At 43.9% G+C, this 65,921-nt stretch overlaps 3 protein-coding genes across 4 annotated transcripts; 2 read left to right on the top strand and 1 right to left on the bottom strand.

Moving 5' to 3' along the window:
* Positions 1-25,710: 25,710 nt before the first annotated feature.
* Positions 25,711-41,856, top strand: ZNF343 (zinc finger protein 343). The gene is given in 7 exon segments (XM_061208399.1): positions 25,711-25,767; positions 32,990-33,255; positions 33,435-33,493; positions 36,329-36,455; positions 39,748-39,842; positions 39,845-40,542; positions 40,544-41,856. Coding segments are annotated over 6 exon segments (1,113 nt in total). The 5' UTR covers positions 25,711-25,767; positions 32,990-33,137; the 3' UTR covers positions 40,560-41,856.
* Positions 41,857-50,332: 8,476 nt separating this feature from the next.
* SNRPB (small nuclear ribonucleoprotein polypeptides B and B1) lies at positions 50,333-59,518 on the top strand. 2 transcript variants are annotated; one of them, XM_061207858.1, is made up of 7 exons: positions 50,333-50,471; positions 52,699-52,850; positions 55,009-55,120; positions 56,536-56,688; positions 57,938-58,076; positions 58,397-58,522; positions 59,363-59,518. In XM_061207858.1, the coding sequence occupies exons 1-7, from the start codon at positions 50,469-50,471 to the stop codon at positions 59,398-59,400; spliced, it is 723 nt and encodes a 240-aa protein (XP_061063841.1). In that variant the 5' UTR covers positions 50,333-50,468; the 3' UTR covers positions 59,401-59,518. The 2 variants fall into 2 exon arrangements, with proteins under 2 accessions (XP_061063841.1, XP_061063842.1); XM_061207859.1 differs by having other exon boundaries at positions 59,221-59,518.
* Positions 59,519-60,705: 1,187 nt separating this feature from the next.
* On the bottom strand, positions 60,706-60,919 carry LOC133104036 (TP53-regulated inhibitor of apoptosis 1-like). The gene is given in 2 exon segments (XM_061209672.1): positions 60,706-60,802; positions 60,804-60,919. Coding segments are annotated over 2 exon segments (213 nt in total).
* Between the last annotated feature and the right edge of the window lie 5,002 nt (positions 60,920-65,921).

Raw genomic sequence — 65,921 nt, 5'->3', positions numbered from 1 at the left:
GAGGAGGAAAGAAGATTATATATGGGAAATCTGTATATTCTGTGCAATTTTCCTGTAAATCTAAAATTATTCTAAAAGATAAAATCTATTAAAAAATGAAATCATTGATCAATGAGATGCTCCAAGGGACATCTCAAGGAGAAGTTTCTCTAAAGATTAAAGGAGCTCATTTGATTGGTTTATAAGATATCAATGTGTTTATATAAATTAAATATTCCAAAAAATCATAGAAATTTGGTAAAAATTTGGCAAGTGAACTAGTTTATTATGTCTGGTTTAATAAAAAGAAACATGCCTTCTCTGGTTTTTCAGCATTAAATACAACACAAGATTATACTTTTATTCTACTTAGGTATCCTAAACTTCTATAGGTTCATTGATTAAATATGCTAGTGATACTTCTACTTAATGTTTAAGATTATGAAATACATACATTTGTGCTTAATTAAATTGATTCATCATTCTGAACATTTGATTTCCATAGTATTTATGTTTTATAGTATTCCAGCTGCAAGATTAATTTCCAAGATTTATAGGTATCTTGAAACTTTGGACTGATACTAAATTGAGTTAATGGTATTCACTGGATGCCTAGATCATTTCTAAGTAAGATGAAATTCTGAAACATTGATTACTAAGCAAGATTTTGTTTGTATCCTTTTGCTTCTTTTTTAAAAATATGCTACCTAGAAGTAATATCCTTGTGTCTGTAAATGAACATGTACATTTCTGTCCCTTTGAAAAATTATGTGTGGGTTGTATTTGTTTGCAGAAAGTTGTGTTATGTGTACTCATGAGTTCTGCTAGTCTAAAATGCTGATGTGTGACAGCTGACAATTATCCATCTTCCCAGCTTATTCTGTGAGATAGAAGTTCCTTTAGTTAAGGGTTATAATTCAGTGAGACTCTACTATGATTAGTCTTGACAGAAAGGCACAACTTTGTATGCAAAGTAAAAAATGTGTTTTTGTTAAGGGAAAAGGAATAGGTTTGTCCTAAAATGAAATGACAGGCTGTTGCAGAGTGAATGGAGCATGGTGAAGGACAAAACCTGAATGGATATAGAAAATAGCAGAAGGTTCATGGAAAGGGAATTTTACTGGCCTTGGATTATAGATGAGTAAATAATGAGTCTGAGAGGCTATGAAACCTGTTAAAATCCTAACAAAATCTGCTCAGTTTCGATGGGCTTGTTTCTGTTTATTTTTATAGTTTACTGTTAGTTGCCTTCATTTACGATATAAAGCACCCCCATCCTTTATCTGCTTATATAGCGAAGATTCTGAGTCTTCCCACAATAATTTTTTGTGTTTTGTGTTGGCTTTATTATGGCTTTGATTATTTAGGAAAACAAAGCTTCCTCACTTATGAAGTCTTTGGTAGGTGATCATGTTACCATCTAAGTATATTTTTTGAAGTTTTTTTGTCACTTTCAAATGAGTAGCCAAATATTGTTTCTAAGGCATCCATGATCCTATCTTGTGTTCAAATCTGAACGCTTTTTTTTTGTGGCCGTGCTGCATGGCTTGCAGGATCTCAGTTCCCTAACCAGGGATTGAACCCAGGCCAGCGCAGTGAAAGCGCCAAGTCCTAACCACTGGATCGCCAGGGAATTCCCATCAAATCTGAAAAATTTTGATTTCATTTTTGTTTCTAAGATTGACTCGTAAGTGTGAAATGAAGTAAAATAACTTTCAGAATATCTTTTGTATCTAAAACTTTCTTTGTGATTTCCTAGAGAGCCCTGGGAAGTCACAAAGATTTGTTTTTCCACCTCTTAAAAAAGAGAGGTGCCAGAAGCAATTAGGGTTATTTGATATGTTACTGTTGGAGTTTCATGGGAAGTGGTGTCAAATCAGCTCCTAGAGATTTTTCAATGCCTTTGCTGCCAGGATTGGTTTCTATTTATCAGAGTCCTGATGATGATTTTCTCTGTTAGGCAGCACTATAATTATCAGTCATAATTCAGTTATCATTTGAAATGTTTATTTGATAACAATCTTTTAAAATATGAATCTAGCATTTTTAAGGCCAGTGCTGTTCAACTGGAGATGAACATCAAACTTACCTATGGAGTTTTATTAACATACGCATACTTAGGACCTACTCCAGATCTACCCAATCTCTTTACTTGATATAGTCTTGATATATTTTTCTTACATGCTTGGTATGTTTTGATATATTATGTATATGTCTTTTTTAAATTGTTTTATCCCTCAAGATATCTTTATCTGTTTAACCATCTTTATAAATCTGATATAATGTTCATTGTCTATAAAGACATGCTTAATTATTATAGACATTCTGTTCAAAACTTTTAGATTGCCTTAATTGTGTTTGTTTTGTGTGCTACAGAAACAGCTAAATTTCCTTGTCAATTTCATTACCGTTATGAAATATTTCACTTTTGACAGTTATCAGTAATAAGTTAACCACAGCCAATTTAAGTCCCTGTTACCTACAGATACTATTTGTTTTACCCCAAAGCTTCCTTGAAACCTCAGCTGTAGGCCAGAGTTTTTGTCTTCAGCAAAGGACTGTCTCAGAACTCTGACTGGAAGGACTCTGTCAGGTACTGTTAACAACGAGCACAGCAGTGAAATGCTTAAGCAGGTTGATTCTTGAATTCATGTCCTTCAACTAAAGAGATATAAACCATCCTCAAATTACTGGAAGATTGTCCCTACTGGTGACCTCAGGCTGAGGGTTCTTAGGAGCCACCCTGAAGCAGACAGCCTTTGGATGTATACAGCTGAGCCCAAGATCCACAGAACAAGACCACAGATTGTTACTTTACGATCTGTATTCCTCTGTTTTCTATTCTTTTACCTATCTTCTATCCTCTCACTCATTTAAGGCTACTTTTAACTGTGTTACTTATAATCCCTGTTTCTAATATTGCTGTTTGCATCCTTTATCACTCCTTGGTATGACTCTAATACCCAGCTACAATCCACCCATGAACTGGTGAAAAGGAGCCTTGGGAGCCAACCAGCTTCCCTTGGTCCCAGTTCCTTGTAAGAAATCAGTTGGCCAAAATCAGGTCACTGGGTGGCCCTCAATGACTGGTATTGAATCTGGCACAGAAGCCTGCTAGCTACTACCCACAAATTGGACAGGAACTTATTACGTTGGTATACTAATACCGACTCTCAAGATTGCCTCTGACATTACCCAGGCTCCATTTTAGCCCATTGGTTTGTCCTCTAGGAAAAAGAGATCAGCAGATAGTTTCATTGAAAAAGGAGAAAAACTGGCCCTGATTCCAAAACTGAAACCCTAACTACTCTAGGGGAATTCTGGATTTCTTTCTTCTCTCCTCAGGACTCTTCATTTCATACTTTACAAGAGCCCCAGATAGTAGGGTGAACCTTATGATTGAGAGAAAAAAGCAGTCGGACTCAGGCAATGCCACTAAGGCCGTAGAATATATTTCCTTAGAGGTTCAGAGCAGAGCTGCTTTAGATATAATATTGACCTCTCAAGGGTAATATGAGTTGTTTCAGGGGAAGAATGTTGTACTCACATTCCTGCAGACCTCTCAGAGATATTTAACATTACTAAAAAGATCCAGGTAGTAAATGAAGATATCATAAAACTGGGTAATATGTCTAATGACCCCATATGTAGTTCTGTGGACACCTCAGATTGGGCATGATATCTGTTTTCTTGTTCAGTCTGGGCACTCCTGGCTCCTGGCTGAAAAGTGGGCTATGTAAACTCTGGTCATAATCCTCTTAGTATTTGTCTGCATTCCCTTGTTCAGATGTGTGATCTCCAGAGTTTTGAATTCTATTACACAGCTGCTGTGCGTCAAATGATCCAGCAAAGGGTCATCCATCAAAAAGAACTGGAAAACCTGATACACAGGTTGAAAGGACCACCAGCAGAAACAACTTTTCAGCAGACAATTGACATGCGATTATGACACCTCAAACAGCAGTGAAGATCTGAATTGATAATCTCAGATATTGATGGTCAGTCCTTCAGCTCAGGATGAAGAATGACCACAAAGACAAACTGAGAACTGAAGCCATTTCCCCACATTCAGCCTGGACATGGAGAAGCCCAATTACACCTTAGTGTCTATATGAAGATGATGTTGTGCTATGCCTCTGTCTTCATTAGCACGACTTTATTTTTCCAGGAATCTCCTGACCAGCAAATGGCTTGATTGCTCATTACAGAATTTTCCCAAAGACCCATCAGCTCTGCAATGGAAAGCATAACAGACTCTAATTTGCTCCCTAAGATTTTTTTCAATGCTTTGCTTCAAAATCCTGGCCTTGCTGTTTATTGTGGATTGTTATATTGTGATTCTTACCCAATCCTAATCAAGCCATCACTTTGAAAGTCCTATCCTAAATCAAACTTTCATTTCTTAATAAATTCTGACTTACCTTCCCCTCTCTGAGATATTGTCAAGACTTAGCTTGCTGTAAGCAATAAATCGGCTTTGTCTTATCAACAGGCTGTGTTGGTGATACTTAGGGAGCCAGCTCTTGCAATAACTTAGATAAACGTATTTTTTTTTAAAAGAAGGAATGAAAGGTGGACTAAAGAAAAAAAGATCTTGGAACTACAGAGGGAGAGTGATGAATTATGGTTGGGATGGTTGGAAATCCTTCACAAAGAGCTGATGTTTCCTCTGAGTCTTAAAGGATGAACATGAGTTTGGCAAGAGAAGAAAGGGGTGGAGATAGAGAGGGGTAGTGGTGGTAGTGAGGTGGGGGGATTCTGGGCAAAGGAAATGGGGGCTTGAAGGGCTCCAGTGAAAATGCCAAGAGGTCTGGGGCATGGGTGACCAGGGCAGAGTCGAGTCTCGGGTATGGTTGGTGCTGGGGCAGGGAGCATGGAGAGAGGAAGTTGCCCAGAGAGCAGTGCATACCCTTGGGGAGCAGGGGGAAATCTGGAGGGAGAGAGTGTAATACTGGAGCATCGACCGGATGTGATCTGCATCAAAGGATGATGCTAGCAGCATTGAAGAGGCTGTTGAGGGTGGGGACAGTGCTTCCCAGTCACTGTGGGGCAGACTCTACGAGCATGTTTGTTGTGGTTGCTTCACTTGTTGTGAAGGCAAGAAGAGGCATCAAGCAAGGGTCTGACTCCACCATTAACAATCTCCATGTCTTTGGGACTTGGTTTCCAATTGCTGCAATGACTGCAGGGTCTGATGAGACACCTGGTGTAAGTACACTGAAAAGTACTGAGTGCTAGTTACAGACTCAAAGACAGGTGATTGCATGTGTGGCAGGGTAGGTTTCCTTCACCCACTCCTACCCTAACGTCTTCTCCTTCTCACCTCCTATGGGAAGAGGGTTTTGGTAAGACAATGTAACAACAAATTATTTAAGTGTGATAATAACTCATCCAAGTTAGGAAGCTGTTCAGTATTAGCCATGAAAGATGGGTTTGTCCTACAGATGCTCTTTCCCATGGTCTGAAAGGCTTTGGCCAGAAACAAATCTCCTTCCTCCAAAGACATGGGAGCAAGTGTGAAAAAGTGTGTGCCACCACAGCTGTGATCCCAGGGAAGAGCTCTAGAACTGAGCTAGGCTCTCAGAGAGGGCAGAGGAACAGAGAGGGTGGGCAAGGGATTAAGGAGAAGGGTCTCATGGTCATCAAAGACCAGTTCCATACTGCTTGACAAGACTGAGTAAGAAAGTCAATATACGTTTGTAACCTCTTCTGAACTGTGTATCCTCAGTCAGCTAAGAAACAGTTTTCTCTTTGGTAATGAACTGTACCAGGCATTCTTCCAAGCACTGTAGATGTAACTTGGTGGTTCGCATATTTTTTCCAAGATGTAATTCCTGTTGTAATCTCATTTCCCAACTGAATGAAATTCATGTGGAATGTGGAAAGCAAGCCAGAATTTCCCTTTCAATCTTCCCCAACCTCTTTTACACAGAAAGCAAGCTGCTTTTTTAGTTTTTCTTTCATAGTTAGTTTTCAATAGACTCCACGTAATGCATAATTTAGGAGCTAGGAAGGCAGCTGTCACATTAGGAAGACTTCCAAGCCCCGAATGCACTCGTTTACACTTAACAGGCTTCCTCACGTTTATGCACCTGACTCAAGTCAGAAAATTCAGAGCGAAAAATAGGTTGAAAGGAAAATAGAGAAGCTGGAAGACCCAGTGGGTCTGGCTCACCCTCCAACTCTTAACAGTTAAGTATGTTCACCAAATGATACAAGAGGAGGGAGAATTCTGATCCTCCTTTTCAACTAATGGAATAAAAAATTGTAATTATTTTGAGAAACAAACTTTGTATTCTCAGACATTTTTTTCCTTCTTGTAGAACATAAGCTGAAGGTATAGGATTTAGGTCCCTCAGAGGTGACTCCACAGGAGATTTAAAATGGAAATCTTTATATAATTGTGCTCCAGTTCATTTAGTGGATTCCCATTATTGAACTTCACTGCATCCCTTGACCATTTGGGTCCCTGAAGTTAAAATTTTGACTCACTTCCTCTTTTCTATGCAGAAGGGAAGATGGCAAGGGGGGGGGGGAGGGGTGTGTACGTGGCATATTTCAGTAGAAAAAGGTTTGTGTTTTAGGCAAAATGACTTTCCATTTCAGTCCTGCTCAAGGACCATTCGCCCACAGGTGACCTCCACAAGGCCCACACCTTCAGGGGTGGCGGAGGGGGAGTCAGGATGGGTGCAGATGGGACAGTACCTGGAAGACAGCAGGGAAATGGAATGTGGAGGACCAGACCCGAGCATCCTACACACAGTGTCACCAAGGGAGCTGACCCTCCTCGAGGACAGGTCCTCGTCCAGCCCCACTGAGCACCGTGCACTTTCTCACACTCACTCCCAAGACTCTGGAGAGATGTGAGGACTGGATGCGGAGGCAGGTGGGGTGGGGAGGAGGGACAGTGGCCATGGGGCAGCTCTGGGATAGGAAGGAGTGTTGAGATGCCAGTGGTGCCTCCATGGCTCCTCCCGCCTGCCCAAGAGCCCTGGCTCCTCTGCACATCTTGCTCTTGGGGCGCCCCCACCCCCTGCATCATGGGGCTGCTTCCCCAAGGGCTCAGGACCCTGGCAGTGGGGGAGCAGTAGGTACAAGAGGAAGGGCCGGGCAAAGGGGGCAGCTGGGGTGGATCCTGGGGCCAGCTCCTCCACGTACCGTGTGCCAGCACGGGGTCAGGACAAGTCCTTCTCAGAATGAGGTAAGAGGATCTCTCCCAGCACCCCCACCCCCACCAAGAAGTCCATCACCTCCTGAGATTCTGCTTCCTCACCTATAAGCAGGGCCCTGCCTGGGATGCGAGGAGGAGAGAAGGACACCGTGACCACATGTCTCCTGACCTGAAGTGCAGGATGCCCGACCGTTCATGTGGCTCCTGCCCTCCTGGCAGTGGATGGTCTTCCCCCGTTACTTCCGCTGGCTCTTCAGCTCCTTGTGCAGCAGGTCGCCCCCTCCAGGTGAAGCCTTCACTGGCTCACAGGGGAGCTGTGTCTGCATTCCCGATGGGAAGGTGACCCACCACTGCTGGTATTTTGTGGAGGGTAAGGGTGTGCCCTCTGGAGTCAGGTGGCCTGGGTGTGAGCTCTGGCTCCACCTCCTACCAGCTGCCTGGAACGACGGCCCCGACCTCCCAGGCTGGTGAATGTTCACTGCTCACTGAGGCTCAGCTCAGGGTCACTAACTCTGGGCCTCTCCCTTGACTCCTGTGGCTGAGGAGCACTCAGCCTCCTCCCCAGTTAAACTACCTGCATTGGGAGGGCTCCTTAAGGTGAAAGGGAGGGAGGGAGGGAAGCAGGAGAATGGAAGAGAAGGCTGGGTGGGTGGCTGGGCCTTGGGGCTCCCCAGGACACCTCACCCCATCTCACCTGTGCCGGGAGGGCTGCTCCTCGCCCGCCCCCGCGCGCCACCTCCTCCTGTAAGAGATGCAACAGGGATGATCCACTGACCTCTGGAAAGTCCCCTTCCCTGCACTGCCCCATCTCACTGTGGGGACCCTCAGAGGGTTTACAGTACCTGAGAGGGAACCAGGCTCCAGCTATTTAACTCAACAAGCTCCAGAGTTCCCAGTCCTGACATTTCTTTGACACCCTGGAAAGTCATGAGGTCAGAACATCTCCACAACCCCGGACAGACATATAGACAGAGAAATCTGTGGAAGGGATTGCTAAGGAAAGGTGACTCTAACCAAGACAGGGGCGGCTGAAAGAGCCCCGCGGGCTCTGATGGCTTCTGCCGCTCAGTGTTAACGCAGGCACAGGACAGGTCGTTTTTAATCCCTCCAACAACCCTGCAACGGAGCCATGGCTGCCTTCATTTCATAGATGAGGCAGGGAGAGCTTGGATAACCAGACTGAGGCTGCTCAGCCAGCAAGTGGCAGGCCCTGCACTCAAACCTGTGTCCCTGCGCCTCGAAGGCGCTGTCTGCTTCCCCATCCCCTGCTGCCCAGGAAACCTGGGAGTGGGCAGAGATGAGGATAAACTCACCTTCCTCCCCAAGGCCCTTTAGCTGGCAGCTCATGGTCAGCAGGGCTCGCTTGGCCCCCAGGCTGGCTCACGAGGATCGCTCATCCACGGACACCTTCGGCCCAGGGTGTTTTGAGGCCCTCATGGTGGCCGGCCTCCTTTCCTGGCAGCCAGTGCTCCTTGGCTTGTTTGAGATTGAATGTGGAGGCAGGTGAAGTTTGGGAGAGAGGCAGGGCAGGAGGCGGTGAGTTCCCAGCCCTTCAATCCAGCTGCACACTCCTCTGCTCAGGTTTCCCAGCAAAGAGGCGGTGTGGCCTCATGTTTCAGGCATCACTTACACACGGAGGGGCCCTGGAGGGGCCAGAAGCTGCTGGCTCACCTCCTGGCAATGATGCCACTTGCACTCCAGCCAGGGGAGGTGTGAGGATCATCCCAGGGTTCTTTCCTTCTATCTTGAGTCACTGGTTGGGACAGGCACCAGGGAAATCCTAGGATGTTTGTGAAAGTTATCATCAGGGCTTCTATGTAAAATACAGATTCCCAGGCTACCACTGGGCATTCACAGGAGTCCTGGTCTGAATCCTGATGCAGGAGTCCTGAGCCCAGTTTGATGAACTGTTCCTGCTCCCACTATACCTGCTCACTCGCCAGCTCTTCCCACTGCTGCCTGGTTTCAAAAAAGGCAGATTTGGTTGCACTGAAAACCATGACCAGACTTTCAGAGGAACCCTCTGAAAGGTAATCACAGCCCTCAGCGTCCCCTGTTCTTAACCTGGGTTCCCTGGCACTCTGAGCGTCATGGATGGAATTTTGTGGGTCTGTGAACAGGAATGGGGGAAAACATTACGTCTTCATTTTTTCTAGCCTTTAACTGAAATTTAGCATTTCCTTCAAAGAATGTGTGATTTTGTCCCCAGTAGGAGTCACGGACATTTTCTTTTCTTTTTTTAATTGAAATATAGTTGATGTACAATATTATATGTTACAGGTGCACAATACACTGATTCACAATTTTAAAGGTTATGCTCCACTTACAGTTATTGTAAAATATTGGCTATATTCCCTGTGTTGTACAATATTTCCTTGTAGCTCATTTTATATACAATAGTTTGTACTGCTTAATCCCTTACCCTTATATTGCCCCTCCCCACTTCCCTCTCCGCACTGGTAACCACTAATTTGTTCTCTATATCTGTGAGTCTGTTTCTTTTTCTGTTATATTCACATTTGTTGTGTTTTTTAGATTCCACATATAAGTGATATCATATATCTGACTTATATCTATTTCTGTTCGACTTATTTCACTTAGCATCCCTCCAAGTCCATCCATGTTGCTGCAAATGGCAAAATTTCATTTGTTTTATGGTTGAGTAGTATTCCATTGTATATATATATACACCACATCTTCTTTGTCCATTCATCTGTTGTTGGACACTTAGGTTACTTTCATATCTTGGAAGTTGTAAATAATGCTGTGATGGACATTGGGGTGCATGTATCTTTTTGAATTAGTGTTTTTGTTTCTTTAAGATAAATACCCAGGAGTGGAATTGCTGGGTCATATGGTAGTTTTATTTTTAGTTTTTTGAGAAACCTCCATACTGTTTTCCACAGTGGCTGCACCAATTTACATTCTCACCAACAGTGTATGAGGGTTCCCTTTTTTCCACATCCTTGCCAACATTTGCTGTTTGTATTCTTTTGATGATATCCATTTTGACAGGTGTGAAGTGATATCTCATGGTATCATGGTATTTTTTGATTTGCATTTCCCTGAGGATTAGCGATGCTGAGCATCTTTTCATGTGCCTGTTGGCCATCTGCATGTCCTCTTTGGAAACATGTCTGTTCAGGTCTTCTGTCCATTTTTTAATCGAGTTATTTGTTTTGTTGTTGTTGTTGAGTTGTATGAGCAGTTTATATATTTTGGATATTAACCCCTTATCAGTCATATCATTTGGAAATATTTTCTTCCATTCTGTAGTTTGTCTTTTCATTTTGTTGATGGTTTCCTTTGCAGTGCAAAAGGTTTTAAGTTTAATTAGGTCCCATTTGTTTAGTTTATTTTTTTTTATTTCCTCTGCTTTAAGAGACAGATCTAAAAAAATATTGCTATGATTTATGTCAGAGTGTTCTGCCTATGTTTTCCCCTAGGACTTTTATGGTTTCTGGTCTTATATTTAGATCTGTAATCCATTTTGAGTTTATTTTTGCATGTGGTGTTAGAGAAAGTTCTAATTTCATTCTTTTACATGCAGCTGTCCAGTTTTCCCAGCACCACTTTGAGAAATAAAATATTGCCTGCCATATCAATAAACAAAGGATGTCACAGTCATCAGTGATTGTAGCCCTCCAACGCTGAGCTCGTGAGTTCCTGAGGGAACTCAGGAAAGAAAAAAAGAATACCTGCCATCTAGCAGCCATCAGACTGCAGCCACTCCCAGCAGTGAGCCTGAGGGAACTCAGGATGAGAAAACACAGGATACTGGCCCCAGATAGCTGAGGTGCATATCAAAGGAATGATTTCAGTGAGCCCAGACCGTTGCATCTTCCCCTACATGGAAAAGTACTAAATTCCTTAACTTGAGATATCTGGTTTTCTTTAATTAACAATAATCTTTTGATGTTCAGACTACCTGACCTTTGTTGCAATACTCCTATATATTCTGGCACCCCCCTCGCCTCCTCAGAGCAGTTTTCTCAGGGTTACTTGAGATGCTGCCTCCGGGCTTGAAGTCCTCAGTATGTCTGCTGCATAAAACATAACTTTTAGTCTACGGCCATACCACCCTGAATGCATCCGATCTCATCTGATCTTGGAAGCTAAGCAGGGTCGGGTCTGGTTAGTACTTGGATGGGAAACAGGGCAGAGAGCCAGGCTTTGTCTCCTGAGGACACTTTAAGATAACAGTCATGGCAGGAACAGAGAGGGGCTAAATCCTGTTTGAGTAAAGGATCAAGAGGTCCCATATTTCCCATCCTTGGGGCAAGGGAGACACTGCACATGTGCAGGAAGGCTCCTCAGGGGTTAAAAAGGAGGGGACACCACCCCAGAATAGGTGATACCAAGGCCATAGGCCTCTAGGCTGTAAACCATCTTGGAAAAAAGTTGTGCATGCATGTTGGGGAGGGTCCTAGGGCAGGGCAGGTGTGGAAACAGAAACCAGATAATTGGCCAAAGGTAAACAAAGACCCAGAAGAACTGCCCTGTATAAATGACTTAACCGCTTCTTTACTACGCTTCTCATTAGGGAGGATGCCCACATCCTTTCTCTACAGGTGTGCATCTCTGCCTTGCTTCTGTCTTAACTAAACAAACTGTTTCTCTGTGTGCTCTCCCACTTGTGCTGTGTCTCTAATAATAAACTTTATACCTGTTTTTACAGTTTTTGCCTCCTTGAGAAATGCATTTTTCAGTGGGGACAAGGGCCAGGGGAATTTTGCTTCTAGCCTCTAGCCCCTGGTGGACTAGTGGCTAGGATTCCTGGTTTTCATCCAGGCTGCCCAGGTCCAGTTCCTGGGCAGGGGACTAAGATCTCACTTCAAGCCACCGCTCATTGCTGTCTCTCCAAGATCACTTACACATGTTATTTATCCTTCCTGAGCCTCTGTTTCCTCATCTGGAAACTGGGGATAAGAGGACCCCTTCTGGGACTTGTGAGGGATAAATGGATGAAGGCAGGTAAAGGAGCCTGCACAGGCCAGAGAACTCCAGTAGATGGAGAGCACATCCCACTGCCCACACGTGGGAGGTGCCTGCTTCATGCTCTGGGCCCTACTGGGCCTTGTTCACCTCCCCTCACTCCATGTTTTCTATCCATGCCCCTCTGTGCCCTTGGCAGCTGTACAAAGAGGGCTTATCTCTTCCTTGTTATAGGAAGATCCCAAGGCCAGTGCCAGGTCAGCCAAGAAACTCTGCTCACCTGTCAGCAGGGAAGCACCTGGACTCAACCCAAGCCAGAGTCCAAGAACAGCTCTTCCAAAAAGCTGCAGCCGAGCCCAGTCAGAGTGGCTTCTCCACTTCGAAGTGATGTTTCTTAGGCTGTGGGTAGCACTCTTCCCAACCAGGGGAGAACCTTGTTAGAGCAGGTGGAGCCACACCAGGGAGTCTCGGGGTCACCTGCAGTCCCCCTCCTGCTGCCCTGCTGCATGGGCTTCATGTCCCACCATACTGATTTCTCCTTGTCTTCCTCCTGCTAGAGGACAGTGGAGTTCTTGCGGGCATGAGTCCAATACCTCCAGGGACGGGGAGCTCACTCCCTCTTTAAGCTGCTCTTTTCACTCACATACACACTGGCTTTGGGGAGAGTTCATTCTGGTGCCTATTTCTGAAAGCTTCACAGACACAGAAGGCTCACCATCGGAAGCACCCAGAGTGCTCCTTCCCAGGTGGTCAGCCACACACACAAGTTTTGGTCATTTGCATCCATCCAAACCAGTCCCTGAAGCTGAATCCAGCCTCTGTACCTTGATGCTAAATTAAATCTCGGAGACAGAATTTTGGGTGAAGTAGAAAAGAATAGCTTTATCGCTTTGCCAGGCAAAGGGGGCCACAGCGGGCTAATGCCCTCAAAACTGCGTGTCCCCACTTGGAGAGGGTAGTGAGAAATTTTATAGTAATGGTTCAAAGAGGGCGTGATCAGCTCGTGGACATTATTCTGATTGGCTGGTGGTGAGGTAAGTGAGAGTCAGCATCATCAACCTTCTGGTTCCAACCCGTCTGGGGTCTACGTGGATGTGGGCAACACACCTTTGTTAACCATTAACGTCTCTCACCTGGTGGGGGTGTCAGTATCTGCGAAACAGCTCAAGGATACTGTGTGTCTCCCCTGATGGGGCACCAGGACCCTGTCCCAAGGCTGCACTGTTGTTTCTCTTGACTGTTTGTTCCTCCCTGATCTCGCATCCCCTCCCTTCCCTAATTAACAACTGCTTGAATCTGCTCATTGGAACTCAGGGAAGGTCATGGAGGCTGAATGAAGACTGTTTCCTGTAATCAAAGAAGTTGGGGACACAGAAGGGCTTTGTGCCCAGGAGCCCCACAAGCCCTGCTCGGTGTCACCCCCAACCCACTTGCCACAACTCTTTGATTGCACTGGCCACACTTGGTGACTTGAATCTCTCTCCCTCCCCTGTGTTCCCGCAAGTGTGAGGCAGCCCTTGACCCTCCACAATGCTAGAAAAAAGGAGGTACCCCCTCTTGTTTGTGGGGAGGGATCAGGGGACCCTACAGGAGGCGGTATGCTGAACTGAGTTTTAAACATGAGGAGGGTATCTTGGGCTGAGGTAACAGCAAGGACAGGGCAAGAAGTCTGCCACGTGTCCTTTGGTGGTGTTGCTGGGTAAGTGTGAGGTGAGGCCAGGAGGAGGGTGAGGCGGATGGGCAGGCTGGGCAGACTGTGGAGGAGACTGGCAATCATATTTCAAGGATACAGCACCCTGAAGGGCTTTGATGAAGGGCACAAGACTCTCAGACAATCAGAGGGTTAGAAGCAGGTGAGTCATATAACCTCTGTGACGCCGAGTCACTGAATTCTAAAAGTTTTGCCATCCTTGAGGAAATCCAGCCGTTGGATATGCAGTGTCTGAAAACAATATCCGACTCCAGCCACCAGCAGGAGAGAATAGGTATCCTGCCTGGTGGCCTCTGGTAGTTGCAGGGCAGGTGGGGCAGCCATGGCTGTGGAAGATCTTTCCAGGTGTCTGGCTTGGGTATTATAGTTACAATGGTGTCCACATTCTTTATACTCCTTTCCTGTGGAGATTTCGAGTCCACTTGGGATGGTCAGCATTTTGCCAGATGTCTGATTCTGGCTTATATTCTCCTTGCATCTTTGCCACTTCTCCAGGACGGTGGGTACACGAGGACTCGGGCACACAACTCCACTGGCCTAGGTGGCAGGTTTCTTCAGAGGATGAGGAGGTGGCGTACCTGATACCATCCCAAGAAGCCCTGTAAGAAGACAAGCTCTGCTCCTTACTTGGGGAGACGTGGCAAGGCAGAGGTCAACACTCCATCCACGGGAAGGAACTGCATCCCGAATCGTCACGTGGGGGCTGGTGTCTGAGGAGATCCTTCGAGCCTCTGGGAGGATTCCTTCTCTCTTTTGCCCTTGAGTTTTGCCTCAAGAGTTGCCTTTTCTTTGTGGTGATTTCACCATGACTATAAGGTGAAATCTCTTGATTTCACATATTTGCAAGTTTTAAGAAAAGCAATCTACTTTGAGGACAGTGAGACCAAATCAGGGGGTGCAAAAACACATCTTTTAACTTCTCATAAAATATTCTTTTTCTTTTTTTTCATTCTGCTCAACACAGGATCTAGCTAATTAATACTTGAGTTACATTTATTGGACATTCAACTCAACATAAATAAACATTGCTCTGAAGAGTAATAATATTGGAGTGGTATTTTATCACGATGATGAATATTTCTATTGCTAAGGTTAAGGGTGGTAAGCTCCGTAGTAATTCTCTTTCATGGGTGTGGCTCGATCTGAGAAAATAAAACCCTAAAATCCAACGCAACAACAACAAAATGACGTGTGAGTTCAACAAAAGTCACAGGCATCCAAATCTGATGGTCCTTTTGTCTCAAAACCCCTCATTAATGGGGAAACTTCTTGGATCACCTTGTTAATTTAGCTCCCCAATTAAAAAAACATATCTCTATATAATTAGCTATGGGTATCTGCTTACAAACACCCAGTGTCCCTCACAGGATGTTGTAAACCAGCACAATGGAGAGGATCCAGTGACAGGAGGGAACGCCCTCCCTGGATAAGGTGAGCTGGCCGGTGGCCGGGTGCTTACCTTCCACCTACTAAGCTGCACCAAAGAGCTCCCTGCAGGGAAGTTTGTGGTGCAGGGCAGCAGCGGGACCATAGAGATCTGGACGGCAGCCATGTGCCCCTGCAAGCTTGGGGGCATGTATTAAGAACAGGCTGATTCTAAGGCTCCTTTGGGCAGGCTCTTTGTTCCTCAACTTTCCTAGATCAGCACTGAGGGTAGCGCAGAGGCCTGAAAATGTTCGCAAAGATCTGCTGTGTTGTGTCTGCCATTCTGGGCTCTTTGTCAGGAAGGGAGACCCACACCCAGGTATTTGGGAACTCAGGGAGCACTACTCCCAGGGAGAGGATGATTCTGGCCAGATGGAAGCCGAGCAGATCAAGAGACCTGGCTGGGCATGACCCACGGCCCACGAAGAATACTGCAGCCAGGCGGTGTATGGGGCCATGGACTTTATGCGCCTGCTTCTTTCCCCTCCACCCCAGGAGTCAGTCAGGCAGAGAGCTGGGAGCCAGGACTCCGAGGCCCTGTTACTTCTGCCCGTAGGGGATAAGGACAATTAATAACTGGAATGCTCCTCACAAGCAAGCCATTTACAGATGTCACCTGAATCAGACAGGTGACAAATCCCTCTTCAGCCCCCATTATATATATATATAGGACATAAACAGGATATTCCATTTCTTCATCTGTTTGGTGGAGGTAATTCTGCTACGAGTCCTACAAGGGTGCTTTGGGGATAGAGGGAGTCATGTGGCTATAACAGGAACACCCTGAAGCCCTGAAGAGTTCAGAGGGGTCCCCTCGCTCACAGCCCCACTTTTAGCAGAGCACAGACCGGGGGCCCTTTCCTCTGCTCCTTGATGCACCTGCTGCAATGCTCTTTACCATGGCGGCAGAGAGGTCAAATTCGCTCCACTGCTGCCCACCTCTGGCCTCTGCTGTGCTCCCTCGGGGCCATGTGGCTCTGGGAGCGGGGTGGCTTCTCCTGCATCCCACAGAGCAGCACTAAACCCAGGACATGGTGTGCAATCGCCTGTCATCAGCAGCTTGCGGATAACCAGGTGTGGTTGTAGCAGAGCCCTGGGCAGGAAATCCCAAACAGGGACAACTTAACAGTTTGAAGTTCCTTGGCTGCTTGTGCCCTGCCCCCCTCCCCCAAGTTTTTGAATGCCACCTGCCATGTTGTTTCTAGTGTTCAATCCTCCTGGCACGATGCCTCTCATCTGATAAACTGGACTGTCAAGTTGATCATGCACAGAGTGGGGTGGAGAAAAAGACCTTTACTGAGCTGTATATTCCCCATGGTTTAAGATCCCTGGGAAACTACCAGCCATGTGGTTGGAATGCTGCTTGGTGAGCATGGACCATGGGAAGGGACTGGAAAGGGTGCAGGGGGCTTCACTTGTTGAGATGCATGTAACTGTCAGGGATAATACTTACCCGCCTCAGTGATTTGGGTGAACTCTCATGAGTCCTCACTCTTTTGATGTTTGTTTTTATTGTCTGGGGGTTCTTGGCTATCTGTTTATATTTAACCTTGAGGTACTGAAAAGCCATGTGGAAGCTTTCTGCCCATGGGCAAGCCTTGCTGATGGGGGGCCTCACTTTAGGACAGGGTTTCTCAACCCAAGCATTATTGACATTTAGGACCAGATAATTCTTTTTGTGGGAGCTGTCCTGTGACTTGAAGATGTTAAGCAGGTCCCTGGCCCCTATCCATTAGATACCCATTAACCCCCAGCCCCCTCCTCACGTGAGACGACCAACAGGGTCTCCAGATACTGCCAAGTGTCCTCTGGGGGCAAAAATGCCATGGGGTTGAGAGTCACTGTTTAGGCTGATGAGGCAGGGATAAGAAACACCCACTCAGCGTTTGTGTGCCTTTTCTTTCCCAGAGAGAAATCTTCCCATCTCCTGCCTGAGGAAAACAACCTTGGCCGCCAGTGTTTGGGAAGCTGAGGAAGAGGAGGCTGAGAGTCCCACTCTTCAGTATGTGGGTTTTTACTCAATTCTCCTGTCTTCTGTGTACCTCATCTTGCCCTCAGTACAGAGCTTCTCATTTTGTCAGCCTCTTCAGAGAGTCAATGCTGAAACTTCTTCAGGAGTCGGGGAGAGGAACTGGGGTCTAAGGTTCTAACTTTTTATTTGTTTGTTTTTTAATATCAGCTTTATTAAAAAATAACAGGTTTACCAAAAAATTCACCCGTTTAAAGTGTACAATTCAGTGGTTTTTAATACATTCACACAACATTTGTCTCTGGTTTTTGGAGGTGACTGCTTCATTAAGTTTTTCTAATTTGGTGCTGTGATTATGGTTTACACTTGCTCTGTGGTAACCCTTTCCTGGTGAAAGTTCTGTTAGCCACGTGTGCCCCAAGTCCAGAAGGAGGGAGGGAGCAGAGCCAGCTTGCAGAAAGGTTGAACCTTGTTTGGGGTTTCATCTCCCCTTTGTTCAGGAACATGGCCCACTCTCACCCCTTGGCACCTTGCAGAGGGCTCACGGACAGCTGGTCCCCTCTTGGCTGTTTGGTCGGGCTTGTAAAAGTTGGGACAGGGAGGCCACCAAGGCAAAAAGTGGGGACTGGGTCGGTGGCCATTGGCACTTAGCCTCTGGGGGTGGGGTAGGGGGAGGGTGGCATAGATCTTAGTCTCTGGAGCCGAAGGTCAGGACTTCGACCTTGGGTCAAAAGTTCCGAATTCAGGTTCTGGGGTGAACAATTCGGGAGTCCTGAGGGAACAGAGGGACCCTAGCCGCTGGAGGGAGAGCGGGGACTAAGCATAGGGAGTGGTCACCGGGGATCCAGGTGGACTTTGGGAGGGAGACTCAGTGTCTAAATAGGGACCGGGGAACTTGGCCTCTGGGACCAGCTGTGCGCAGGATGTCCGCTAAAAGGCCCTGAGAGCTCCGCGGACTCCCCGGGAGGTTCCCAGGTCAGACCTGGCGCTCTCCATCCTTAGAACAGGGGCCAGGAAGGGACCAGGTGAGGGAGGCCTCTAGTCCGCGGCCCTGGGGGAAGCCGGGGAGGGGCTGAAAGGCCTCGCATTCCCCGCAAAGGCCCCTCGGCTCCCCCTGCGGTTCCGGCCGCTCTCCCACCCCAGCGGACCGGAGAAATTGCGCTTGGGTCCTGGCGGACGGTCGGACGCCCCCTGCCGGCCAAGCCGGGACTTGGCCTTTGCGGCAACCCCGGGACAGACTGGCGCCAGAACCAGAAAGAGCCTCTGCAAGGGCAAGGCGAGCCTTAGTGGGCGTTGGCGCCGGGAGACTCTACCAGTGTTTGTTATATGTGAAAACAAATTCGAAATCACGCGTTCCTTGCCAAAGTAAGAATTAGAACAACTTTACATGAATCTAAGCAGTATAATTAAAAGAGGCTCAGATCTTTGATCTCAAAAGTAACTTCTTGTGAATTAGAGCGTATACAAATGTAACCAAGCAGTTTAGTTAAAATGAAAACTAAGCTATATTGATTTCTTATAGTGAGCTAGAAGCACATTAGCTCAGAAATGCAAATTAACAAATTAGCTCAGAAACATTTCAAACTAAAAGATCTTATTGCAAGTTAGAGCAAATTAAGATACATCTAAGAAGCATTCCTAAACCTAACCTGGCATGGGAAATTAGAACAAATTGCGTTGTGAATTGTGAAGTCAAACTTAAAAGCACTTATTTAAAATAAAATGTATGATCTTTAAAGTCCTATATAAAATTTTTTATGTGCAAATAAGCTCAGAAACACACCATCACCTCAAAAGTACTATCTTTGTGCAAATTAGAGCAAATTAAGTAGGTTAAGTGAAAACAGTGTTAATCACACACTTATATGTAAGGTAAATCAACAGTGCCTTATTATGTTGAGTTAGTGAAAATAAAGATGAAACTACACTATGTGTACAAATAAGCAGTATGTCTGCAAACAAACAGTATGTTTGTAAACAAGCTAAGAATCAGACATTCCCCTCTAAGGAAACTTCTAATGGTTAGAGAGAGCAAATAAGAATGAGTTAGAACCAATTTAGATAAATCTAAGCAGTATTAGGGAATATGTCATTATTCTTTAATTTACTTGTGAGGAATTAGAATAAATATAGTCAATACTAAGCATTTTAGGTGAAATCAAGCTCAAAATCACTCATTCATTTCAAATGAAACTTCTTATTCCTCCTTAGAGATATTCATATGTAACAGTTGATATTAAAACAAATACAGACTCAAGTGTTCCCAAAAGGACCTTCTTAGGGTAACTTAGAGTGTATTTAAGAGTTTATGTGAAATCAAGCTCGAAATCATTCATTCATTTCAAACAGCTTCAGAAGTACTTTGTAAATTTTACATATGCAAACAAGCTCAGAAAACACATTCATCTCAAAATTTCCCAGTTTCCTCAATCGCTAGGGGGAGCTCCTCAGGCCTGGCACAAAGACCCCTCTTTTCCTCATGACAGACCGAAGCTGATTTGACTGAGACCACCAGTGACTATGTCCCTACTTCCCCCTCCAGAGGCTGAGTCCCTATTTCGGCTCCAGAAACTAAGTCCTAATCTCCCATTTCAGAGGCTAAGACCCCACTCCTCACACCAGAAGCTAAAGACCCCACTTCTCCAACCAGAGGCTAAGTTTCCACCACACACCCCATTGGCTAGGTCCACATGACCCCTTACAGAGGCTGATGGGTCCCAGTTTTGGCTGCAGCAGTCACCTGGTGCCACAGAGACTACATCCTGCTTCCCTCACCGGAGTCTAAGTCTCTGCTTCTCGATCCAAAAGCTAAGTCTTCAGAGCTCTCCTCAAAGGTTAGGTCCACACTCCCCTCTCTAGAGGCTGAGTCTGGATTTTGGCTCCATAGGCAGTACCTACCTCTCACATGAGAGGCCGTGCCCCTGCTTTCTTTCCAGAGGATGAGAACCCACTGCTGGCTCCAGAGCCTAAGTCCCAATCCCTCTTCCAGAGGCTGAGTCTCCATTTCAGATCCAGAGTCTAAGTGCCAACTTGTGCTGCCAGTGATTCCCCTATATTTTGCTTCAGAGGCTACGTATGTCCCCCTAGCCAGAGCCAACCGGCAATCTTTCCAGCTGGGTCTCCTGCTGAGTCCCCTTCTCCTTAAAGTGAGTTAGAGTGTATTTAGTCAAAATTAAGCAGCATATTAATAAAAACAAGCTGAGACTCAGACATTGTTCTCAAGAGAAACTGTAACTTCTTAAGGAGTTAGAGTGTAGCTGGTCTAAATTAGCCAGTGTAGGGACTTCCCTGGTGGGTAAGGCTCTGTGCTCACAATGCAGGGGGCCTAGGTTCGATCCCAGGTTGGGGAACTAGATCCCGCACGCATGCTGCAACTAAGAAGTCTGCATGCCGCAACTAAGATCCCACGTGCCACAACTAAGACCTGGCACAGCCAAAATAAATGAATAAATAAATATTTTTTAAAAAATTAAAAAAATAAATTAGCTAGTGCATGTGGAATCAAGCTCAAAATCACTCATCCATTATAAATGAAATTTATAAGCTTCATAAGTGATATATAAATTATATATATATATATATATAAACTAGCTCAGAAATACATATATGACACAAACACACAATCTCAAATTACATTAGAGTAATGTGCATCTAAGCAGTATTAGTGAAACCTAGTTCAGAGGCAGACTTAGTCCTCAAAAGCACTTAACTTATAATGTTAAGTTAGTGGAAATATAGATGAAACTGTGCAACCAAGCAGTATATTTGTATACAAGCAAAGAACCAGATATTCCTCTCTTCTGAAGTGTGAAATGGTGAGATAGTGCAAATATAAATGATTTACAGCCAAATTACATGAATCTAAGAAAGTTTTAGAGAAAATAAGCTCACAGTTACATGTTGTTCTCTTAATTTCCTTGTTTTTGTGACTTACAACAAATTAGGATGAATGTAAGCAGCTTAAGTGACAACAATGTCAGAATCGTACATTCATATCTAAGATAAGTTCCTATGGTGATTTAGATAAAAATCTGTCTGAAACTAAGTAGTTCGTTGAAAACAGGCAGAAAAACCTTCAGCTAAGGTTCAGGTTCAGGAACATTTGAAATGAAATATCTCACTATGAGTTAGAGCATGTTTAGATGAAACTAAGCTCTTTATGTCAAACAAGCTCAGAATCTATCAATCATTCTTCCTGTATTATTCTGAGTTCTCCAGAGAAATAGAACCAATAGTGTGTGTGTATGTGTATGTGTATGTGTTTGTGTGTGTATGTATTTGTATAGATGGAGGTTTATTGTAAGAAATAGGCTCACACAATTATGGAGGCTGGCAAGTCCAAAACCTGCAGTGTGGGCTGGCTGGCTAGAGACCCAGAAGAGCCAATGGTGCAGTTCCAGTCTGAAGGCAGTCTGCTGGAGATTTTCCTCTTGCTCTGGGAGGCCAGGCCTTCCACTGATTGGATGAGGCCCACCCACATTATGGAAGGCAATCTGCTTTCTCAAAGTTCACTAATTTAAATGTTAATCTCATCCAAAAACACCCTCCAAGTTGACACATAAAATTAACTACCACACTTCCCAAAGCTAACTTTTTATAGGGAGAGCAAATCAAGACATTTTATGTGAAGTCAAGTTCAATACCACTCGTACATTACAAATGAAGCTTCCTATTTATCGTTAGGACTATGCAAGTTCAGATGTATTCTTCTCAATGGTATCTGATTAGGGTGAGTTAGAGCACAGTTAGTTGAAAGTACAAATGAAATCAAGCTTCATTCAGCCTGGTAGCCTGGTTTATGCAGGATTTAATATCTGAACTTAGACTTGGACATTGGACTTCTGCATTGTGCCCTTACCTTTGATCTGGAACTAAGCCTTAGAAGTCTTACAAGGCTGATACTGTAAGCAGCTTTTGGCAGGAAGGAGATCTTTACAGGAAAGAGCTCTTTGCAGGAGGCCCTTTTTGTCTTGTCACTTTAGCAAAGTTATATTGTAAGTAACCTTAAACCAGGCACCGCATGCTCTACTCACCTCTGGCCCAAGCACACCTTTCAAATCTTTTGATCACAAAACGCCTTGCCTAAACTGTTGGTTCTTTCCATAGATCAAAGAAGTAGAAATGAAGAAAAAGTAATTAACAGATGACCAGATCTCTTCCCTAGCTTCCCCTTTAGCAATCTTGCAAACAAACTGTTTGAACAAGATATCATCTAAAGAAAGATCACAAGGAGTTGACAAGTCTGCATGCAGTGGGAGATGGTGACAGTTTGATCCCCTATCTCAATGATTAACTGAGATTATTTCCCCTTTTCCCTTTGAAAACTTTCACGGCCAAGCAGAATCTTTGGAGGTGGTTTTGGGATGAGTCCACCTTCTCCCCACATTGCCAGCTTTCTAATTAAAAGCAACGTTTTCTGTTTCTACAAACACTTGCCTCTAGGGTATTGATTTTCGAGTGGTAAGCCCTGGCCCTGAGTTTAGTAATAATGTCTGGAAGGTGAAGAGAAATGAGAGGGTGGAAGAAGAGATGGTGTTGGAGAAAATTAAGAATAAAATTGCCTGTCAACCCAGACAGTTCTCTCCGCAAATGTAGAAAAGAAAGAAAACAGTTTTATTATTGAATAAGTGTTAGACCAGACTGTGAAATGCATCATAGGCAATCTTCTGAGATTGCAAAGAGAGAAATCCCAATTTTTATATAGTTGAGTGGATACAACCCATTACAAACATGTTCTCAAGGTTAATGGTAATTTGTCCTCTTATAAGAGGATTTGACAACTTTGTTTACTGTACATTTTTTTTCACAGTTCATACTAAATTCACCTGGTAATTGGGGGTAGCCACCTGTGCCGATGAGGTAGGAGATAGATGGGTCCCTGGGCTGAGCAGCTGGAATTTGTCAAGTGGAGTAAATTGGAGCTTTGTTTTCCCTAGACACTCCAAGGACAAAGTTAGTGGCAGGAGCTGAGCTCTGCTAGGGTAAAGAGATAAGACAACCACTCTGAGGTCAAGGAAACCTCACCAACTGTACATGCGCAGGAAGGTCAAAAATGGAGGGGGTGTCATCACATAATAGGTGTTGTCAGACTTCCTACTAGCCTTTGTGCTGGAATCCATCTTGGCAAAAGGAGGTACACACATATTTGGGGAAAGTCTTAGGGCAGGTCAGATGTGGGAAAAGAAGCAAGATAATTGGCCAGAGGAAAACAAAGACCCAGAAGAACTGCCCTGTATAAATGATTTAACCACCTCTATACTGCACTCCTCCTCATTAGGGAGGGTGCCCACACCCTTTCTCTTCAGGTGTGTGTTTCTGCCTTGCTTCTGTCTTAAATAAATAAACTGTTTTTTCTGTGAGCTCTCCCATGTGTTGTGCTTTTTTTAAAAATAAATTTATTTATTTTATTTATTTTTGGCTGTGTTGGGTCTTCGTTGCTTCGTGCGGGCTTTCTCTAGTTGTGATGAGCGGGGGCTACTCTTCGTCGCGGTGCGTGGGCTATAGGTGCGTGAGCTTCAGTAGTTGTGGCACATGGGCTCAGTAGTTGTGGCTCAAGGGCTCTAGAGCGCAGGCTCAGTAGTGTGGCGCACGGGCTTAGTTGCTCCCTGGCATGTGGGATCTTCCTGGACCAAGGCTCAAACCCGTGTCCCCTGCATTGGCAGGCAGATTCTTAACCACTGTGCCACCAGGGAAGTCCTGTGCTGTGCTTCTAATAATAAACTTTGTACCTGTTTTTACAGTTTTTGCCTCCTTGAAACATTCTTGTTACAACGGGGCAAGAGCCAGGGCAACTTTGCTTCCAGCCTCTAGCCCCTGGTGGGCTAGCAGCTAGGACTCCAGGTTTCCATCCAGGCTGCTCAGGTTCAATTCCTGGGCAGGGAGGTAAGATCCTGCTTCAAGACATTGCTCACTGCTGTCCCTCTGAGAACACTAATTACTTTTATTTGAAAGAAAAAAAAAAACTTCTAACTCTATGACAAGGAGGTAGTTATAGTTTTGAGCTACGCATTGAAGCTAAATTCCCACATGACGGGAAGATAGGGCAATATCTTCCTTAATGGTTTATTTCAGAGATGGCTGCCAGGCCTTTAAGGAAAACAACATACTTCTTAGCCTTTAAAAAGATTTACATACATATCAAAGGGGCACATGATTTACAAATAGGTTTCTCAAGGACATGGTAACAGTGAAAGCTAATTTTCAGTTACCATTACAATTTAAATGCTCTTCCTATGAATTGAACTTGGTCTGCTTTGCCGAATCCCAATTGGCGTGTTGCCAGTTGAAGGTACCAGCTTAGCCCTTAACCAGGATCTTTGGTAAAAAGCCAAAGAGCCAGACTCCAGCCTGAGTGAGGTTTCTGAAGCAGGCGATAGATGGGCCCCAGGCTGAGCAGCTGGAATCCTTCCCCTGTGGACAGACACTCCAAGATAAAGATAATGGCAGGAGCAAGGAGAAGCTGAGTCCTGCTTGGATAAAAGATAAAGAGAACACATATTTCTCATTCTTGAGGTCAAGGAGACCTCCCAAACTACACGTGCACAGAAAGGTTCCTCAGCAGTCAGAGAATGGAGGGGTGCCAGACAATAATATGTTCTTCTTTCCAGAAACCCTAGGGCTGTAATCTATTTTGGCTAAAAGACACACAACTGCCCAAAGTGGGGGGCCCTGAGTCAGATCAAATGTGGACTCAGAGCCAGGCAAAGCAAGACGATGGGCCAGAGGAAACCCAGAAGAAATGCCCCACGTAAGTGATTTAAACTACCCCAAAGGTGCTACTCTTTCTCTGAGCCCACCCCTGTGTGTCTATCCACATGTACTTTTTTTCCTCCTAATAAACACTTTACTTGTTTCACTACTTTCCATCTCTTTGCTGAAATCCATTTCTACAAAGCAGACTATCCAGGGCCTTGTCACTAGCCACTGGCCCTCGTGGTCTAGCGGTTAGGATTCCATGCTCTCAATGCCACAGGGCGCGGCTTCAATCTCTGGTCTGGGAACTGAGATGCTGCTTCAAACCACCACAGGCCGAGGCCACCCGAGATCACTTCCATCCTCTAGGAACTGGATGTGAGCTTGTCACTAACCCTGAGGACCTGGATGAGGGGAAAGTGACTACACGGCAAGGAGAACGCCGGAATTGAGTGTAAGGGATCAACAGAGACTTTGGGAGTCCGCTTTACCTCCGCAGTCCGTTTTCCAACCGCCAACCCCCCGCCCCCCACAAGTAAAATGGCAATGAACACAGGGGTGCGCAGACAGCACGGAGCCAAACTTAGATGGTGCTCGCGGAAGGCGGCATGCATATTTTAGAGCCTAAGCCCAGGGAATTTAGCCTAGTAACGAGAGGAAAAAAACCACCTGAGATGCCTGCAACCGGAAGCCGGACCCTCCACAAGCCAACCGGAAATGCCTTTGCCAGGAGACCCTGAGTGCCTGGCTGGGGACCTGGAAGCCGTCACGGAAGCGGCCGCAGAGGCTTCTGGGGAGTCTTTCAAGCGAACAGGCAGAGGGAACAGAGATTTCATTTGGGAACCACTACCTGTTTATGCATGGGTATTTTATAAACAGAGACGGGTAGGCTGTCACTACATAGCCACTGTCGTGGTAAATTAACCGCGCGGTCCACAAGCGGCTCCCGGGACGGCCAGCGGGAAGGGAGTCCGCGAGGATTCTGGGAACTGTAGTTCTGGTGTAGTTGAGCGGCCGAGGGCGGGGTGAGCGGTCCCGTCCTCTCTGGAGAGCGAGGCCTGCTGGGCCCGTGGCCCCACGTTGTCCCTCCCCTGCTGCAGGAGGGTGGTGATAGGCCGGGCAGGGCCTAGGGTTGGGAGCTGGGGCGGAGTGCGGCTGCTGGGGGAATGCGGCGGCCCAGGCCGGCGGGTTCGGGCGGTTTCGTGCTTGGAGGAGGGGGCGCGGCTCGAGGTGCGCGTTTGTGGCGGGGAAATGGGGTGACTCCTCCAGCTACGAATCCCTGAGTTGCGGGGCGTTACGCGGACCTTCACTCCTCGGCTGGGGCGAGAGACCTGGAACTCAAATTTCTTTCTTGGAAAGGGGGTGGGTATATTCTGGGCCAAACAATTTCCGAGTAGGGGGCAGCTCCAGTGCGCATCCCCGGCGTTTATTTGGGGTGTAGGGGTGTGTTCAGCCAGGGCCAAATAGACATCCCCTGTGATGGGGGCTGGGGGCGCGGCTTGGGCCATGTGTCCCTGGGTGTTGTTTGGCATGGGAGCACTTACGTGGGTCCCGCATCTCTGAATGGTTGTGGGAACCCAGGACTGATCGTGAATGTCAAGTTTTGTTTTTGATGGGGCTGAATATGACCCAATGGTGATTGGGCGGAGGTGGGGTGGAGGAGAGAGCATCTCAGGCCCTGCTGTGCGTTGGCTTGTTGGGGGTGGGTGGAGGTGAGTTCGACGTGGGCAAAACATCCATAAGGGGTGGTGGAGTGTCTTGAGTCTGGAGTTCCTGGGGATTTTAGAAAATGGGGAGGTTTTGAGCCTGAGGCAGACATCCTGCAGTGATGGTGCACTGCACTGCTGGGGCCTGCATCTAGGCAGTTTTTTGAGTGCAGGCAGGTCTGCTTCTCTGGGATCTCTTGGCCCAGCGTTGGTCCTCATCCCGGGGCCCACTCTGCTTTATGACAAAGATCCCAGATTTGGTTGTAATGTAAGTGGCTTGTTTGGCTAATTCTCCCTCTCTTTGAATGCTTTTCCCTCATGTGTTGGGGTTCAGACCTCTAGTTTGGGACTTACCCAGATTAGGTAGTGTGGGGACCTCTGAGGGCTGCTGGCCAACTGTCCAAATCACTTCTGGGATCTGGTGAAGCCCAGGTATCAGGACTTTAATTTTTGGGTAAGGTCAAGTTTTAAACCCATGCAGTAGAATAGTACAGTAAACTCACATGGACATATCACCAGATTCAACATGCATTAATTCACAGACAATCCTGTTTCATATACATCCCCTCGACTTGTCTGTGGATATGCTTTGAGAACTGTCACAGCTGGTGGGGGTTGACCATCACTGATACTACAACTCACCCAACAGGCTAAGGCCATGGCACTCCACAGCTAGAGGTCAAATCTAGGCACTTTCTAGCTCTGTCACCTCAGTTTATCAGAAGACCTAACTCCGGGCCTTTGGGAGACAAAAGTTGTACAGTGCCTGGGATTGTCTGTGGTGTATAGTAAGAGTTTAGTAAATGTTAATTATTATTAGTAACAAAAGATGATTTTCCTATTTAATAGCATATCAGGACAGGCTGTATTTTGATGCCCACACATGACTCTGTCTCCAGGAAGCTGTCTACATTCTTCTTTAACAGATCTGAGGCTGTTTTTTTTTTTCTTTTTAAAGAAGAGGAGCACCCCTCATTTTAAGCTTGGGGATTTTTAGCTTGGTATCTGGGGGCCAAGAGACAGTCCTGAAGCTCACACTGCCTGTTTCATCCTCAGGTTCACCTTCTCACATCCCTGCCTGCCCAGAGAGGACTGTGTAGAGAATGAGAGGAATTCTTGCAGGTGGATACCACTCACCTTCCATGTTTCTGCAGTGTCTTCTGTTCTCCAGACCTTGGGCAGATTTCCTTTGCTCATCCTGACGTTTTGTGCCCTGCAGTGTCCCATTTGAGGCTCAGAGGACCTGCTTGTTTCTGTAGGATACCAGGGCTGATTTAAGGGCAAGGGCCTTTAACAGGGAATATTACCCCAGACAAGTGCTCTCATTCAGGTTACCACCATCCGTGCCCTAGCAACATTTCATCCGGCCTGCTGGATTCCCAAGACTGTGTCAGCTGTTGTAAAATAAAAAATGATGATAACTACCATTTATTGGGAGTTGTTCAGTGCCAGGCACTGGGCTTTACAATCTCTGTAATATTTTATTCCCTCAGCACTGACTTATTAGAACAAACCTATGCTCACATATGATTCCTCTCTTTGTTACATGTGACGGATAAGAGTTGCACTGTTAGTTTCTACAACACGTGTTTGGAGCATGTAACTGCTGCCAGAGGGCTTTCTTCTAAGTTAAAAACATAAGAACAAAATTACATAATTAATGCCTTTTTTTTGGTGGTTAACTTTTCACATAGAAACTATAAATCCATCGTCCAGCATCAACAATAATCAATTCATGTTCAAGGTGGTTTCATATACCACCCCTGCCTCCCACCTTTTTTTGCAGAATTATTTTAAAGCTAATTCTAGACATCATATCATTTCACTTATAAATGTTTCATTATGTGTCCTTAACTGAGAAGGACTTAAATTTACCCTTTTTTAAAAAACTGAGGTATAGTTTACATACAACCAACTACACAGATCTGAAGTATATGTTTCAATGGATTTTGACAGATATGTACTCCCATGTAACCATCACCTCCAACAACTGGAATTTGTGTCCTGTTTCAGAATTCTTCGCCTACACCAAAGTCATGATGGTATTCTATGATTTTTTTTCCTAGAAGCTTAAAGTTTTAGCTTTTACATTTAGGTTTATGATCCATTTTGATGTATTTTTTTTTGTGTATGGTTTGAGGTTTTGAGGTTTGACATAGTACTTGTTTATAGCACCATTTGTTGAATCGACTCTCCTTTTACCATTGTATTGCTTTGGTGCCTTTGTTGAAAATCATTGACTGTGTAAGTGTGGGTTTATTTCTGGACAGTCTCTTCTGTTCCGTTAATTTAATTTAATCAACATTACACTGTCTTGATAACTTCAGCTTTATAGTAAGTCTGTTCTTTTATATTTCTTTTTAAAAAAATTTTTAAATTTTATTTTTAGCTGCGTTGGGTCTATGTTGCTGCACAAGGGCTTTCTGTAGTTGCAGTGAGCAGGGACTACTCTTCGTTGTGGTGTGCGAGCTTCTCATCGCAGTGGCTTCTCCTGTTGCGGAGCATGGGCTCTAGGCACATGGCCTTCAGTAGTTGTGGCACACGGGCTCTAGGGTGCATGGGCTTCAGTAGTTGTGGCATGCGGGCTCAGCAGTTGTGGCTCGTGGGCTCTAGAGCGCAGGCTGAGAAGTTGTGGCGCACGGGCTTAGTTGCTCCGGGGCATGTGGGATCTTCCCGGACCAGGGATCGAACCCCTGTCCCCTGCATTGGCAGGCGGATTCTTAACTACTGTGCCACCAGGGAAGTCCCTATACTAAGTCTTGAAACCATTTATCATAAGTCTTCTTTTACAGGGGTATTTTAGCTATTCAAGGTCCTTTTCATTTCCAAATATTGTTTTGAATCAGCTAGATTTTTTCAACAAAAATAAGTCTTGTGGGATTTTGATTGGAATTGCGTTGAATCCGTAGATCAGTTTGGTTAGAATCGACATCTCAAGAGTACTGAGTTTTCCAGCCCACAAACTTGGTATATCTCTCTGTTTATTTAGGTCTTTAATTTCTGAAAGTAACATTTTGTAGTTCTCAGTGTAGAATGTTTGCACATCTCTTCAAATTCATTCCTATACATTTTATGTTCTTGATATTTTTGGAAATGTTTTTAAAATGTAACTCTCCAGTTGTTTCTGACTAGTATTTAAAAATACAATTGATGTTTGTATGTTGACCCCTCATGTCCAGCCACCTTGCTAAATTTAAATTAACTTACTACTTCTAGTTTTTTTTTTATTGAGGTATAGTTGATTTACAATATTATATAGGTTTCAGGTGTACAACATAGTTATCCACAATTTTTAAAAATTATACTCTATTACAGTTATTATAAAATATTGGCGGGACTTCCCTGGTGGCGCAGTGGTTGAGAATCTGCCTGCCAATGCAGGGGACACGGGTTCGAGCCCTGGTCTGGGAAGATCCCACGTGCCGCGGAGCAACTGGGCCCGTGAGCCACAATTACTGAGCCTGCGCGTCTGGAGCCTGTGCTCCGCAACAAGAGAGGCCGCGATAGTGAGAGGCCCGCGCACCGCGATGAAGAGTGGCCCCCACTTGCCGCAACTAGAGAAAGCCCTCGCACAGAAACGAAGACCCAACACAGCCATAAATAAAAAAATTAATTAATTAAAAAAAAATATTGGCTATATTCCCTGGAGGGTATTATGCTTAGTAAAATAAGTCGGACAGAGAAAGACAAATACTGTGTGATCTTACTTATATGTGGAATTTTAAAAAGCTGAACTCAGGGAAGCAGAGAGTACGGTGGTGATTGCCAGGGGCTGGAGATAGGGGAAATGAAGAGATGTTGGGTACAAACTTTCTCTCTCTGACCTATTTCGTTAAGCATAGTACCCTCCAGGTCCATCCATGTTGTTGCAAATGGCAAAATTTCATTCTTTTTATGGCTGAGTAATATTCCATTGTAGTACATGTATACCACGTCTTCTTTATCCGTTCATCTGTTGATGGACATTTAGGTTGTTTCCATATCTTGGCTGTTGTAAATAATGCTTCTGTGAACATTGGGGTGCATGTATCTTTTCGAATTAGTGTTTTTGTTTTCTTTAGGTATATACCCAGAGTGGAATTGCTGGATCATATAGTACTTCTATTTTTAGTTTTTGGAGGACCCTCCATGCTGTTTTCCACAGTGGGTGCACCAATTTACATTCCCACCAACAGTTCTCACCAACATTTGTTATTTGTGTTTTTTTTTGATGATGGCCATTCTGACAGGTGTGAGGTGATATCTCACTGTAGTTTTAATTTGCATTTCTCTGATGGTTAGTGATGTTGAGCATCTTTTCATGTGCCTGTTGGCCATCTTCATGTCCTCTTTGGAAAAATGTCTATTCACATCTTCTGCTCATTTTTTATTTTTATTTTATTTTATCTTCCAAAAAATGGATATTTTTAATGTATTCGATTAGCAAAGATTAAAAAGTTAGATAATTCCTAGTGTTGGTAAAAAGTTGGAAAACAGAATTGTATATTCATTGGTGGCAATGCTTCTTATCCCATCCACGTTCTGTGTATACTGAAAATTTGAGGTCTCTAGGTGCCATACTGTGTATCAGTCTTCACTAAACATCTTCCCTTTTTTAAAAATTAATTTTTATCAGAGTATAGTTGCTTTACAATATTGTGTTAGTTTCTGCTGTACAGCAAAGTGAATCAGTTACACGTATACATATATCCACTCTTTTTCAGATTTCCTTCCCATCTAGGTCACCACAGAGCATTGAGTAGAGTTCCCTGTGCTATACAGCAGGTTCTCATTAGTGATCTATTTTATACATAGTAGTCTATACATGTCAATCTCAATCTCCCAATTCAACCTACCTTCCCTTCCCCGCTTGGTAACCGTAAGTTTGTCATCTACATCTTTGACTCTATTTCTGCTTTACAAATAAGTTCATCTCTATCATTTTTCTACAGTCCACATATTAGTGATACGATATTTGTTTTTCTCTTTCTGACTTCACTCTGTGTGACAGTCTCTCGGTCCATCCACGTCTCTGCAGATTTCTGCCCTTTTTTCTTTTTTAAAATTAATTAATTAATTAATTAATTTTTGTCTGCGTTGGGTCTTCGTTGCTGCATGTGGGCTTTTTCTAGTTGTGGAGAGCGGTGGCTACTCTTCGTTGCGGTGTGCGGGCTTCTCATTGCAGTGGCTCCTCTTGTTGCAGAGCACGGGCTCTAGGCGCATGGGCTTCAATAGTTGTGGCACGTGGGCTCAGTAGTTGTGGCTCGCAGGCTCTAGAGCTCAGGCTCAGTAGTTGTGGCGCACGGGCTTAGTTGCTCCCTGGCATGTGGGATCTTCCCGGACCAGGGCTTGAACCCGCGTCCCCTGCATTGGCAGGCGGATTCTTAACAACTGCGTCACCAGGGAAGTCCCCCCATTTTTTAATTGAGTTGTTTTTTTTGATATTGAGTTGTATGAGCTGCTACAACTTGTAGTTTTTATTTGGACTTTTGGATTCTAGGATACAGTCATGACAGTGCAAACAAAGATAGGTTTAGTTCCCATAGATAATCAGTTTTATTATTTTTCTATGTACACCTCTAGTATTTTTTAAAAATTTTATTGAAGTCCAGTTGATTTATAATGTTGTGTTAATTTCTGCTATACAGCAAATTGATTCAGTTATACATATATCTGTTCTTTTTCATATTCTTTTCCATTATGGTTTATCACAGGATTTTGAATATAGTTCCCACGCTATACAGTAGGACCTTGTTGTTTATCCGGCAGTATTTTTTATGAAAAGACAATCAAAGATTAAACACACATATTAAACCCGGCTCCCCACCCCCCACCTTTCCTAAAGGGGTCCTTGTTAAACTGAACCTTTAAATTGATGTGTAATAAAATATACCCACCACTTCCTTACTGGCTTTTGGATTTTATGTGTGTTTTTTTTGGCCATGCCGTGTGGCTTGCGGGATCTTAGTTCCCCCACCAGGGATTGAACCTAAGCCCCCTGCAGTGGAAGTGTGGAGTCTTAACCACTGGACTGCCAGGGAAATACCTCCCTGTTTTTTTTCTTTTTGAGTAAGTTTACCTTTCCTCTATTCTCAGAACATGAGAGATGGTGGAATAATGCAGTGCTTACAAGTGGCACTGTCACTTTCAGTCACATTTCCTTGTCCAGGGCAAGTGATGAGACCAAGCCTGACGTCAGGGGCAGAGAATTATAGAGAGAAACAAATAATTGGGAATGATGATGATATCTACCATAAAGGGCCTACAGGCTAGAAAGGAATGAGGTAAAAAAATGCAAGGAACCTTGTGGACTGAGACGCTACGTGTATTGTGTGAGAGGACAGGATCCCTGCTGAAGAGGCACAGGCATAGGGCCCACAGTAAGGGTCCCAGCAATGTCAAATTGCTTCTCTGTCCCACAGGTCCTGGCTGCATGGCAACAAGTTGGGCTTTTATAAGTAAGTTTTGGAGGAATCACACCAGGCAGCAGAAATTGATCTTGAGATGAAATAATTTCTATCAGGCCTCCTGGCAGAATTTCAAGGCGAACACTGGGCTGACTCTGGGGCCATGACGTTGCCTGATCCTTCTGCCTGGAGAGAGCAGAACTGGGAGGAGATGTTGCCTTTGGAGAACAGGGAAGTTATGGAAACTGTGAAGACACTGACTCAGAATCATAAGGCAAAAGGTGAGAGCTGTTGAGGGTCCAGAGAGGTGAAGAGGGGGAGCAGGGCTCCAGGTTTACTGCGAATGCCTTGTGATCACAGCTGAGGAAAGGGGCGACTTCCTCTTCACAAGGCATGGAGGAGCTGCTCTGGCAGCACCATGGGAGCCCCAGTTTCTCATAGCTTCTTTTTCCTTCTCTAGGTTTGCCTTCTCACAAGACTGACTGGCTTCAAGAAAAGGAGGGAAAGTCCAAAATACTGGTGAGTTGGGGTTACGTTTATTTAAAGTCTCTCAAAATTGCTCTTAAGGACGTGTGGCAAGTAGTGAAACATTTATTCAAGAAAATCTACTAAATCAGCAAGAGTCTGTGGCATTTGTCCCACAACCTGCTCCCTCCTGGTCACCCTTCAGCTCAGTGTAACGGAAGCTGTACTCCAAATGGGTACAGCTGAGAAGATGGGACTTTCTTCCCCCAGTTCCCAGTCTTTTTCCCTGGGAGGGGCAAGCCACCAGCAATTCTTATTCCCCCCAGCTCGGTGTGGCAGGCAAGTGTGGCCAAGAAGTCTGGCGTTTTCTATCTCCACTAGACCCTATTTGTAGGATGGAAGCTCTGTCTCAGGCACAGAGGGTCAAGAATCAGGAGGGACCTTATTGCCTTCTCCCCATCTTGCTCATAGGGCAGACAGAGATCCTGTGCTAGGAGAAGCATGCTGAGAAGAAAAGGAGCTGCCACCCCCGCCCAGTGCCCCGCTGTGAGAGCAGGAGTGTCACACTGAGCGAAGTGGTCTGCCGGTCCTGTGCCACCTCTGAGTAGTGGTGCAGAGGTCCTGCCCTGGTGAGAGGCAGGCCATAGGAACAGAGAGCTCTGCAGCGCTCCCTAAGGGGACTGGCTTTGCGTGGAACTGAGTAGGGAAGTTGAAGTCTTAGGGTGTTGTTGAAAACAGTGGAGATTTTGGTGGTGAGCAATTAAGAGGAAACTGAGACGCCTGTGATAGCAACAAGTGAAATGGCAGATCAGCTGGAAGTTTAACAGAGAAAGCAGGGAAAGAGATTGCTGAGAGGAGGTCTCCTACGGGTCAGAGTAAGTCTCAAATACTGGCCTCAAAATTACCCCTGCAAAAGGATCTGACTTTAATTGGATCAGACTATGGAGCCATTTATACTCCAGGACGTTGTTGAAAACAGTAGAGCAATCAGCAACCAATAGTGGAGGCTAACAGCCGGGTGTGATACTAATAGAGGCAGACCTGCTGGAAGCTTAACGGGGAAGTCAAGGAGAGACACAAAGAGAGCCCTCTGTCAGGAGGGGGAAGGTCTGGGTGACTGTGTGTTTGCTCAAGGCTGCACCCTCTGAGGAGCCACTGCTTCAGGGGAAGTAACCTTCATTGAACTAATCCAGACAGATCTCAAAACAAATGAACAAGCAGACAACCACAACAATAGCCTAGGAAGAGGGCAGGGTTGGTATCCAGAGTTGCTACAATATTTTACCTAAAATGTCCAATATTCAAAGAAGAATTATATAGATAAGGGGAGGGAGAAGGAGGGAAAGGGAAAGAAAGAATATATGAATTTAAGAATGAGAGAAAGCCTAAATAAATTTTCCTGGTCTGTAAAATGAAAACAACTTTTCAGGTCTATGAGTTAAATTATAATCTCACTGGATTGTAAATTCATCTTCCCCTATTGGTTATGAGTTGTTCATTCACTGATACACTGTGGACACAAAGTTATACTCCTAGGGAATGTCCAGTGGGATTGGGGCTAGGAAGCAAAGTGAGCCAAATGCCCTGCCTTCATTCCAGGAAGCTTATTGAAGTATAGGCAGAGCTTGGAGATATTGTGGGTTTGGTTCCAGACCACCATGGTACAGTGAATATCACAGTAAAGTGAGACACACGAAATTTTTGGTTTCTCAGTGCATATAAAAGTTATGTTTACACTATACTGTAGTCTATTATGTGTTCAATAGCATTATGTGTGAAAAAACAATATACATACCTTAATTAAAAAATACTTTATTGGATCCTGGAGGTCCAGTGGTTAAGACTTCGCCTTCCAGTGCAGGGGGTACAGGTTCGATCCCTGGTCAGGGAGCTAAGATCCCACATGCCTCACAGCCCAAAAACCAATAACATAAAACAGAAACATTATTGTAACAAATTCAATAAAGACTTTAAAAATGGTCCACATCAAAAAAATCTTTAAAAAAAACTTTATTGCTAAAAAATGCTAACCATCCTCTGAACCTTCAGCAAGCTGCAGTAGTAACATCAAAGATCATTCATCACAGGTCACTGTAACAAATATAATAATAATAAAAACATTTGAAATGTGAGAATTACCAAAATCTGACACAGAGACACGTGGTGAGCAAATGCTGTTGGAAAAATGGCACCCATAGACTTGTTTGACGCGGGGTTGCCACGAACCTTCAATTGTAAAAAACTTGATATCTATGAAGGGCAATAAAGCAAAGTGCAGTAAAATGAGGTACACCTGTACTGCTCTACGCGATGAGTGAAGCATTAAGGGCTTTCTTTTAAAAAGATTGCTAAAATACCAGGCAAAGACAGATTTTGCAGATCCCATTTAGTAACCTGAACTCTTCAAAAATGCTTATTCCGGGCTCCATCTGTTCACTCCTGCTTTTCTCTGTGGTTGAAGTTTTCTTTCATTTTCTCCTCTAAATCGTCTCCATTCCCTAATGCCCAGCACAAGCCTTGTGTACATGATGCTTTTATTCTTCTCCAGCCCATCCTCTACTCTTCATCTCAGAATTCCTCCATTCCTCAGGGTCATTGAGCACTGCTTTAGGTTTTCAAATTGATTCACAAATCGTTTCTCCAAAGAAATCAAAAGCCTCCGAGGGCCAGGAATGAGTTTTATGCATCAGTTATGTGCTCCTCAGATTTTAACACAAAGCCACAGTAATAATGCCCAGAAGAACTTGGTACAGAGAACCACGTACTCTGAAAAGAATTAGATCAACTTCTTGCATATCTAGACTCTCCGGGGCCACCAGCTATGTTCCTCATAGTGGGAGGACTGATGGGGAATTGCTGTATGTCCCTTAATTTATTGCTTGTTTATAGGTACCAGTTACATTCAGGGATGTGGCTGTGGTCTTCACAGAGGCAGAATGGAAGAGACTGAGCTCTGAGCAGAGGGACCTATACAGAGAAGTGTTGCTGGAGAATTATAGGAATCTGCTCTCGTTGGGTGAGGCAGTGTTCTTTCTTTCATTAATTCAGTGGAGATTTACTGGCCACCTCCCATATGGCAGAAAATGTTCTAGACACTTAGAACATGTTAGTAAATGAAATGGTAATCTCTGCCCATGGGGACTTACTTTCTACTGTAGGGAGACAGCTAACAAAAAGCTTCATATTCAGGGACATTATTATTATTTAAAAATTTTTGCATATGTTTATTTTTATTTTCTTTTTTATTGAGGTATAGTTGATTTACAATATTACATAAGTTTCAGGTGTACAATGTAGTGATTCACAATTTTTAAAGGTTATACTCCATTTTTGGTTATTACATATATAGGGATATTATAATATGGTATGTTAGAAGGTGATAAGCACTACATAGTAAAAAATAATAATAAAATAGAACCGGAGAAAGGAGTATTGAGTGTGAGGGGGTGGCTGGCTGAATTTTGAAATTGGGTATTTGAAATCACCAAGAAGGTAACATTTGAGCAAAGGGAGTTAGAACTCTAGGTATCTAGGATAAGAGCATTTCAGGTGGAGGGCCTCGTCGGTGCTAAGGCCCTAAGGAATTGGGGTGCCTGCCAGGTATAAGGAACTGCAGTGGAGGCACAGTATACAGGGGAGAGCAGTGAGAAATGCCTTCTAAGGCAGAAGTTAACATTAAATATCAAAGTTTGTATGGCTTTTGAGTTTCATAAGCCATATTTTTTTCATTTATTTAAAAACTGACATTGATTCTTTAAATCTAGGTTGATAAATACTTTTGATTGTGATATTTCTCTGGATCAGGGGTTGGCCAACTTTTTCTGTAAAGGGCCAGAAAGTAACTATTTTAGGTTTTGTGGGTGATATGGTTTCTGTAACCACTCTCAACTCTGCCCTTGTAGGGCTAAAGTAGCCATAGACAACAGGTAAATGAATGAGCATAGCTGTGTTCTAGTAAGACTTTTGTGGACACTGAATTTTGGATTTCATGTAATTTTTATGTATCATGAAATATTATTGTTCTTTAGTTTTTTTCCAACTATTTAAACATTTAAAAGTCATTCTTAGCTTGTAGACTGTGCAGAAATAGAGGGCCAGATTTAGCTTGTGGGCCATGGTTTTCCCACCCCTTGTTCTAAATCAGTGCTGTCCAGTAGAAATATAATGTGAGCCATGTGGGTAATTTTAAATTTCCTAGTAACCACATTTGAAAAAGTAGAAGTAAATGGGTGAAATTAATTTTAATAATATCTTATTTAACCCAATATATCAAAATATTTTCATGTCAACATATAATCAATATAAAAATTAATTAGATATTTTACTCTTTATTTTTGTACTAAGTGTTCAAAATCTGGTTGTTATTTTATACTTAGAACACATTTTCGTTCAGACCAGCCACATTTGAAGTGCTCAGGAAGCATACAGCTGGTGGCTGCCATATTGGATGGTGTGGTTCTAGATATTCCTGTAGTTCTAGATAAAGCAGGTAGAGAAAAATCACATTTTTGGAGACACAAACTAGTTTTAGGCAGGAATTTCTTCAGGCGTTTCCTTAAATGGCATAGCTATTTCCCTGATATGGATTAATCAGGTTTACTTTTTTCATTTTCATCTTCTTTGACATGTTTTGATCTGATTTCATCTAGTTTGAGCTCCATCTAATTAAGTGTGGATTCATCTGTTTCAGTCTGGTTCTGTGTGTTTTGATTTGGCCTTAGCTAGTCAATCTAACTAGATTTTGTTTTTATTTTTCTCTTGTCATATTATCTTCCTTCTCTGTGTTAATGTGTTTAATGGGTTCCGAGGAAAATGTCAAAATCACCTTGTTCAGATTAGTCTTGATATTGAATGCTGGGATCCCACTTGCATTTCTTGAAGTTGTGTCCTTTGTCTTGCTCAGCACCACAATATCCTGCAGTTCTCCTGCCTCTTATGTCTCTTGTGGGCTTTTCTCTTACTTTTTTCTTTCCTTTGGACTGTAAGGGTCCATAGGACTAGTGTTGGGTACTCTTTTTTTCTATGTCAGTATTCACACCCTTGAACAGTTTGTGAACTTCAACGATTTTACCCATCACCTATTATAATGAATCCATTTTCTTTGTCACTGTCTCACCTGTGCTTTATCTTCATATTTCTATTTGGTTACAAGACAAGTTTATTCTCAAACTTATCAAAAATTGAGATCATACTATTTTCCCTCCTAAACCAGTCTCTCTTTCTCTAGTTCTTCACATATTCATGTTATGATGTCTCTTCTTCAAAGGTACTCCCTGAGATAATCTTTAAAGCTTTCATAGGGGAGATATTTCAGTTAGTTTAGGCTAGGTAATGCTGTGATAACAAACAACCCCAAACTTTGCAAATGTTCATTTCTTACTTAATATCTACTGTCTACAGTTCAGGTAGACAGCTTTATTGGTTCAGCTCTGTTGGCTCTGGGATCTAGGCAAAAGGAACAGCCTCTATCTGGGTCATGGGATTCTTAAGGAAGAGGGAAAACAGCAATGATAGAACCATACTGTGCCTCTTAAAACTTGTTTGCAAGAAGCACTAACTTTTCACTAACCTTTGTTGGCCAAAGCAAATCCCATAGCCACGTCTGATGTCACTATAATGGGATTAGTTTGGGCACAAGGTACCAGAATCCTGAAATCATGGAGCATGTCTTTCTGTCCACTGCTGAATCCACAATACTTTAGTAGAGAACCTAGTACTTAGAAATTTTTTAGTATTGGTTTGTGGGTGGGCAACTGGAAATTCAGATTTATTTCATATACAGTCTCTTTAACCACTGTTTCATATACTGTTTCCTACATTTGAAAGCCTTCCAGAACTAGTGACTTTTTTTGTATATCAGTCTTCTATTTTGTAATAAGAAAAGTCATGAAAGAGATTTCCACATAGGTCATAGAGACTGTTACCTCCAAGTAGAACAGAGTTGTGGACAGTCTATATCAATGTGATATAGACTTAGATGATTTAGTCAGAGGAAAAGGCTAAGGGCAGTTGAGGCTACTTGCAGAGCAAAAAGGTTCCTGGTCTGACTGACATATAGAAGATGCTTTTGTTATGGATTTTCTGGATTGCAATAGAAAATGGAATGTGTAGAAGTGGAATGTAAAGTGGATGTAGAATGTGTAGAAGTGGAATGTAAAGTGGAATTATTCGTGGGAAACAAATTGTGTTGTATGTATATTGTCAATTACAGTTGTGGCAGTAAGACACTCTCTGTCCTAAGACAAGGCAGAACAGCCCAGCAGCCCTACTTAGGGCTTCTCTAACTGAAAACCTTCTCTCTCCAGCAGAACCAAAGCCAGAGACCTACCCCTGTTCTTCCTGCCTTCTGGCCTTTTTCTGTCAGCAGTTCCTCAGCCAACACACGCTGCAGATCTTCCCGGGTGTGTGTGTGTAGAAAATCGCTTCCACCTTGGGGATTCTGGCCTGGGGCATCGGGGGCAGCAGTATTCTGCTCACAGCTGCTGGAGTGAAAACACAGAAGGCCAAGAGAGAGAAGGTAACTCCAGACCCTGGTGCTCGAGGACAGAGGAGAGACGGTCCTTACGTGCATTGCCCAGCCCACCCTGAGAACAGTCAGCAAGTCCTGGAGAAGGCAGCGCAGTGGTAGAAATAGAGCCCAGCGCAGCCCAAAGGGTAAACCCTGTGCAAGCAGACAAAGAAATGAAGGAATTAGAAACCTCAAGCTCTGGAGCTGTCAACTGTCAAGAATGTGAACTAGACTGTAGCCCCAAATCAAACTGCATTACAAACCAGACCATCCTCTTAGGGGAGAAGCCCTATGTCTGCAGGGAGTGTGGGTGAGGCTTTAAAGATAAGTCGAACCTCATCAGACACCATTGGACACACTCAGTGGAGAAGCCTTATGTGTATATTGAGTGTGGCCGAGGTTTCAGCCAGGTGTCAACCCTTATTAATCACCGGAGGACACACTCAGTGAAGAAGCCTTACATGTGCAAGGAGTGTGGGTGGGGCTTTAGCCAGAAATCACTCCTCCTTGTGCACCAGAGGACACACTCAGGGGAGAAGTATTATGTTTGCAGGGAGTGTGGGCGAGGCTTTAGTAACAAGTCAAGTCTCATAAGACAAGAGGACACACTGAGAGGAGAAGTCTTGTGTATGCAGGGGTCCTGGGCAGGACTTTAGCAATTAGTCGAACCTCTTCTTACACCAGAGAGATGTGTGGGGAGTAGTCTGTATGTGTGTGTGGGGTGTGAGTGAAGCTTCAGAGATGTGTTGACCCTCATCAGGCAGTGAGGCACATTCAGGGAAGGAGCCTTATGCGTGCAGAGTGTGGGTAGCTGTCAACCCTCAGTGCACAAAGAGGACGCACTTAGGTGGGAAGTGTTGTGTGTGCAGGGACTGTGGGGAGGCTTTAGCAACAAGTCAGCATTTATGGAACATCCAGTGGCCGACTCAGGAGAAGCATCGTGTGTTCAGGGAGTGCTGACAGGCATTGGGAAAAGAACCGACAGGAGGGCTCCAGATGGCTCACTCAGGGAGGAGCTGTGTGTTTGCAGGGAGTGTGGGCAAGGCTCTTGTGATCAGTCAGCTTTCTTCACACACTGTAGGGAGAATCCTTATGTGGGGATACTGTGGGGCTGCTCCAGCCAGACTGCTGCTGATGGCTGCAGAGATGAATTCCTCACTATACTTGCTTTCAGCCACAGGGAGCTGCACTTCCCAAGGGATGCCTCCTGGCCAACGACTGATTGATATGGGGAGACAAAACCCTAGCCGTTGACTCTGCTGGGACAACTCCAGAGGGTCGTCCCAGATCCCAAGATCCCCATGAGACTGAATGATCTCAAACACATTGCAGGTCAGCTTCTTCCTCTGCCCAGTCCTGTCCTCATTCCCCGGTAAGCCACTCAATTCTCTGTCTCATTGTCTCTCCAGGGAATCCACCCTAAGATATCATAAGCACACAAGGAGTGTGGACGAGGCTTTGGCTAAAAGTCGCCCCTCAACAAACCCCAGAGTATATAGAATAGAAGCTCTGTGTGTGCGGGGAGAATGGGTAAGGACACCTCAGGATGCATCAGAGAACAGCTTTTGGGGGAGAAGCTTTACAAGGCAGGAAGGGAGACTGGGAAGCTTTAGCAATAAGTTACACCTTCTGGTGCAGCCAAGGACACTCAGGGAGGCCTGTGTGGGTGGGGTTGTGGGCAGAGCCTTATTCTGACACCCCTCCTCACAGATCACTACCTCACTCACCTCCTGGGGGGGTTTCAGAAGTGTTGACCCCCACCCCTCCCCATACTCTTTTTGAGAGTGAAGATGGCAGTAACAACTTAATAAACATGTTTTTTCCACTTTTTGTAATCAGTTGGAATAAAAAAGTAGAAGGCTTTATTTAAGTAAGAATAATCAATTTGTTTTATTTTCAAACACCTATTCTTTCCCATGTTTTCATGTCCTTCTGTTCTCGTAAAATGTTCAATAAGCTCAGGCTATGTGCCTTAGTCACTCACCTGTCTGGAAAGGAATTAAATTTCACAACCTGGATTTCTGCATGAATTCAACCCTTGAGAAAAAATAAGTCCCAATCAACCTAGTAGATTTATTGGAGGATCTGATTCGTTGCATGGGGAGGATGATGTAGGTTCTGGAGACATGCCCACTGAAGGGAGGGAATTTCCCGGGTCTCTGGAGGCTGGGTTGCCTCTTCTGACTGATCACTCCCTTTGGCTTCTGTGAAAGCTCCCTTCCCTGACTTCTGTCTCTTCCTTCTAGTCTCTATTCAGGTCTCTGCTGTATCCTTCTCTACCACTGAAGCATTGTTTTTCCTTCCAGATTCCAGAGTCAGGTCCTTTAACCACACCCAAACTGTTTTCCAGTCATGAATCATTGCTTTGGGTCTCTTAGCTACTTCCGTGTCAGATCATAAGTCTAAAGACCCCTAGGGAATTCCCTGGTGGTCCAGTGGTTAGGACTCTGTGCTTTCACTGCTGAGGGCTGGGGTTCAATCCCTGGGCCCTAATCCTGCAAGCCGCGTGGAGCGGCCAAAAAAAACAAAACAAAAAAACCCCTAAACGTAGCTCCAATGCCACGTCCCCTCATCCCTCCAATCCTAGGGTCTAGTCCTGCTAATGACACCCACATCATCCCTCCACTAACTGGTCGAAGACAACCTGGTCATACCCCTGCCCTTGTTTTTCAGCCCAAGGACCTGGCCTTTAATCACACCCTTTCCTAGTCTTCCTCCCTCAGAGCCCAAATTGCCCAGATTTTTGACAACTCTGCATGCCCTGGCTCTGACTTCTATGTCCTAAGCCAGAACTCTTTACTGGAGAGGGTTGGCCTCGGCTCTAGCAAATTTGTTTGCTCAGTTGGAGTTTGCCAGATCCACAAAATGGATATCAGGCTTTGAAAATCAGAAAAAACAGACTGATTTTGATGCACTATCAAAGGAGGGGGCAGTAAAAGAGAGTCCAAAGGCCATGAAGTCAGCTTTCCATTGGGTCCTGAGTCAGCTCTGGTGGAGAGGATGTGAGTGCCGGGAGCGTGGGTCCCCACCCTTTGCCACATTTCCCGTCGTTTCTTTGCTGGAACTGCCCCTATAACATCAACACTTTGCTTTGGGTCAGAACTGGAAGCCACAGAGGGAAAAGTGTTTATGGGTATGCAGTCTCTAGGGTCTGAAGAGGGATGGGCCCTCTATGTTCCAGATGACCCCAAGACCTCTCCCTGTGTCCTGCCATTGGGAGAGAAACAGGTGAACAAACCAGCACCTTCCTTTGGGAAGGAAGGGTGGGAGGAAAGAAAATGATGCAGATTCTTTTTAACTGAAGTCCCTTATAACCTGTAGCGACCTCAGACGTGTTCCAGGGAAAGGACTGTCAGTCCTAGCCCAGCAAAGGGAGAGGGTTTTGGGTTATCTTTCCAAGCCTGGAAAGGGGCTTCCCCAGACTGCTGCTACTCCGTCCTTTATCTCTAGAAAGGGCCACTGGAACCAGCTCCTGTACTCCATCCCAGCAGGAAGCAGAACAGGGGTGTGTGAGGTGAGCTCTGCCTCGGAAGAAAGGAAGGTACACATCCCCACTCCCTAGGATGTTGGTTTCTGCCCCCAGGGAGGAGGAGCTCAGACTTACAATAAGAGCTTATTTCCGACAGGAGGTCAGTGGCCTCAAACTCAGAGGCCTGCAGTGTCCAGGCAGGTCCTATACTAATGAGGGGGTCAAGCCTTGATTGGGTGGGGGTGCTTTGGGGAACTGGGGAGCTCAAACTCAAGTTGCTTCCTGCATCCTTCCTGGCCTCCTCACTTGACCCCACTCTAGAAAGCCTTGAGCTGCACCTCGTTTGGGCCTTTTCATTTAATGATCCAAATGTCCTGCCCCTTTTTTTGAGGCATGACCTTGACTTCAGAACCCTCCAGCATTCTTCCCCATGTTCAGTTTTAGAACTGTCTTTTTCATGTTAAGTTTTGCTTAGTTTTCTGAAAAACATGGCACTAGATTATGAAAAATGAACATCAGTTTTGATATGGGAACATCTGACCCAGTAACACAATGGTGTGGAAACTCTGTAATCTGACAAAAGAACGTGTAAAAATGCGATGATTTGGCAGCACGTTGTGTGATGAATCCATGTGAGGGCCACCTGTGGGTCACAGAGAGGATCTGGGTTGGGGGGACTTTCAAGATGGCTGGCAATCTGACAGCCCCTGGCTGTGAAATTAGGTACAGTGGGTCAGATTTAAAGTGACCTAATATATACACACAAGCTCTAATCTGACTTTTAAATATCTGCACATATATTTCTCATATATTCAAAGTAAGCATGTATAAATTTTTTATCAATTTTTTTCTAAAAGAAAACAGATGGTAAAGGATTCTTGGCAAAACATGAGATTTTCTCATTGCATAATCTTTTTCCTAATGGAAATACCATGTTATCCTTTATTTCCTCCTAATTATGCACGACATATATAAGGGATAAAAATCCATATTCTTATATAAAGATTATTTTTATCTAGCTCTGTACCCTATTCATTAATTTTAACCTCATAATCATTTTGGAGAATAGCCAAAAACTCAACTGCCCTTTAAAGAGAAGTTTAGGACAGGTTGAAATATGACATTCTAGAATCCTAAAACAATGAGACCAGATTTCTAGAGTTCCAGCCATCAGTGCTCTAAAAAGGATAAAAGCATTCCTTCTCTGTCTGAGTGTTGAGGCAACAGCTGAGGATTGGAAAATCTCACAAAGCCAGATTACACACAGGGACAGGCTTGTCTGCTTCTAATGTAGACCACAGTGTGGGGCCCAGCTTACCTTGCTTACTAGGCTCTAAGGCAGAGCTGGTTTTGCAGAATCCTTGCTGCTACTAGTCATCAGTTCCCCTTTTCCCTACTTCCTACTTCTTCTGGGAACTAGAAAGCTATTTTTTGTCTGGGGGGAAGAGAGCTTAATTTTATGAAGTTTAATGCGACTCATAATAGTTTTTGTCTGAGCTGCCTCTCTTTTGTGTGTTATAATAACCTTGGGTAAAAGCAGCAGGACCCTGACCTTCCCCTAGGTCTAATAAACACTGCCACTAAAAGATGCTTCCTTGTCTTTTGATAGAGGGGTTCAACTTGTAAAAATCTTAGAGTAAGTAAATTTGCAATATTGGAGGTGTGCCTGACTAATAAAATTGTGAAAACATTTGAGATCAGATTTTCTGCTTAATATATTGGTACAGGAATTATGTGGGTGTTGAAGACCTGGAAGAGATGACGTGGGGAATCTGAGAGAAAACTTAAGAGAAAGGTATGATGAATAGCACTGAGACCAGGGTAAATCTGGGAGGTCAGAAGTGTTGCACTTGTCCAGGCAAAATTTACAGGACAACTATGGTGATAGTTTTGTGGACTGAAAGAGAAGATAGGCTTCGTAGGGTTGGTCTTCAAAGCACTTGGTGATCACCTGGATGTAGAATTTAAAAGCACCCCCGCAAACACAGCTTTCCAACAGTAGAAACATTTGCAAAAGGTAAAAAGTGCTCATCACTCCAAGAATCCAAGCAGAAAGCCAACGTCTTATCTATGTTTATCATGAGAGTAGTTCCTTCTTTAGAGGCTATCATCTTTTCCCTCCGAGGCCTGCATTCTGCTGACCTGTATGGTAGAATATGTTTGGGTGTATGTGGAGTGGTGTCACTTAATCAGTATATTGTCTTAGCTCCAAATTCACCTTTTGTTGCCTGATCTGTGAAAATGGATCTGGGCCCTTTATATATTTTTCCTTTGTCAGCTGGCATGAGGTACATCAGTAGTGGGCTGTTCTGGAGCAACATTGCCGGAGGAAGGGGTCCTCTCTCCTGGTGTAGGTGGCTCTTCCACCAGGCTCCTGGAGAGTACCCTTTTCCCCTGCTTCTCGGCCTGTGCAGTTTTCTCTCATGCTAAATGCCTGCAGGGACACAGCTTTCTCCACCGATTGGCCACCCTGTGTTTTCTCCAGCTCTCCACCCAGGTGGTGGTGGCTCAGGAGCCCCAACAGCACAGGCCTGTGCTCCAGCCCAGGTTGCTGCTCCTGTACCCTCTCTTCAGCGCCATGGGGACACACCCTGGGGCCACCTTGGACCTTCATCCTGTGCAGAGGCTCAGAGCCTCCCCAGCCTGGTCGTTGCTCCCCAGACCCTCTCCTTAGCTCCACATGCATGTGCACCAGGGCCCCAGCAGCCACCCGTAGCTGCCCCAGCCCAAGCTGTGCACCTAAGTGCACTAGGTTTTTGCAGCTTTTCAGCTTCCATTTCTAGCAGCACCTATAGCAGTACCTTGACCTCTTCTGCTCACCCACCCATCAGTCTTGGCTGACTTGTGCCCCAGAGGTTTGTTTGCTGCGGCCCTTCAGACACAGATACTGTGTGGTCCAGGCTTTGTGTCAGCATCAACACCCTGACTATCTGTGCATGTTGGGCTCCCTTTGTGTACCTGCCAACCAGCCTTGGCTTGCCTGTGCTCCAGAGGGATATTCCTGCTTGCCTGGCAACTGCAGACCAGCTCTGGCCTGTGCAAAGTTCTGGCCCTTCCCGCCAACTTCTCCACCATCCAGTGGGCTGAAACCACACCTTCTCTAGTGAGGGCTGAACCCAAACCTTGGGGAGGGAAACCTCCTTCTAGGTTTATCCTTCTTTAGGTTCTCTCCCTTAGCTGAGGGTTTTCTTTTAATATTTACAGTTACTTTCCTATCATTGCAAAGCAATTCTTCCTGCTAAATTTCCCATTTAAGTTACTGTGTGGTTTCTGTCTCCTCACTGGACCCACGTTGATACAGATGTGAATGTGTACAGTTTTTATATGAGGGCAAAGACGCGAACTTTTGACTGCAGTTATTCAGTGAACCCAGAGATAAACCAAAGAAATAATGCACGTCAAAATTATTATTAATACTAGCTGGGGCAATGGCCCTGAACCCAGACACAAACTTAATGGTCTAAACCAGGGGATGGCAAAATGCAGCCTGAAGGCCAAATCTGGCCTGCCACCTGTTTTTGTAAGGCCTGCAAGCTAAGAATGCTTCTTACATTTTAAATCATTGGAAAGAATCAAAAGAAGAATAATATTTTGTGACACATATTTGTGTTCATAATTAAAGTTTTATCGTAGCACAGCCACACATTGTTACATATTGTCTATAGCTGCTTTCATGCTACAATGGTTGGGTTGAGTAATTGCATTAGAGACCATATGGCCCACAAACCCTAAAATACTATCTGACTCCTAACAGAAAATGTTTGCAAATCCCTGATCTAGACTGAATCTTGGGAATACTTTACCAAACAAAGGCCGAATGAATAGCTTGTATAACCCCCAGCTCTGGAATTCATGGCCCCCTTTTCCTGATCTGTGGAAATTGACAAGCTGATTCTAAAATTAATATGGAATTTTCAAGGGATGCAGAATGCCAAAACAATCTTGAAAAAGAAAAACAAATTAGGAGGACTCACATTTTCTGATTTCAAAACTTACTACAAAGCAATGGTACTGACATAAGGATAGACATATAGATCAAAGGAATAGAATTGAGAGATAAGAAATAAAATCATGTGTCTATGGTCCACTGATTTCCTCAAGTGCCAAGACCATTCAGTGGGGGAAAGAATAGTCTTTTCAACAAATGGTGCTGGGACAACTGTATATCTTCTTGCCAAAGAATAAAGTTTGACTCTTGCCTTATGTCATGTACAAAAAATAACTGAAAATGTATCAAAGATCTAAATGTAAGAACAAAAACTGTAGAACTATTATAAGAAAACATAGGGTTAAATCTTCATGATCTTGGATTTGGTAAAAGATTGTTAGATATGGCACCAAAAGCCTGAGCAACAAAAGAAAAAAGATAAATTGGACTTCATCAAAATTAAAAACTATTGTGCAGGACACTGTAAAGTGAAAAGACAACTCACAGAATGAGAGAAAATGTTTATAAATCATATATCTGATAAGGGACTTATATCTAGAATACATAAAGAACTCTCACAACTCAATAATAAAAGACAATGCAAGGATGATACACAGATGGCCAATAAGTCCATGAAAAGATGCTGGACATCATTAGTCATCAGGGTAACAATGCAAATCAAAACTTTGAGATAGATACCACTTCACACACACTAGGATAGCTTGAATCTGAAAGTCACATAGTAACAAACATTGGTGAAGACGTGGAGAAATCAGAACTCGCATACACTGCTGGTGGGAATGTAAAATGGTGCAGCCCCTTTGGAAAACAGTCTGGCAGTTCCTCAAATGATTAAAGTTACCATGCGACCAAGCAATATGACCCATATGACCCATTCCTAGGTATACATGCAAGAGAAATGAAAGCATATAATCACATGAAAGCGTACATGCATGTTTATAGCAGCATTATTCATAATAGCCAAAGGTGGAAACAACCCAAATGTCTGTCAACTGATGAATGGATAAACAAAAGTGGTCTATCCATACAATGGAATATTATTCAGCCATAAAAAGAAGTGAACTACTGATACATGCCACAGTGTGGATGAGCCTTGAGAACATTATGCTAAGTGAAAGAAGGCAGTTACAAAAGATCACATATTACATGATTCCCTTTATATGAAATGTTTGGAATGTCCTTCACTTGATTGAGGTCTCTGCTCACATGCCACTCCTCAGAGAGGCTTTCTCTGACCATCTAGCCAAACTTGCAACCCATCACTCTCAGTTCCCCTACCCTACTTTATTTATTTTTTCATGTCACTCTAATGTTACCTTGTATACTTATTTGTTTGGTTTATTGTCTGCCTTTCTTACTAGAACATAAATTCCTTCAGGGAAGGGACTTTGTATCCCAGTAACAGTGCATGGCCTTAGTAGGTGCTAAATAAGTAATTTTTAAGTGTGTGCATAAGTGATAATGTTAGGAGGCAGGGTAACTTTGGAGCTGCTGAGGAGACAAATGGCACCATACTCCTATTCTGACTGTCGACTCTGCCACCTTGGACAAGATAATTCATCTCTCTGAGCCTCCATCTCTTCATCTACGGGTTGACAGAAACGGTGACAGAAAGTGCATCTTAGGTCTGTTGTGAGAATTAAAAAGCCCTGGGATGGAAGATATCCTTGCTGGGTTTGAGGAACAGGAAGGAGACTAGTGTGGCTGGAAGATGATGAATTAGGGGAATGTTGAGGGAGATGAGGTTAGATGCAGAGAGAGAGATTCAGGGCTGGATTTTATTCCAACGTGTGCTGGGAAGTTATTGGGAGGTGGAGAGCAGGGTGATGACATCATCTGATATAATCTCAGTACATTATAGAAGGATCCCTCTGGCTGCTGTGAGAGCAAGAGAGGAAGCAAAGAGACCAGTTACGGCCTTGTTCAATGATCCAAGACGGAGATGATGGTGCCTAGGACTAGCATAGTAGAAGTGGAGCAGGTGACTACAATCTGATTCAAGACATTTTGAATCAGGGATGAGGAATTCCTCAAAGAGAGGAGTCAAGGATGCTGCCAAGTTTGTTGTTTTGTTTTTTAAACCAAGAAACTTCTGAGATGGGGAACACTGGTAAGAAGTGGTTTTAGGAAGAAGAGTGAATAGAAGCAAGAATTCAGTTTTCAACATATTAAATTTAGTATACCTATTAGACACCCATGTCTATGGATACTAAAGGCCAAGAGTTAAATGAAGAGCCCAGGGTTAGAGGAATAAATTTGAAAAACCCGATCCTATAGTAGCATTCAAAAGTCATGGGACTGGATGGGATTGATAAATTCATTCGTTCAGATATTTATTAAGCCCTTGTTTTGTGCTAAGCAGTGTTCTTCTAGGCACTACAGCAATGAACAATACACAAAGAAAAATCTATACCCTTTGAACTTACATTCTAATGGGGAGGGATAATAAAATAACATATATAGTATGTTAGCAATCAATGTTAAGGAGAAAAATAAAACAGGGATGGGTGGGAAGGTTGCAGTTTTAAACAGGACGGCAAGGAAAGTCCTCAGGGGGAAAATATTATTTGAGCTTAAGTCGTGAAGGTGAGGGCGTGAGCCGTGCACATACCTGGACGACTAGCATTCCAGGCAGAGGCAACAGCAAATGCAAAGGAGCTGAAGCAGGTCGACTAAGTTCACGGAAGAGCAGGGACACTGGCTGTAGAGGACAGAGCTGGGGTAGAGTGGTGGGAGATGAGGACCGAGAGTTAATGGGCTGGGGCGCGGGGGGTTGGGTGATGAGGGTGAAGAGGAGCAGCTCTAGCACCGACAGAAACTAGGAAGGTGTCCAACAGAGAAGATCCTAAGCCTCTGCGATTCAATTTGACGCTAGCCCCGCCCCCAACCCCGCCCGAAGCCCCGCCCCGCTCTAAGCTCACGGCTCAGCACCTCCGCCGGAACTCAAGGGACTGGCTCCGGGACCGGAAGCAGCCTTCTACCTTACCCCATTTTGCCCGCGGTCGCGTTTCCGGTAGCGGCGGCGGGAAGCGAGCTAGTGGCGGGCTTCTAGGCCTCTGCGGAGGCGAATCCGGCGGGAATCGGAGCCATCAGAACCGCCACCATGGTGAGGAGGCACAGGCCGGCGGCGCGGGAGCTCCCGAGTCTGTTGTGGAGTGGGGAGCGCGACTAACCGGGAAGGAGGCCGTGGGTTGGCCGCTCCGGGCGGTAAAGGCCCCGGCCGCCGCGGCCCCTCAGTCGGGGCAGGGAAGACCCGGACCTTGGTCGCTCGGCGGAGTGGGGGAGGGGAAGGCTGGAAATGAGGGTCCCAGGCCAGGGTCGCTCGGTGCAGGAGAGGTTAGAACTGCGTTGCGGTCCTCCACGCCGCTGTGACCACAGTGCTTGGGATCCCGTAGGCGCTGAGTAAACTTTGCAGCATGAATGTGTGTGTCTGGGGTGTCGGAGCAGGTACTAGCGCCGCAGGGGTACTGGGGAAGACCCGGTGAGAGACTCAGACTTGTGAAGGCGGGTGAGGGTCCGAGAAGGAGTTGCGGAAAGAGGTGGAAGGGCTTGTGTCCGAAACTAGAGTCTTGGTTCTAGTAGATGGGGAGGAGTGAACGGAGGATGAATGTGTGGAGGAAAAGTTCATCTCGTTTGTTCAGCATATATGTATGTTTGAGTATGTCTGATTTTTCAGGCCCTGGGGCTGCACAATGAAATGTTTACTTCACCGAGTTCACTCTCTGTTTTGGGACACGGATAGTATTATTCGGAATGGTAATTCAGCATTAAGTAAAAGTAACGGCGGGTGGCGGGGTAAGAAGGTTTTCTGGAGCAGAGTCCTGAAAGATTGTCAGGCGTTTTCCCAGCGAAAATGGGAGGGAATAGTATAGATCCGAAGGATTGCCAGAACAAAGCATGAAGGGTAGCACTATTGAAAGTTCCTGGAGGGGAAAAGGAAGAATGAGGTGGGAGGAATTGGCAGGAGTCTGGTTATTAATGGCTTTACATGCTACTTAATTTTGTTGGTGATGAGGGATGCCACTGAAGGATTTTAACCAGCAAAATGACATGAACTTAGCTGTGTTTAGAAAGATAACTCTGTTCGGTAGCTGTTATATATTGGGTGAATTGGAAGCAGGGAAACCTAGTAGGGTATTGTTTGGAGAATTGGTTAGAAGAGTAGGCACTGGATTCAGGCTGACTAACTTCCAACACAGCTTAACCTCTTACAGCCTCAGTGGCCTCATCTGTAAAATCTGATGTTAAAGATTAAGTGAGAGAATAGTGTTTATGGCAGTGCCTGCCAGTGAGCACCCAGTAAGAATTAGCTGTACAAGACAGATGGACCAGTAAATGTTACCATAAAGGTTCAGACCGTGTGGTTAGAAGCTGTGATTACAATTGGGTTAAAATGGTCATCTGAAAGAGACTGAACCACATAACTTGGGTCTCCAGGGTGGCAGGAGTCGAGATTCCAATCCATGCATTTGTAGGTTCAGAGCACCTGTGCTCATCCAAGCTCACAGAGATGAATAGTAAGCACAGTGCCTGGTACTTAGAAGGCCCTTGCATGAGTTAGGATTGGCCTATACCAGTCAGACTGATAGGAGGCGATGTAACAAAGCGAATGCCAGGTCATTTATTTCTAGAGAGAAGTGTAACTGCCAAGGGCACTTGGCAGTATATAGTCTCTCTATTTTACCAAAACTACATTGGAAGCCAGGCTATAAAGCAGAATAGGTTGTTGGGTTAATTAAGGAGTATATCAGGTTATATATTCTCCTTATGTGTTCAAACTCATTAGCACTCTGAGCACCAGAAAGTTTTTCTGTCCTAAAGGTAGTCTTGGAGACACACTAACAAATTATTGATTTGGAGGATTCCATTCTCGCTTCCAAGCTGATCAGTTCCTTTCTGATAACAAGCTCTTCATTGATTGGATTCTTAGTGCTAGTCCCATTCCAGCTCTTTTACTCAGTCTTTTTAATGGGATGTTGGTGTTCGACAGCACCTATAATGTACACAATGGCAGATGGCTAATCTCTGATATACTTGGGTTTCATTAGTTTGGAGCCACCTTACCCTCTCACCCCTGAAACATGCACAACATAGACAAAGGCAATTGTAATACGAGAAAGATGATTTTAAGGGAAGGAAGAATAACAGGTCAGGGTTGAAAACAGGGTGATGTGAGAGAATTCCCAGGAAAGGGCTGTGGCTGGAAGACAGAGCTGAGAATACTGAGAAAGACGGACATGGAAAAGAAGGCTGCAGCAGAAGTTTTAAGGAAGGACCAGGGCTATGTGGGTCTAAAAGAGCTGAGTCCTATTCTTGCTGATTTCTCCTTGCAGACCGTGGGCAAGAGCAGCAAGATGCTGCAGCACATCGACTACAGGATGAGGTGCATCCTGCAAGATGGCCGTATCTTCATTGGCACCTTTAAAGCTTTTGACAAGCATATGAATTTGATCCTCTGTGACTGTGATGAGTTCAGGAAGATCAAGTGAGGAGTGGGCTGTGGGGGGAGGGATTGGGTGGATGGGGAGTGGATTGGGTGGGTGGGCCAAGTGACAGGCGGTGATGTAGCTAACTAGTTCCTCTTGGTTTACTTTCCTGTTTTACAGGGCAGATTAAAATGGGGATGTTGGACACTAAGACATCTGTTTCCTTAGTCTTGCTGTCTACTTCTAGCAGAGTGCAAATTGTAAGGAGGGCTGCTAGGCTTTTTGTTTCTCTGACTGCGTGCCCCTGGGTACTGGGGTAAAGGGCTCTCATGTTCTCCCCACAGGTGTGTAAGGGGGGAGAGCTTGATTTTCTGGCCTCATTGCCTATTTGTAAAGCTGTAGCCTAAAGGGCTCTCCCAGTGCAGCCTGGTCTGAAACTGCTTTAAGAAGCCTCTGACCCTCTTCAGGGTAAGTGCTCAGCTCCCCTTGTGGGTTTGGGGCCAGTGATTTTTTGTTGGCATTTATAGAAAAAATTGGAGAATACAATTCCATAAGTTATTAGGTAATTCCCTTGTCTTAGGACTCACAGATCTTAAGCTTCTAGGCTATTAAAAGATATGGTCTTGCATTTCATCCTATTTTACATTCAAGGCATCTTGAGGCCCAGAGAAGTTACATGACTTCCATGATCATCCAGCTCCCTTTTGCCATGTGCAGCGTCCATAGTATGTTGCCAGTGGCTGTGAATTCCCTTTGATTCTTTTTGGGACTGTTGTTTTCTTTGTGGCATGAGGTCAAGAAATACAGCACAGAAAATGTGGTAGAGATGGCTGAGTGCCAGGTACACATTAGACAGTGGCCAACAGATCAGTGTAGAACTATTCCAAATTGTTCTCTTCTGTATTTTTAAATGAAACTAACTTTACTCTGATAATAAAAAAGTGCCTATTAGAAAATATTTATTAAAAGTATATAAAAATATGTAAGAAAAAAGTTAAAATACCCAGAAAGGGTTTTTTTTTTTAATTGTGAAAGGGCAATACATGCTTTTATTAAATAAGAAAATATAGATAAGTCAAAAAAAAAAAGAGAAAAAAATGACACCCACAGAAAACTACTGTTAATTTAATATAAAATATCACTAAAATGAAACCTTTAAGTTATTTTAAAAAATCAGGGTATTTTGTGTTTATTCGTAGGATATTGGCTGTGGCTTTCCTTTCCTTTCCCCATCTTGTTGTGGTTATTTTTCCTGGTTTACATTCATTTATATTTTGTCATACTTTTCTGGTTGTTGCTGTTTGGAGATTTCTGTTTTTTGTTCTTTGAGGGCAGAGGTGTAATTTCTATGTAGTTAACTCTTAACCTTTTCCTTTATGGCTTCTATTTCTTTTCTTTTTTTTTTTTTTTAAAGGGTTCTGAAATTCATGCTCTGGTTCTTTTAAATTTATTTATTTATTTATTTATGGCTGTGTTGGGTCTTCGTTTCTGTGCGAGGGCTTTCTCTAGTTGTGGCAAGCGGGGGCCACTCTTCATCGCGGTGCACGGGCCTCTCACTATCGCGGCCTCTCTTGTTGCGGAGCACAGGCTCCAGACGCGCAGGCTCAGTAATTGTGGCTCACGGGCCCAGTTGCTCCATGGCATGTGGGATCTTCCCAGACCAGGGCTTGAACCAGTGTCCCCTGCAATAGCAGGCAGATTCTCAACCACTGTGCCACCAGGGAAGACCCCTATGGCTTCTATTTCTAATGTGAGGTGAGGGGTGGAGTTACAGGCCTGTGGGGTTGAATTGGTACTAGAAGGATACTGCATGTAAGTGGAATGAGTGGGATTCAGTTGACTGAGGAATTGTTTTGGCTGCCTCCTGGCACTGGTGAGGCCTTAAGCTAGAGGGAGGAAAAGGGTAATAGCAAAGAAGAGTTGACTGAGGAAAGGCTTTCACAGTGGCTATGTGAGTGAGCCAGGGCTGGGCTTTCTTGACTCTTACCCTGTCTCTTGGTCTGTGCATCCTATTGGCACAGGAGACAACCACCTAAGGGGTTACATGTTCAGCCTGTGAAGACTGTCCAGAGGAGCTGTCTTAGGGAAAGTTTATGTACCATTTGTCAGTAGATATAGTGTAAAACAAATCTTGGAGGGTCCTTAGGTAGGTGAACATGAATTTTACCCTTTTTCTAATGCTTGCTTTTTTGTTCCTTCTCCTAAACCTGTCTTTAGACCAAAGAACTCAAAACAAGCGGAGAGAGAAGAGAAGCGAGTCCTTGGTCTGGTGCTACTTCGAGGGGAGAACCTGGTCTCAATGACAGTAGAGGGACCACCTCCCAAAGATGTAAGTCAGCAGAGAGCCAGTGCAAGGCCAGGAACCTTGTGCAAGGGAGGCCCCACCTGAGCCAGACTCTGTGTGAGGTTCTCTCTTTCACTGCAGTACTCACAGGCATCCTCTGGTATCTGTCCCCCTTTTACAGATAATAAACCAGAATCTTAAAGAGGTTACCTTGCAAGTAAGAAGTAGGGAACTAGAATTTGAGAGTTTCTAACTTGAAAGCCCTCCCTTCTTCTTTAGTTGATGGACATAGTGAGTCAACAGAAGAGGCATCTAAGGCCATCCGGGTAAATTCTTAATGTGATGACAGTTTAGTGGACCATAAAAAGTCATAACTCCAAACAGTAGAATACATATGTATTTTTTGTACAGTTATAGAATAATAGTTAATATTTTTTAAGCATCTGCTATATGCCAAGCTCTGTGGGACCTTCAGTATTTGATTTAATCCTTAGAACAGTCTTTTGAGATAAATTATTCCCACTTTATAGATAATACAGACTGAGGTTTAGTAACTTGCACAAGGTGTCACGGCTAGAAAGTGGTGATACTGGCATTTGATTCCAGGCAGTCTTGGTTCATTAACATCAGCCTACCTTTAGAAATCGAAGAGGCTTTAGAGAATCTAACCAAATTTTTTTTCCCTTTTTCATTTTAAGATATTGTTTGTTAAAGGAATAATCCTCTTACCTTGTTTTAATTTTTGTCCACATGTATTTTTTTTTTTACTTAACATGTAATAGGTATGTAATATATCATTCTGCTTTTTCGCTTAACATTGTAAACATTTTTCCAGTTGCTGTACACTTTTAAAAAGTCATGTTAATGACTTAAAGATACTCTCAAGTGAGTACAGAGTAGTACTCTTTTTAGAGTCTTACATTGAAGCTTTTCCTGATTGTAAATGTCTGCAAGGGACAGCATATGTACCTACTCATAGCTACTCTAATGTTGCCCATTGTAAACCTTCATGACCACAACCAGTTTTGTCATAACCCCATCATTTGCAGATAAGGAAAAAGTCCTAGAATGGTGGGATTTACTTGCCCACTATCACCCACCAGGTGAGAATCAGAGCTGGTACTGGACCTCATGTTTCTTTGATGCCAGGTCAAGTGCTCTTGTCTGCCATACACACCCTTCTGAATGGAGCCCTGGCCATTTGTTGGTTTAATTTTCATAGGAGTGCATACAGGTTGAGTTGTGCATTTTTCTCTTGACTCACTCTTAAGTTCTTCTAGCCTGTTAGGCATATAATCTTGGATGGAGGAGGAATGGTGTTAACACATAGGTGGGTAGTGTTTATAAGAAGCTGTTTCAATGCGCTATAAATCTGAGGGGTTCTCTTGTCAATGATATTTCAAAGTGTACTTCTGATTCTCTAGGCCACAAGCATTTTAACATGTATCTTTATTTTTCAGACTGGCATTGCACGAGTGCCACTTGCTGGAGCTGCTGGGGGCCCAGGGATTGGCAGAGCTGCTGGCAGAGGAATCCCAGCTGGTGTTCCCATGCCCCAGGCTCCTGCAGGACTTGCTGGGCCGGTCCGTGGGGTTGGTGGGCCATCCCAACAGGTGAGGAGTTGGGGAAGGGGGTACCAACGTCTGGTGGTCAAAATAAAGGATAGAGTGAGGGTCCACAGTTTGGGAAGAGTCCAGAATGATCAATCAACCTATGATTGTCAGGCTATCAGTATTTCACTGTGCTTCACATATGGTCCCAGAGTCCCAAGCAAAAAGGAAAACTTGCTATTATAAATAATGTTGATGCTATTAAAGTAAAGATGCAGGGGATTTACCTGGTGGTCCAGTGGTTAGGACTCTGCGCTACCACTGCAAGGGGGCATGGGTTCGATCCCAGGTCGTGGAACTAAGATCCCACATGCTGCGAGGTGTGGCCAAAAAATGGAAAAAAAAAATAAAGAGATGTATAAAAAGTATTTTGGCCAACTGAATTGGAACAAAGTGTTTCCATGACAGCATTTGAAATCTTGACCCTTGAACAATGCAGGGGTTAGGAATGCCAACTGTTTAGTTGAAAATCTGCATATAACTTTACAGTTGGCACTCTGTATCCAAGGATTCGACCAAGATTGTGTGTAGTACTGTAGTATGTATTGAGAAAAATCTGCATATAAGTGGACCCTGGCAGTTTAAACCCATGTTCAAGGTCAGCTGTACTACAGCTCTTGCAACCTATTATCAGTCTTATTTGAAAATGCAAGTGCCTTATCTAATTTGGATTGGGCATACTTAACTTAGGCCTAGAAAATGGGAATTGAGCATTCAAGCTTGATCTTCTCTGGCAGATAGTTTTATTTTTTATTTACTTATATATTTATTATTATTTTTTAAAATTTATTTATTTATTTTTGGCTGTGTTGGGTCTTCATTGCTGTGTGCGGGCTTTCTCTAGTTGCGGCGAGCGGGAACTACTCTTCGTTGTGGTGCGCGGGCTTCTCACTGCGGTGGCTTCTCTTGTCGCGGAGCACGGGCTCTAGGTGCACGGGCTTCAGTAGTTGTGGTGCGCAGGCTCTAGAGTGCAGGCTCAGTAGTTGTGGTGCATGGGCTTAGTTGCTCCGCGGCATGTGGGATCTTCCCAGACCAGGGATCGAACCCATGTCCCCTGCATTGGCAGGTGGATTCTTAACCACTGCACCACCAGGGAAGTCCCTGGCAGATAGTTTTAGATAGGAAGTCTGATGCTGTGAGTTGTAGCTTAGGGGATTTGGCATCTGCTGTTTCTTTACCAAGTTGAGGAGGAGAGTGGGACACCGCACTGCACTGTACTGTTCTGCCTAACTTCTCTCCTGTGTCCTCTTAGGTGATGACTCCACAAGGAAGAGGCACTGTTGCAGCAGCTGCAGCTGCTGCCACAGCCAGTATTGCAGGGGCCCCAACCCAGTACCCACCCGGCCGTGCGGGTCCTCCCCCACCTATGGGCCGAGGGGCACCCCCTCCAGGTGAGAAGCCCATGAGGAGAACCTTGCTAATTGATAGAAGATGCCTTAGCTGGATTTATGATGAGACATAACCTTGACTGAAACTGATGACGAGTTTGTATAATTAAGCAGGATTACTCTGAGATCCAGCTTGGTTGACTGACTGTGGAACTATCTGGGCAAGAGCCTCACTTCTTTGGCTCAAGTCCTAGTTTGCTAGGAGGGGCTGGGAGGGTGGAATGGTCCATCCGTCTCAAAACTTGGTGGATAGTTTTGTATGTTTCCTGCTACCTTTTCAAGACAGACACTTGAGCTATATTCTTGGGGCTTTTCTCTTGCAGGCATGATGGGCCCACCTCCTGGTATGAGGCCTCCCATGGGTCCCCCAATGGGGATTCCCCCTGGACGAGGCACTCCAATGGGCATGCCCCCACCAGGCATGCGGCCCCCTCCCCCAGGGATGCGAGGTAAGTGCCTGCAGCAGTGGCGTTGACTTCCTTCTCTAGAGCCATGTTGGGATGGGAAATGGAGGGAAGATTGGATTTTGACCATACCTTTGGGCTTTTAGGCCTTAAGCCTCGGGAAGTGAACTCGTAGAGGACAGTTTTGTCCAGAAAGGAAAGAGGGAACAAGCATTTCTTAAATTGACCTTACCTCCCTCTTAGATCAGTGAGAGCAGCCCTGTACACAGGGCTCAGTGTCCAAGGCCGTATTCTCAGGTCACTGTGAAATAATGCATTCTGTTGCATGACCAACAAAGGTCTTATGCCCTTTGGTTTGGGAGTGTCTAGTAATTAAGGAGGGGCTCTGGGCTTTGCTACATTACTATGTATATCTGTTTAATTCCAGTTTGAGAAATGCTGAAGTAGATCAGCTCTCTCATTTTATAGATGAGGAAACAGGCCCAGAGAGAGCTCAGTGTCCAGACCAGTGTTCTTTCCACCGAGCCATAGTGGCCTCTAAGTTAATCCACGGCCAAACTTGCTGACCACTGTGTCTCTAATTCGGGTTTTCCATTTATGAGCTTTATAAGCATAGGAGCCCAGTTAGCCCCAGAGAAGTCCCCCTCTGATCATTTGATAACTGCAGGGTGTGGGAGGCTGGGGTAGGGTGGGGATTCAAGTTGCAGATCAGGCACTGACTAAACTTCTTACTCTTACTTCAGGCCTTCTTTGACCTTGGCCACAGAGTTATGGAAGTAGCTCCACAGAGGCGTGGGCCCGATTCCCCAGGGCCACGTTACCACACCTGTTTGTTTGTTAAGCCGTTGTGCGGAGTCTCACCGGATTGTCTGGTTTCCCTTACAGGGCCCCCTCCCCCGGGAATGCGCCCACCAAGGCCCTAGACTCATCTTGGCCCTCCTCAGCTCCCTGCCTGTTTCCCGTAAGGCTGTACATAGTCCTTTTACTTCCTTGTGGCCTGTGACACTAGTTTATAATAAACTCTTAAGAGAATATTATAAATGCACCTGGTATGTTTGTTTATTTTCAGAAAAACCTTTGATATGCTGGGTGCTTAATACGAGTCAAGAAGCGTTGCCTTGAAAAAATTTAGCCCTAATCCGTAGCTGCTTCCCTTGTAAAATACTATATTCGTTTGCAGAGATGCACAGCCTCATCCAAGAGAATTACAAAATTGAACTACAAGAAGACATTTCACCTGTCAAACTGGCAAAGATCATTTTGTTGAAATAAACATTCGTACCCTATTGTGATTGGTATGTCCTCTTTGGAAGGCACTAATCTAGATAACTTCTTGAGCAGTACTTTATTTTATTTTTTAGAAACTAAATGTTACAGTTTATTCCATCTTCATGATTAAAGGCATTACAGGGCAGGATGGGTAAACAAGGCAGATAAAGCAAACTCCCCCCCCAACATTTAACCAGATGCCTCATTTTGGTGTTTTTATCATATACAGGTTGACTTAATTCATTGACTTAAGTTGAAAGGTGGCAACAACAAATCTTTGCCATTTAGAATCTTCCTCCGTAGCTACTACAAGGATGTTAATTCCTGAACTACACCATGAGCTCTGAAATGGTGTTCACCACACTGTTCTTGAAGTTTTCACATCTTAATATGAGATCTGACACCTCTTGTTAAGGTAGGGAACTGTTAAAAGCTGTCTTTCTCTTGGCTCACCCAGTCCATCAGCAATCTTAACAATTAAGTTACTATATAAAAATAAAACTGTGCTCCCAAGCATTGATTTTCTAGAGCATTAGCTCCCTGAGAGAAAAGAGAGATCCTAACCAGTTGCTTCCATGAACAGTAACCCCAGTACAGTGTACGGAATGTCCTTCGAAGCATAGCTCAAGAGGTTAGGCAACCTTGGTCATCCTGACGAGCTTATCAGCATTTACATACAAGATATACTTAAAACTGATCCCAGACCAAATATTGCAACCATAATCCCAAATAATCCCATTATTTAGTGAGCTGAGTTCCTGCTGAGATGCCAATGCCAGCAATCTCAAAGAGTGATGGTTCCTCATTTTCTACAAGTGAGAGGAAAATACCAAGGAGGAAAGGAAACTCCTCCCTGCTAAATTTATCAAATCCATGCTATCTTCACAGCTTTAATTGACACGATCTAGAGTCCTCAATTTCCTGATATGAGGAGTCCATTTTCAAGGTGACTGTCAAGGTCAAGAAGAACTTTCAGTCTTTTCTTTGCCATGGCCCATGAACTCCAGTCCTTCAATAGGAATCTCCTCCTTTATTGCTTTCTGAACTCACTGCTGAGTGCTTGAAGAGGTCGGTACATGGGTCCCCATTGAGGAACTTCTCGGCAAACCAGCAGTTGAAGCACTGGTCATACTCATGCTTCGTGTCAGTGCAAGCCTCCCTTACGCTGTTCATGGTGTCAGCATCCACAGCGGTTGAGCAGTACTTTATCATATTTTTCTACAACAAAGTATGAAGGAAATACTAAAAATGGAAATTAATCCTATTGGAAGAGGAACAGTTTTGGTATAACTTTCTCCTGGGGTCATATGCATATGTGTAATCTAATCCAATTTTTGAGTTGTGGGGTATCCATGACTTCTTTCACCCAAAGTCTATCTTTAGTTGATAGGTCACTAAACAGTACTGTAGTAGTACATTAGGCTTAAAGGATACAGAAATAAAGTGGATACTTTAAAAATTACTGCCTTGCAGGGGGACCATTCTAAATGCAAAGGAGACCTTAATGAAAAAGAAGAGACTAGTGTAGTATGGAGGTGTTTCTCCAGGGATATTAAGGTGGTTCAGCCTAAAAACAATCAAATATGCCAAGCTAATACGACAAGAAGAAAGCCATATAATCATCTCAGTAGATGCAGAAGACATTTGGTAAAGTTCTAACACTCATTAGGAATAGAAGGGAAGTTTATAAACATGATACAGCGATTTATGAAAAGAACACAGCTAACAATAGTGAAAAGCTGAAAACTACCTTTAAGATTAGGAATAAGACAAGGGTGTCCACTTTCACCACTGCTATTCACAATTATACTGGAAGGTCTAGCAGAGCAATTAAGGAAGAAAAAAGCCAAATTGGGAAGGAAGAAGTAAAACTTCACAGATAAAATCCTATATATAGAAAATCCCAAAGAATCCATAAGAAAGCTCCTAGAGCTGATAAATGAATTCAGCAAAATTGCAGGGTATGAGATTGCACACAAATGAACTGTATTTCTATACACCAGCAACAATCTGAAAAAAAAATTTTAATTCCATTTACAACAGCAGCCAAAAGAATAAAATACTTGGGAATCAATTTAACAAAGGAGGTGAAAGATTTGTGCACTGAAAATTACAGGGACTTCCCTGGTGGTACAGTGATTAAGAGTCTGCCTGCCAATGCAGGGGACATGGGTTCGAGCCCTGGTCTGGGAAGATCCCACATGCCACGGAGCAACTAAGCCCGTGCGCCACAACTACTGAGCCTGCGCTCTAGAGCCCGCGAGCCACAACTACTGAAGCCCGTGCACCTAGAGCCCATGCACCTAGAACCCGTGCTCCGCAACAAGATAAGCCTCCTCAATGAGAAGTCCGTGCACCGCAATGAAGAGTAGCCCCCGCTCACTGCAACTAGAGAAAGCCCATGCGCAGCAACGAAGACCCAACACAGTCAAAAATAGATAATAAAATAAATAAATTTATGAAAAAAATAAAGTTACAAACATCCTGAAAGAAAACCTAAATAAATGGGAAAAAATACCATGTTCATGGATTGGAAGACAATTTTGTTAAAATGGCAGTATTTCCCAAAGTGCTCTATAGATTAAATGCAATCACTATCAAAATTCCAATGGCTTTTTTTTTTTTTTTGGCAGAAGTGGAGAAGCTCATCCTCAAATTCTTTGAAGCTTCAAGGGGTCCTGAATAGCAAGAACAATCTTGATGTCTCACACTTCCTGATTTCAAAACTTACTACAAAGCTTGAGTAATCAAAACTGGTATGGCATAAGGATAGAAATAGACCCATGGAATGGAATTGAGAGTCCAGAAATAAGCCCTTGTATATGTGGCCACAAAAGTGCCAAGACCTCTCACTGGGAAAAGGATAGTCTGTTCGACAATTGGTGCTAAGACAACTGGAAAACCACATACAAAAGAATGAAGTTGGACACCCAGCTCACTCCATATATCACTCATTAACTCAAAATGGATCAACAATCTGTAAGAACTAAAACTATAAATTACCAGAAGAAAACAAGTAAGTCTTAATGGGCTTGGGTTTGGTGATAGGTTCTTAGATTTGACACCAAAAGCACAAGAAACAAAAAAAATGGACGTCATCAAAATTAGAAATTGCATCAAAGGACATTATCAAGAGTGTGAAAAGGTAAGTTACAGAATGGGAGAAAATATTTACAAATCATATATCTGATTTGGGTTTAATATTCAGACTATATAAAGAACTTTTACAACTCAGCAATAGAAAGGTAAACAGCCTAATTAAAAAGTCAGCAAAGGAATTGAATACACAGTTCTTCAAAGAAGATATACAAATGGATGACACATGAAAAACTGTTCAACATCATTGGTCATTAAATTCAAATCAAACCCACAATGAGAAACCACTTCAACCCACTAGGATGGCTTTAATGGGGAAAAAAGTTGGCAAGGATGCAGAGGAATTGTGCATTGCTGGTGAGAATGTAAAATGTTGCAGCCACTATGTAAAATGGTTTGGCAGTTCCTCAAAAAGATAAACAGAATTACCATATGATCCAACAGTCCTACTCCTAAGTATATATCCAAGAGAAATGAAAATATATGTCTACACAGAAACTTGTACATGAATGTTTATAGCAGTGTTCATAACAGGCAAAAAGTGGAAACAACCCAACTGTCCATCAGTGCATGAATGGATAGATAAATTGTGGCCTATAAATTCAATGGAATATTATTCAGCCGTAAAAGGAATGAAGTATTGATACCAGCTACTACTTGGATGAACCTTGAAAATATTCTGCTAAGTAAAAGAAACCAGACACAAAAGGGCACATATGATTGCTTTTTGGTTTTTTTTTTTTTAACTGAAGTATAGTTGATATACAATATATAAGTTACAGGTGTACAATATAGTGATTCACAGTTTTTAAAGGTTATACTGCATTTATAGTTATTTTTTTAAAATAGCTCTTTATTGGAGTATAATTGCTTCATAATACTGTGTTAGTTTCTGTTGTACAACAAAGTGAATCAGTCATATGCATACATATATCCCCATATCCCCTCCCTCTTGAGCCTCCCTCCCACCCTCCCTATCCCACGTCTCTAGGTTGTCGCAAAGCACCGAGCTGATCTCGCTGTGCTATGCTGCTGCTTCCCACTAGCTATTTTACATTCGGTAGTGTATATATGTTGATGCTACTCTCACTTCACCCCAGCTTCCCCCTCCCCCACTGTGTCCTCAAGTCCATTCTCCATGTCTACGTCTTTATTCCTACCCTGCCGTTAGGTTCATCAGTACCATTTTTTTTTTTTTTTTTTGGGATTCCATATATATGTGTTAGCATACAGTATTTGTTTTTCTCTTTCTGACTTAACTTCACTCTGTATGACAGACTCTAGGTCCATCCACCTCCCTACAAATAACTCAATTTCGTTTCTTTTTATGGCTGAGTAATATTGCATTGTATATATGTGCCACATCTTCTTTATCCATTCATCTGTTGATGGACATTTAAGTTGCTACCATGTCCTGGCTATTGTAAATAGTGCTGCAATGAACATTGTGGTACATGTCTCTTTTTGAATTACGGTTTTCTCAGGGTGTATGCCCAGTAGTGGGATTGCTGGGTCATATGGTAGTTCTATTTTTAGTTTTTTAAGGAACCTCCATACCTCTCTCCACAGTGGTTGTATCAATTTCATATCCACCAACAGTGCACGAGGGTTCCTTTTTCACCATACCCTTTGCAGCATTTATTGTTTCTAGATTTTTTGATAATGGCCATTCTGACTGGTGTGAAGTGATACCTCATTGTAGTTTTGATTTACATTTCTCTAATAATTAGTGATGTTGAGCATCTTTTCATGTGCCTCTTGGCCATCTGTATGTCTTCTTTGGTGAAATGTCTATTTAGGTCTTTTGCCCATTTTTTAATTGAATTGTTTGTTTTTTGGATATTGAGCTCCATGAGCTGTTTGTGTATTTTGGAGATTAATCCTTTGTCCGTTGTTTCTTTTGCAAATATTTTCTCCCATTCTGAGGGTTGTCTTTTCGTCTTGTTTATGCTTTCCTTTGCTGTGCAAAAGCTTTTAAGTTTCATTAGGTCCCGTTTGTTTATTTTTGTTTTTATTTCCATTACTCTAGGAGGTGGGTCAAAAAAGATCTTGCTGTGGTTTATGTAAAAGTGTTTTTCCTATGTTTTCCTCTAAGAGTTTTATAGTGTCTCGTCTTACATTTAGGTCTTTGGAGTTTATTTTTGTGTATGGTGTTAGTGTTCTAACTTATTTTTTTTACATGTAGCTGTCCAGTTTTCCCAGCACCACTTATTGAAGAGGCTGTCTTTTCTCCATTGTATGTTCTTGCCTCCTTTGTCGTAAATTAGGTGACCATATGTGCGTGGGTATATCTCTGGGCTTTCTATCCTGTACTAGTGATCTATATTTCTGTTTTTGTGCCAGTACCATACCATCTTGATTACTGTAGCTTTGTAGTATAGTTTGAGGTCAGGGAGCCTGATTCCTCCAGCTCCGTTTTTCTTTCTCAAGATCGCTTTGGCTATTTGGGGTCTTTTGTGTTTCCATACGAATTGTAAAATTTTTTGTTCTAATTCTGTGAAGAATGCCATTGGTAGTTTGATAGGGATTGCATTGACTCTGTAGATTGCTTTGGGTAGTATAGTCCTTTTCACAATATTGATTCTTCCAATCCAAGAACATGGTATATTTCTCCACCTGTTTATGTCATCTTTGATTTCTTTCATCAGTGTTTTATAGTTTTCTGAGTATAAGTCTTTTGCCTCCTTAGATAGGTTTATTCCTAGGTATTTTATTCTTTTTGTTGCAGTGGTAAATGGGAGTGTTTCCTTAATTTCTCTTTCTGATTTTTCAATGTTAGTGTATAGGAATGCCAGAGATTTCTGTGTATTAATTTTGTATCCTGCAACCTTGCCAAATTCATTGATTAGTTTTAGTAGTTTTCTGGTAGCATCTTTAGGATTTTCTATGTATAGTATCATGTCAGAGGCAAACAGTGACAGCTTTACTTCTTCTTTTCCAATCTGTATTCCTTTTATTTCTTTTTCTTCTCTGATTGCCATGGCTAGGGCTTCCAAAACTATGTTGAATAAGAGTGGCGAGAGTGGACATCCTTGTCTTGTTCCTGATCTTAGAGGAAATGCTTTCAGCTTTTCACCAT

Source organism: Eubalaena glacialis, chromosome 13 (genome assembly GCF_028564815.1).
Source record: "Eubalaena glacialis isolate mEubGla1 chromosome 13, mEubGla1.1.hap2.+ XY, whole genome shotgun sequence".
Lineage (NCBI taxonomy): Eukaryota > Metazoa > Chordata > Mammalia > Artiodactyla > Balaenidae > Eubalaena > Eubalaena glacialis.
This window is presented reverse-complemented; position numbering and strand designations above follow the sequence as displayed.

Bases quoted from the DNA above. Each gene is read 5' to 3' on its own strand.
- SNRPB (XM_061207858.1), top strand. The intron at 55,121-56,535 runs GTAAGTCAGCAG...TTTATTTTTCAG, and splicing joins AGGGACCACCTCCCAAAGAT to ACTGGCATTGCACGAGTGCC. The intron at 58,523-59,362 runs GTAAGTGCCTGC...TTTCCCTTACAG, and splicing joins CCCTCCCCCAGGGATGCGAG to GGCCCCCTCCCCCGGGAATG.